The following is a 72,089-nucleotide window of genomic DNA, read 5'->3' as shown; positions in this document are numbered from 1 at the left end:
CCTTGACCTTTTCAAATTTTGTTTGTTTACTTTTAGCCCAGAGGTCGACGGATAAATCGTTCTGATTTTTTATATATTTTTTTTGTGTCGCTCTCACTCTTTCTAAGAAACCTATCTCGTTCCAAGTCTTCTCGAAGTGCTATTGGTTCGTTTCGAGACGAGGTCATTTCACACACACCCCCCTCCTCAAAAAGTATATGTATATAAATTAAAGGAAGTGATTTTCTATACACACACTTCATCTTTTTGAGTGGTGTCACGATGAGCCTATCCAGTAGAGAACGTCTTAGGAAAAGAATGCGTGAACAGAAACGACGCTGGCGAAGCAATTCAGCTAATCGAGAGCGAGAACGAATACTTCAAAGGGAACGTTATGCTGTTCTTAAAAAAAACTCCCGACCGCGAAAGAAATTTCTTCCTCCCAAGCAGTGGGAAAGCTATACGAATTTGCAGTATAAGGATATGTGGTCCGAAGAAGCCTATCAAAAATGTATTCGACAATGTAATAAAGAGCAATACAATTTCCTGATCTACGTTCTCGTCCGTTTGTACACTTATTACGCGTTACCTGAATCGAAACGTCCCCCTCCTCTGGATATTATTGTGCAAGGATCTGCCGGAACGGGTAAATCTTTCCTGATCCAAGCTTTATACCAAACTCTGATTCGAACGCCTCTTTTTAGCGAAGCGTGCTCGGTTCTCAAACTCGCACTCAGTGCTCAAGGAGCGGTTTACATTACGGGAGATACTTTGCGTCTTCAAATGAACGGGACTTTTGTTCGACCTCTGACCCAAAAGACTTTAGACTATTACAGACCCCTGTATGCTCCTTTACGGATGGTGATTTTGGATGACGTTTCCACGATCGGATCCAATTTATTTTCGCGCCTCGACCAGCAACTTCGGCAATTGTGTCATGTGCCGGATAAGCCGTTTGGGAATGTGCATATGATTAAATTCGGAGATTTGCAGCAGCTCCAACCGATTCGCGACATGCCCATTTTTTATTCTGAAGGGTGGTGGACGCCTCAATCCACGCTCTACTATGAACTAGTCGAATGTATGCGATTCTCTCTGGATTACGAGGAGAGACTCGATCGTTTAACGAGAAATCACTTTTTAGAACCGGACGATGTGGCATTTTTTCAGTCCCGCGTTCGCAGTTTCGACGAAATTCCTCGCGAAGCTATTATTCTCTGTTTTTCGAGCAAGGATGCACAGAAATATAATATGAAACGTCTCCAATCCCGAGGGACGTACTGTTCGTGTCTGGCTCGAGACGTGATTTATTCCGAGAGCGAAAAATTGCGGAAGAGGATGATGAAACGGAGTCAACATTTACATCGATCTCAGATGGCGAATCTCGAATCCGTCCTCCATTTACAAAGAGGAGCGCGATATCAATTGACTAAAACGCTCGACAGATCCAAAGGATGGATGAATGGAGCAATTGGAACACTACACCAAATAGACCAGGATGAAGACGGAGTTGTGACGCGTGTCTGGCTGCAATTTTCGAATAGTCTAGCTCCTATCGATCGCGTCTCCATTCGTATTGACACCTGTTCGACGAAAACACTCGCATTTTATCGCGAACAGTTTCCTTTGATGTTAGCCGAAGCGATTACGGCTCATAAAGCCCAAGGAGCCACCTTTCCGTCGATCGCAATTTACATGCACGGACCTTTTAATCGATTTCAGCAATATGTCGCTTTTTCTCGAGTGACTCAACCCCAGGGATTGTATATTCTGGACCAGTTTCGTCCCCGCATGAAATTGGCGAGCAAGCAAAAATACGAGGAGGAACTGGAGCGATTGCAAAACATGTCCCGGATTCCGTATGATATTTCGGCTCGAGAAGAGAACCGAGATCCGTACGAGTTTCTCATGAACCTTCTTCAATGTGGGAATCGTCTTTCCTTCCATCTTTCCAATAGAAACATCTCCCAAGAAAAAGAAGTCGTCAAACTAGAAGAAAAACCTTCTTTCCATGTAAAACCTGTTATAAAATGTGAATCTTAAATCTTTTTTTTCAAAAAATTCAATAAAAAGAAATATTCTCTATCAAAACCCCTCCATTCTTTCAAAGCTTCACAAAACGCTCAACAATGTCCACACAATGGGAAGAGAAAAATCGATCTCAACGGTCCACACAACATGTTGACTCCTCAAAATATGTCTCTCCCAAGTGACAGGATGCTTCGTCTTCAACGGCTGACACTCATCTAAAGCCAAACTGGGAATGCTTAAATAGATAAGCGAGAGTTTATCTATTTAATCTATTTACACCGGTACCCTATCAGAAAATGACAAGATGGCGTTTTTTTTTCTCTTTCTCTCTGTGTGTCGTGTTATTCCATCCTAGGTTTTCTTCTCCCCCCCCCATCTTGGAAAAAACTGGAAAAAATTGGTTACGATCTCTTTTTGAATGGGGAGATGCCATTTTGAGAAAAAGCTGACGACCCTATCTTGGAGAATGAACATGACCGCTCTACACACCCTTTCACTCTCTCTCTTTGAATTGGGAAGCCATTTTGGGAAAAATGCAGACGACCCTATCTTGGAGAATGGAAATGAACGCCTCTCCCTCTTTCTTTGAAATGGAAAGCCATTTTGGGACCTTCTATTCTTGGGGAGGGAGAAAACTGAAGTCTGCACTTCGCTGTCTCTGAAAAGCGGACCCTCTTCTTCTAATCTTGAAGAACTGAAAATGAACGCTCTACACGATCTCTCTTTGAATTCAGAAGGTATTTTGGGACCTTCTAATGTTGGAAAACTGAAATGAACGCTCTACGCATTTTCTCTCTCTCTGTCTCTCTCTCTCTCTCTCTCTCTTTGAGATGAATAGCCATTTTGGAGGATTCTCCACCACCATCCTAACCTTGGAAAACTGAAGTGAACGCTCTACACCTTCTCTCTCTCTTTCTCTCTTTCTCTGAAATGGGTAGTCATTTGAAAACTCCCTAACTTTGAAAAAAACAGAAATGAACGCTCTACACCATCTCTCTTTGAAAATGGGGGGTGTCATTTTGAGACCTCCCTCCCCTAAACTTGAAAAAAAAACTGAAATGAACGCTCTACACTTTCTCTCTTTGGACATGGGTAGCCCTTTGGGGACCCTCTCCTCTTGGTAGGAAAAAAAAAAGAACTGAAGTGAAGGCTCTACACAATCTCTCTTGGAATGGGATCCATATTTCGGGAAACGTGGATCACCTCATGCTGGAAAACTGAAGTGAACCACCAAGATTGGACTCTATATAATATATATATATATATATATATTTTAATTGACATCATGACCCTCCTCCAATTTGTTATTAAAAAAATTGTTTTTGTTTTGGTTTTTATCCCATTTCCGATGTGATTTCAGAAATGCAATTCCATAACAGTTCAATTTCATTCGAGGTTAAATGATCTAAACAGTCTTTGACCCACCCATCCGTATGATTATTTTCTTCTCCTTACTGTTGCACCAAATTTTGTAAGTCCATATAATCATTCCATACGGGAAGGGCTGGATCCTCACAAGGCTGTCTTGAAACACTTGGAGTCTCTTTGGGATGAGTGGAGGGATCTAGGATGTCTGGACCCGGCTGCGATTCTACCTCCATGATTTCTGGACCCGTTGGAACTTGTTTACCCGGCTGAAATTCTACCTCCATGATTTCTGGACCCGTTGGAACTTGTTTACCCGGCTGTTATTCTGCCTGCATGATTTCTGGACCTGTTGGAACTTGTGGACCCGGCTGAAATTCTACCTCTACGATGTCGGGACTTTTTGAAGCTTGTGGACCCGTCTGACATTCTACCTCTACGATGTCGGGACAGGTTCGAGAAGAAGAAGAAGAAGAGGATACTGGAAGAGGTTCTGTCTGTGAGGAGTCCGAAAGAGGTTGCCTGTTTGAACAAGTCGGGGAAGAAGAAGAAGAAGAAGCTTCTGGATTCTGAAGCGGATCTTGCACGCCAGGTAGGTTCCGGTAAGTCGACCGTTTTTTAAGAGGAAATTTTTTTTCTTCCTCCTCATCTTGAATTGTGATGACTTCAATTTCATTCCGTTGCCGTGTCGATTTTGTTTCGGGAAATAACGGTTTGGTCCAGCTCCTCTTATCATCTAAGGAAGGGATGGGTAAAGGTGGCGGAGGGTTTTCTTCTTCTTTTTCTTGAAACATCATCGGCGATTGGAAAGAAATCTCCTCTTTCAATTGTTTCCAAAGCGAGTACGAGCACCGATCGACGAGAAAGAGACTCTTCTGGGTTGTGACGATGAGATATTGCGTTTTCGGGGGAACGACATAGTTTTGAAAAGGTCTTAGAATATATTTCTTATATTTCATCCTGTCGCTGACTTTAAAACTTCTTTCCTTCAGATTGGGGGACGATGATTCGTAATAGGCGAGAGGAGCGGCTGTGGTTTGAACAATATGAACTTCGTCCTCAGCCGTCGTTCTCACTCCAAACGTAAAATATCGTTTCGTGAGAAAAATATTCTTCCACCGAAAACTCGTGCGCGGATCTGTATATCGCCGGTCTGTTTGAATGGGCCGTCTCAAAGCTCGATCCATCCGATTCAAAGAGAAGGGAGATTCCTCTTTCGTTTGTTGCGATTCGAATAAATTTCTGTATATATTCTGAACGAGCAGGTTGGAGGATTCGACATCTTGGTTGAAAGAAACGATCGCTTGATGAGCTGGTAAATGCGGAATAAATGTCGCACAATGACACGCCAAAAAAATTTTCAAGTTGGAGATTTGCTTTAGCGTCTTCAAATCCTCCCCGTTCGAAATCCGTTGAGTTGGAAAAACGTCTAATAGCGACATGGCTCCCAATGGAAAAGAAATGATCTCGCCCAGTACTCTCGTCTTTTTATATATCTATATAGACACACACAGACACACATAGAGTCTCTATGACGTCCGTTTTATTTGTTTTTTTTTTTGTTTCTCTCTCTCTTCTTTCCAAGAAATCTTATCTCCATGACCTCTTTTTCTTTTCTTAAAAAGATGAATGTGTGTGGAAATGAGGAAGTGAAAGTAATAATTTAATAAACAAAAAATTATCCAACCATGACCTTCTTTTTTGTTTCAAAGTCACCCTTTCCAATCCAAGGACGTCCAGAGATAGAGGAAGCAGGGAGAGAGGAGGAGGAGGGAAGGGAAGGTCACACTCTCTTTCTCTCTATAAATAAAAGGGGAGAGCCCCAAAGTCGTATTTTTGTCCAAGTGGATCATGAGGAGGCATCCCCAGCTCACTACGTGTATTCCTTTCAAATATAAAAATGTTGATCTTTCCTTTTATATCATCGAAGGAGTCGTTTACCTGAAAGCCTCCGATTTTTCAAAATGTGCGGGTTATTATACCGTGGGGAGTTATCAAAAGATGCGAGACGAATTTTTGTCCGACGAAAACGTGTTGATGGCTCGTGACGGTCCACCTTTGGATGTACAAATTTTGTTAATGAAACGAGCCAAATATTTTTACACGTCCCACTTTCTAACCGTTTCGCAAATGAATAGGATTATGGATCGTCTTGAGAAGACAAAAGGGATTCTCGTTCATTTTAGTGAATGGTTGCATAAATGTTTACACGAACCTCTCTCGATCGAGAAGACTGGGAAGAATACCTATTATATTCTTCTCGAGGACTCTCCTCGTTCGTCTCATCTTAGAGAAGCTACGACTTTTGAAAAAATCCTCGAGCAAGAAAAAATAGAATGGTGGAACAACTACCCCATCCCTCTCCCCGAGCATCAAGAGGAGCCTGTTCAGAAGAAAAAGAAAAAACCTTTCCAAAAGCCTATCCTCATCCTCCTCGATAATGATGGGGATGAGGAGAAGCCTGTTCAGATTCCTCTCCGTTTGTCAAAACCCGTGGAGGATGAAAAACCTCTCCCTTCCTCAAAACCCCTTGAGGAAGAGAGACCCCTCGAGAAGGAGAAATCTCTCCCATTGTCAGACCTCCTCGACGATGAAAAACCTCTCCATTTATCAAGACCCCTCGAAAATGAGGGACCTCTCGATTTGTCAAAACCCCTCGAGGATAAGGGAACCAAAACTTCTCTCTCTTTCGAAAATGAGGGACCTCTCGATTTGTCAAAACCCCTCGAGAATAAGGGAACCAAAACTTCTCTCTCTTTCGAAGAGGAGGGACCTCTCAATTTGTCAAGACCCCTCAAGAATAAGGGAACCGAAAATCCTCTCCCTTTCTCAAGACTTCTCGAGGAGGAGGAGGAGGAGGAGGAGAGACCGCTCCATGTCTCAAGACAGGACCCCCTCTATCTCTTGAGGATCCGAGGGAAACGATTCCTATTGAAAAACCATCTATCGACGATCCCCAGAAAAGGTCTTCGGAGGAGATTAGACTTCCATGTAGAAAACGAATCTGCCACAATCATAATAATAATAATAATAATAAAAATAATAATAATAAAAATAATAATAATAATAATATACCCCCTTCTCAACAACAGAATCCTACAACATTTGCAGATAAATGCATTCAAACCAATCCCTTTATAGTAACCCTTTTGATTGGAGAACCCGTGCATTAGCCTCGAAAAATAAAATGAGATTCTAGACTGTTTCTATGACCAGAATGTTAAGCCAATAGATAGGTCTAGCTCAGAATTTTTCTTTTTAAAAGAAAATAAATAAATAATCCAAAGACTATTCGTAAATATAAATGGTAAAGTCTCGAGTCGGCTGGAAAAAAATTTTCAGAGCTGAGAAAAATTTTCCAACTCAAAAAAAAAAAAAAAAAAAACTTTTTGTTAATTTTTATCATGTTTTAGACATGATAAAAATTAACGACCCCCCTTTCCTTTTCTTCTGGGAATGTTGTCTCACTCTTTTGAAAAACAAATCGTGATTCATTCATGGAATGATTGCCATTAGCGAAAGGATGAGTCATGGTCTATTTTTAGAAAGGGTGAGACATCCTTCCCAGACAAAAAGGGAGGGTCATTAATTTTTTATCATGTCTAAGACATGATAAAAATTAACCAAAAGTTTTTTCTTTTTTTCATTAGAGAATTTTTATCTCAGCTCTGAGAAATTTTTTTTTCTCCCAGCCGATTCGATACTTTACCATTTTATTAAGAATGATTTCTCCCTGATCTATTATTTCAAAATTACAAGTTTCGCTTCAGAACCATCTGTGCTGTTGGAGAAGTAACATGATATATGTATTTTTTTAATGAGTTCTGTCAAGATTGAATTGTGCAGGATCGACCTTGCGAATTTTTTCTCTGTGTCTTTAAATAATAATGATACCGAACCGCTTTTTGTAGAGCGCAATGGAAAAAACCTTTTGTATGGTTAGGACAATTCATGTGTTCGATCCCATTGTATTTGAGAATCTCTTGCGTCGATCCCGAAATGCAATAAATGGATCTTTGCAACCATTTCTCTAAAAACTGCCGTTTCATTTCTCCTCGCACCCAAATCATGGAAAAAGGTTCCGTCAACATCGTTAACACCCATGGAAAATAACTGTACGGAATTTCTCCTTCGTACCACGACAAGCCGTGATAATAATCACTCGCCCACACAGCGGTTCGTTTTTCTTTCTCGGTGAGCATTTGCCATGGAAACGGGGGTTTAAAAACAAATACCCCTCGAGAAGTACCGTCCAATGTGACGTAAGCCAATTCTTTCACAATAAAGGCTCCTTGAGAATCGTAGAAACCTTCAAAGTCGAGCACGAGTTCCATGTTTTTTATTTTTTTTTCTTTCCAAGGTGACCTTTATTATTATGATGATGGATGTGTATTGAGATACGCACGATATTATTCAAAAAACAAATATATATATACGAATGTGACCTTTCCCAGAATTCATACGACCTGTCACGTGCAACCTTCTCTCTCTATATATATAAAAGAGGAGACGGCGAGAGAACGCTATCCATTTTTTCCTTCAGGACACACAGCGAGAGAGAGAGAGAATTTTGTTTTCTTTTTTTCCTCAATTGAAGAAGATGGACATTTTGAGTACCAAACCTCTCAAAGATTCCTACATTGTTCTGGACATGGAATACTTTCACTGTTATGATCCAAAGACGGGAGATATATGTTTCATCTTGAAAGAACTGGGCTACATCACTTGCGATTTAACCTTATGCGGATCCATGATTTTTCTCCCTCCTGTCCATTACGATGACTTATCGTCCCGCAATCAAGCTGTGGTCAACCAGACTACAAATAACCGACACGGCCTGCAATGGACCGAGGGTCGTCTTTCCTACGAGCATCTTCCTACGATCCTGAAAATACTGACCGAAAATGTGGAGGTGATCTACGTCAATGGATACGATAAAGCCGAATTTTTCAGCAAGCTCTGCCAGCGATCCGTTTACGAGTTTTACATCCCAGGGAAAACCGAGTGGCGGAACAAGTCGAAATGCACGCGACACCAATATTTCCAAAAGATGATTCATTGTGCCGAGAACAAGGTGAGAAATTTTCGATACCATTTGATGGAGGGTAGTTACGTTTTCCGGAAATTACATTGTTACCCCTCCGAGAGCAAAGCTGTCGAAGACGAAGAGGAGGCGGAAGAATCTCCCCAGGAGAACTCGTGCGACGATGAGGAGGAGGAGGAGGATGAACTTTCTAATAATAATAATAAATGTCTAAGTTGGGATGCTTTAGAGACCTAAGAATATTGGTCTCAACCCTTATCTCACCTAGACCTGAAAGAGGATCCTCAAGTGTACTCTTTGTGGTCCTCTTCTAAAATTTGGTCTTGGAGAGAACCCTTGAATGTTCATGAATGAAATGGTATGTAAATCCCTAGAGAAAAAAAATAGAAAAAAAAGTTCCTTTTTTTGTAATATGTTTATTTCTTTCCAATCCCATTTCTTTTCCATAACTCCACCCCAATCGACGAGAAGAAGACGAATCTTCCAAGTTACACAAGACAAATCTTCCAAGTTACACAAGACGTAGAAAGATTTCACAAGGATTTATAAATCACACGCTCCCACATGATATATGTATAGAGAGAAAAAGACCCTCTGTTCTCTAGCCAATACGTCAAGACTTCCCTAAACTAAGAGAGATCATGAGTACCGAGGAAACCTTAGCAGAGCAAGTGGAAAGACTTTCAAAGAGATTAGAAGAGTTAAGACGGGATAGATTTACAGTTCCGCCGACTAAAGAGGAAATTATCATCGATTTCAACAAACCGCTGTACTTTCATCCCCTACCCCAAAGAATGAGACGAATGGACTCGCCGTTGAACAGTTCCAATGAGAAACAAAATGTCACTTATTTGAATAGCCAATTTCAACACATGAATATTTCATAAGTATTTTTTTCCCTAAAGCGTAGGGAGATCGGATCAGTAGTTTTTCCCTTTTCATCGTCGAAAAAGATTGGGAGGAAAAACCTTTCTCAGCTCTCTCAGAAAAATTTCTCAGCCTCAAAAAAAAAAAAAAAAAAAAAAACTTTTTGTTAATTTTTATCATGTCTTAGACATGATAAAAATTAACTCTACCCCCCCTTTTGTCTGGGAATGTTGTCTCACACTTTCTAAAAATAGACCATCACTCCTCCTTTCCTAAAGAATAGAATTCCAAGAATGGGATCTGGTCTATTTTTAGAAACGGTGAGACCCTATTCCCAGACAAAAGGCGGGTAGAGTTAATTTTTAATCATGTCTAAAGTTCAGGGTCCATCCATCTTCATATGTGAAACGGTGACCCTGACAAGATCGAGATAAACAAGTCCTGTGAGTTGTTTTGTAATCTTGACGCGATCCAAGAAAGACTTTTTATTATTTTTTTTGAAATAGGCGGGGGGTGGGGAGAGAAAATGTTCTCACGACCCTCAGATATCTTTTCATAAATATATTTTTTTATCAAAGTGTTTCTTTCATTCCGATCCTTTTAAGAGGTTAGAATGACCCTGACATTTAGATGGGGTCGCGATCCCGACAGATGTCGCGCGACTATAAAAGTGTGTGTCCTCCGCGAGATTTCTTCAGAGAACAAAAGAAGACGTGAACTGAGCTGGTAAGTCCCTTTGGTCCTATGAATATGGTTATCTATAAAATCGATTTGATTCTTAGTTTTTTTAATAATCATAATAATCATAACTTTATTTGAAAAGACCTTTGAAACTTCTTAACCCTTTGAAAAGAAAAATGTCTCTTTCAAGACGACGACTCTAAAACGTTTTATTGTTTTCCCCCCCCTTTCTAGATCTTCCCTGTTATACATATATACCTTTTCGATTCTCCTTTTTGCTCCTGTTTGTGGAAGACATCACCGTATTCATCGCCATGGCGTGTTCAGAAAACTTTATCGTGCTCGATCTAGAGGGTTTCCAGTCCTACAACCACAAGAAGGGTGAATTTACCTACGTTTTAAAAGAATTGGGCTATGCGACAAAAGATTTTTTGACCGTGGGATCGTTGACGTTTACTCCTCCTCACCCCTTCCACCAACTGAGTGAAAAAAACCAAAAGACAAATGCCTGGCTGACAAGAAACCGGCACGGACTTCGTTGGAAGGAGGGTCATATTCCCTACAACCATTTAGGACGCATTCTCCAATCGCTCACTCACAGCTTCTCCACGATTTATGTGGTGGGATGCCAGAAAGCTAAATTCTTTGCTAAAGCCTTGGATTATCAAAAACCCGTGACGGAAATTTATGTGCCAGATGGAATCATTTGGAAGTATCGGGAAAAATGTGCCCGACATCATCAAAGGATGAAATATTTCCATTGTGCCGAAAACAAAGTGCGCAACTATCGATGGCATATTATGGAAGGAGATTTTCATATCAATCACGTCTATCCAGACGGAACGGAGAAAGAGGAGAGGATTCAGGAGGACGCAGACAATCCTCTGCAAGCTTTTGATAAGGCCTACGATCAGTTAGAGAAGGATCCGTCCCCAAAAGCTTACGATAACCTCATCCAGAAATGGGATAATCTGTCCTGTTTCCAAGTGATGGAACATCCGGATGAGCATACGCCTTTAAACTTGATGGGCTCTTCTACTTCTTCTTCTTTGTCGTCAACTTCCTCCAATAACTCGAGGAAGACGGAGGGTTGGGGAGACATACCTGAAAATATTCCCCATTACGATCCAGCAGCCTGTTGGGACGAACCTTCCAAAGAATCTCATGAGACCCCCAAAATATCTTCAGAGGATCCAAAGACAAAATCCGCTGAGTGTTGGGACGATGAACGGACGACTCATGCTCCAAAATCCACTAAGACTATGTCCACTGAATGTTGGGACAATGAACGGACGACCCATGCTCCAAAATCGACTGAGACTATGTCCACTGAGTGTTGGGACGATGAAACCGAAAAGGCGACAGAGAATTGGGATGACCGTTCTCAAAAGTATTTGAATTGATATATACATAAACTCAGGAGAAAAAAAATAAAGAAAAGATTTTTAGAAATAAGTAGGGAAAGGTTCTCTGCTTTCCCTATATTTATGGAAATGGACTGAGAAGAGAGAGAGAGAGACGAATCAGGAGACCAAAAAAAAATGGGTCTTGGAAGGAATGAGTGCAAATGCATTCGATTCCTTCCAAGACCCATTTTTTTGGGTCCCTCTCTCATCCAATCTTGGAAAAGAACTTTGTCCTATTTTTCTAGGTCCATTCAAAAAGAAATGAATCTATCCATAAATTTTCTTAAAAGAAAAAAAAACAAAATGATCCTTTACCTCATGACGGTCCAAAGTCGAGAATCTTGGAAAAAGTTATCCACTCTCCCCATCCAGTCAAGCTTCTCTGTAGAAAATCTAGTAGGTGCATCTGCATTCTTGAACACCCGGCAGTTATTATTGGACGCGAAACGTCGAATTCTGAAATAGTTAACAGTGAGCCCATTCTTAAAGAAACGGGGATGTTTTATTCATCCAGTCGAGTGCGGAAAAATTTCTGAGAGCCGGAGAAAAATTTCTCTGACTGAAAAAAAAAAAAAAAAAAAAAAAAAAAAAAACCCTTTTAGTCTGAAAATTGATGTCTTCAATTTTTCGAAAATTGAAGACATCAATTTTCAAATTTTCAGACTAAAAAGGGGGGTAATTTATTTTTCAGAAACTTTTCCCAGCCGACTCGATGTCAATAAAACTTTACTGTTTGTTAAGAATGTTATTTAATGGATCGATTTCAACCTATCGAGTTTCGCTTGAGTTCCGGCCGTGCTGTGGGCCCACCTGGATACAAGTTTTCTCCTTTTGGAATAGAATAAAACTTTACTGTTTTTTAAGAATGTTATTTAATGGATCGATTTCAACCTATCGAGTTTCGCTTGAGTTCCGGCCGTGCTGTGGGCAAACCTGGATACAAGTTTTCCCCTTTTGGAATAGAATTTCAGTCAAGGTAGGCTACTTTTCCTCTTTTTGCATTTTTCATATCATTTCATTTGTATTACAATATACTGAAAACGGGTGTTCGAACTGATTTCTAGGCTATTTCTATACAAATGGAGCTCGATCCAAGAAAGAAATGATGTCTTTTTTTTTATTTTGTGGACTGCCAATTTGTATTGGAATATACTGAAAACGGGTGTTTGAGTCGATTTTCAGTATATTTCAATACAAATAGAGCTCGGTCCAAGAAAGAAATGATGTCTTTTTTTTTATTTTGTGAACTGCCAATTTGTATTGGAATATACTGAAAACGGGCGTTTCAGTCGGTTTTCAGTATATTTCAATACAAATAGAGCTCGATCCAAGAAAAAAATGATGTCTTTTTTTTTATTTTGTGGACTGCCAATTTTGAAATGGAATATACTGAAAACGGGCGTTCACGTCGGTTTTCAGTATATTTCAATACAAATGGAGCTGGATCCAAGAAAAAAATGATGTCTTTTTTTATGTTGTGCACAGCCAATTTTGTATTGGAATATACTGAAAACGGGCATTCACGTCGGTTTTCAGTATATTTCAATACAAATGGAGCTGGATCCAAGAAAAAAATGATGTCTTTTTTTTATGTTGTGGACAGCCAATTTTGTATTGGAATATACTGAAAACGGGCATTCACGTCGGTTTTCAGTATATTTCAATACAAATGGAGCTGGATCCAAGAAAAAAATGATGTCTTTTTTTTATGTTATGGACAGCCAATTTTGTATTGGAATATACTGAAAACGGGCGTTCACGTTGGTTTTCAGTATATTACAATACAAGTGGAGCTGGATCCAAGAAAAAAATGATGTCTTTTTTTTATGTTGTGGACAGCCAATTTTGTATTGGAATATATTGAAAACGGGCGTTCACGTTGGTTTTCAGTATATTACAATACAAGTGGAGCTGGATCCAAGAAAAAAATGATGTCTTTTTTTTATTTTGTGGGCAGCCAATTTTGTATTGGAATATACTGAAAACGGGCGTTCACGTTGGTTTTCAGAATATTCCAATACAAATGGAGCTGGATCCAAGAAAAAAATGATCTCTTTTTTTTTATTTTTTGTGGACAGCCAATTTTGTATTGGAATATACTGAAAACGGGCATTCACGTTGTTTTCTGTATATTTCAATACAAGTGGAGCTCGATCCAAGAAAAAAATGATGTCTTTTTTTTTATTTTGTGGACAGCCAATTTTGTATTGGAATATACTGAAAACGGGCGTTCACGTTGGTTTTCAGTTTATTTCAATACAAATGGAGCTCCATCCAAGAAAAAAATGATGTCTTTTTTTTTATTTTGTGGACAGCCTATTTTGTATTGGAATATACTGAAAACGGGCGTTCACGTTGGTTTTCAGTATATTCCAATACAAATGGAGCTCCATCCAAGAAAAAAATGATGTCTTTTTTTTATGTTGTGGACAGCCAATTTTGTATTGGAATATACTGAAAACGGGCGTTCGAGTCCTTTTTCCGACTATTTCTATACACATACCACTATATTAAAATGACGTCATGGTTGAGTCCAAACAGAGTCGTCGCCGGATAGAGTCGTCTCCGGACAAAGTCGTCCCCGGACAATTTTATACCGAATTTGTATAGAAATATACTTAAAATGCGCTTGGAGGGGGGGGGGCGGAGTCCAAACAAAGTCGTCCCCGGACCATCTTGATGACCAGACATATTGCCTTTTCAACAGCCCGTATTATTCTGAACAAAAACGTGGAATACTTTTATAGAAAAGAGAAGAATTGAAAGTGAAAGTCAAAAAGCAAAATGGGATCGGCTGGGAAAAATTTCTGAGAGCCGAGAAAAAATTCTGACTCAGAAAAAAAAAGAAAAAATATATAATATATATATTATATAATATATATTATAAATACTTTTTGTTAATTTTTATCATGTCTTCTAGACATGATAAAAATTAACTCATCCCCCTTTTGTCTGGGTATGTTTTCTCACCGTTTCTAAAAATAGACCAGAACCCAGTCTTTTCTTGGAATTTAAAAGGATGAGTCATGGTCTATTTTTAGAAAGTGGGAGACAACATTCCCAGACAAAAGGGGGGTGAGTTAATTTTTATCATGTCTAGAAGACATGATAAAAATTAACAAAAAGTTTTTTTTTGTTTATTTTTTTATTTTTTTTTTTTTTTTACATCTCAGAATTTTTTTCTGAGCTCTGAGAAATTTTTCCTAGCCGATCCCATTTCGTTTTTCAACTTTCACTTTCAACTCTTCACTTTTCCTATCCACTATCGTTGGAATTGTGTTCACTGGAGGCTATTTCTTTTTTTGCAATCTCGCTTTTAGTTTTCTCTGAGATTCTTTAGAAATGGCTATACAAATTTCACCATCTATATAGAAATGATGTCCAAACAAAGTCGTCCCCGGACCATCTTGATGACCGAATATGTATAGAAATAGTCTGAAAATGGGCTTGAGGGCCGGTTTCTGGACGATTCCTCTACAAATTCGGCCGCATCCAGAAAAACAAAAATACATAATTTCTTTTTGGGTGGACAGGAGATGATAAATTTCTTTTCTCTCTCTCTCTCCCAATATTGGAGGAGAGAGTGGCCCAAAAAAATGTGGCTCGGAAGGAATCGAATGCATTTTGAAATGCACTCATTCCTTCCAAGACCCATTTTTTTTTGGTCTCCTGATTCAACTCTCCAGTCTATGGAATAGGGAAAGCGGAGAACGTTTCCCCTTCCTTAAGCGACTGGAGACCATATCGCATCATCATCATCATCATCACCACCATCGTCCTCTTTCTGATACTTTTCAACGAAGGCTTGATGTCTCTGGATGATTTTGGGGAGATGATGGATCCCGAATTGAGTGATGAAAAAGAGAGGACTCTTTTTCCTTTCTTGTTCGTCTTGCACAGTCTCTCGGAGGGTGATATACGTTTCCCCGTCCTCCTCAATTTTCGTCAGAAGTCTCATGAATATTTTACACATCCAAGGGAAGAGCGACTTGTTATGCAGGGATTTCGAAGCGACGAAAGCCGCTTCATTCAAAGTGAGGACAATCTGGTTCGGTTGACCCCATTCTTTGGAGTAGTTGTCCAAATCGCCTAGTCGAAGAAAATGGTGTCGATTAGGAAAAAAGACTTGGAGAACACTCGTCGTATGCGAGACGTTCGTAGGCAAGAGAGTCAAGATATCTTTGGCATTCCAGTACAGGAATCCTAGATCCACATACGCGTGCACGTAATAGTCATCGTTATATTCCAGTTTGAGCAGCATGGCTTTTGTATTTTTTTTTTCCGTTCTCAAGGGGAAACACTCGTCTGATATGAACAAGAGCTCGCTGGCGATCCGTTTATATAGACTCCTCAGAGAGAGAGAGAGAGAGGAGGAGGAGGAACAAGGTTGATGAATTCTAAAATAAAAAAAATGATAACGAAATGAGATCGGCTGGCAAAATATTTTCAGAGCTCAGAAAAAAATTCTGAGATGTAAAAAAAAAAAAAAAAAAAAAAAAAAAAAAACTTTTTGTTAATTTTTATCATGTCTTCTAGACATGATAAAAATTAACTCATCCCCCTTTTGTCTGGGTATGTTTTCTCACCGTTTCTAAAAATAGACCAGAACCCAGTCTTTTCTTGGAATTTAAAAGGATGAGTCATGGTCTATTTTTAGAAAGTGGGAGACAACATTCCCAGACAAAAGGGGGGTGAGTTAATTTTTATCATGTCTAGAAGACATGATAAAAATTAACAAAAAGTTTTTTTTTGTTTATTTTTTTATTTTTTTTTTTTTTTTACATCTCAGAATTTTTTTCTGAGCTCTGAGAAATTTTTCCTAGCCGATCCCATTTCGTTTTTCAACTTTCACTTTCAACTCTTCACTTTTCCTATCCACTATCGTTGGAATTGTGTTCACTGGAGGCTATTTCTTTTTTTGCAATCTCGCTTTTAGTTTTCTCTGAGATTCTTTAGAAATGGCTATACAAATTTCACCATCTATATAGAAATGATGTCCAAACAAAGTCGTCCCCGGACCATCTTGATGACCGAATATGTATAGAAATAGTCTGAAAATGGGCTTGAGGGCCGGTTTCTGGACGATTCCTCTACAAATTCGGCCGCATCCAGAAAAACAAAAATACATAATTTCTTTTTGGGTGGACAGGAGATGATAAATTTCTTTTCTCTCTCTCTCTCCCAATATTGGAGGAGAGAGTGGCCCAAAAAAATGTGGCTCGGAAGGAATCGAATGCATTTTGAAATGCACTCATTCCTTCCAAGACCCATTTTTTTTTGGTCTCCTGATTCAACTCTCCAGTCTATGGAATAGGGAAAGCGGAGAACGTTTCCCCTTCCTTAAGCGACTGGAGACCATATCGCATCATCATCATCATCATCACCACCATCGTCCTCTTTCTGATACTTTTCAACGAAGGCTTGATGTCTCTGGATGATTTTGGGGAGATGATGGATCCCGAATTGAGTGATGAAAAAGAGAGGACTCTTTTTCCTTTCTTGTTCGTCTTGCACAGTCTCTCGGAGGGTGATATACGTTTCCCCGTCCTCCTCAATTTTCGTCAGAAGTCTCATGAATATTTTACACATCCAAGGGAAGAGCGACTTGTTATGCAGGGATTTCGAAGCGACGAAAGCCGCTTCATTCAAAGTGAGGACAATCTGGTTCGGTTGACCCCATTCTTTGGAGTAGTTGTCCAAATCGCCTAGTCGAAGAAAATGGTGTCGATTAGGAAAAAAGACTTGGAGAACACTCGTCGTATGCGAGACGTTCGTAGGCAAGAGAGTCAAGATATCTTTGGCATTCCAGTACAGGAATCCTAGATCCACATACGCGTGCACGTAATAGTCATCGTTATATTCCAGTTTGAGCAGCATGGCTTTTGTATTTTTTTTTTCCGTTCTCAAGGGGAAACACTCGTCTGATATGAACAAGAGCTCGCTGGCGATCCGTTTATATAGACTCCTCAGAGAGAGAGAGAGAGAGGAGGAGGAGGAACAAGGTTGATGAATTCTAAAATAAAAAAAATGATAACGAAATGAGATCGGCTGGCAAAATATTTTCAGAGCTCAGAAAAAAATTCTGAGATGTAAAAAAAAAAAAAAAAAAAAAAAAAAAAAAACTTTTTGTTAATTTTTATCATGTCTTCTAGACATGATAAAAATTAACTCATCCCCCTTTTGTCTGGGTATGTTTTCTCACCGTTTCTAAAAATAGACCAGAACCCAGTCTTTTCTTGGAATTTAAAAGGATGAGTCATGGTCTATTTTTAGAAAGTGGGAGACAACATTCCCAGACAAAAGGGGGGTGAGTTAATTTTTATCATGTCTAGAAGACATGATAAAAATTAACAAAAAGTTTTTTTTTGTTTATTTTTTTATTTTTTTTTTTTTTACATCTCAGAATTTTTTTCTGAGCTCTGAGAAATTTTTCCTAGCCGATCCCATTTCGTTTTTCAACTTTCACTTTCAACTCTTCACTTTTCCTATCCACTATCGTTGGAATTGTGTTCACTGGAGGCTATTTCTTTTTTTGCAATCTCGCTTTTAGTTTTCTCTGAGATTCTTTAGAAATGGCTATACAAATTTCACCATCTATATAGAAATGATGTCCAAACAAAGTCGTCCCCGGACCATCTTGATGACCGAATATGTATAGAAATAGTCTGAAAATGGGCTTGAGGGCCGGTTTCTGGACGATTCCTCTACAAATTCGGCCGCATCCAGAAAAACAAAAATACATAATTTCTTTTTGGGTGGACAGGAGATGATAAATTTCTTTTCTCTCTCTCTCTCCCAATATTGGAGGAGAGAGTGGCCCAAAAAAATGTGGCTCGGAAGGAATCGAATGCATTTTGAAATGCACTCATTCCTTCCAAGACCCATTTTTTTTGGTCTCCTGATTCAACTCTCCAGTCTATGGAATAGGGAAAGCGGAGAACGTTTCCCCTTCCTTAAGCGACTGGAGACCATATCGCATCATCATCATCATCATCACCACCATCGTCCTCTTTCTGATACTTTTCAACGAAGGCTTGATGTCTCTGGATGATTTTGGGGAGATGATGGATCCCGAATTGAGTGATGAAAAAGAGAGGACTCTTTTTCCTTTCTTGTTCGTCTTGCACAGTCTCTCGGAGGGTGATATACGTTTCCCCGTCCTCCTCAATTTTCGTCAGAAGTCTCATGAATATTTTACACATCCAAGGGAAGAGCGACTTGTTATGCAGGGATTTCGAAGCGACGAAAGCCGCTTCATTCAAAGTGAGGACAATCTGGTTCGGTTGACCCCATTCTTTGGAGTAGTTGTCCAAATCGCCTAGTCGAAGAAAATGGTGTCGATTAGGAAAAAAGACTTGGAGAACACTCGTCGTATGCGAGACGTTCGTAGGCAAGAGAGTCAAGATATCTTTGGCATTCCAGTACAGGAATCCTAGATCCACATACGCGTGCACGTAATAGTCATCGTTATATTCCAGTTTGAGCAGCATGGCTTTTGTATTTTTTTTTTCCGTTCTCAAGGGGAAACACTCGTCTGATATGAACAAGAGCTCGCTGGCGATCCGTTTATATAGACTCCTCAGAGAGAGAGAGAGAGAGGAGGAGGAGGAACAAGGTTGATGAATTCTAAAATAAAAAAAATGATAACGAAATGAGATCGGCTGGCAAAATATTTTCAGAGCTCAGAAAAAAATTCTGAGATGTAAAAAAAAAAAAAAAAAAAAAAAAAAAAAAAAAAAAAAACTTTTTGTTAATTTTTATCATGTCTTCTAGACATGATAAAAATTAACTCATCCCCCTTTTGTCTGGGTATGTTTTCTCACCGTTTCTAAAAATAGACCAGAACCCAGTCTTTTCTTGGAATTTAAAAGGATGAGTCATGGTCTATTTTTAGAAAGTGGGAGACAACATTCCCAGACAAAAGGGGGGTGAGTTAATTTTTATCATGTCTAGAAGACATGATAAAAATTAACAAAAAGTTTTTTTTTGTTTATTTTTTTATTTTTTTTTTTTTTTACATCTCAGAATTTTTTTCTGAGCTCTGAGAAATTTTTCCTAGCCGATCCCATTTCGTTTTTCAACTTTCACTTTCAACTCTTCACTTTTCCTATCCACTATCGTTGGAATTGTGTTCACTGGAGGCTATTTCTTTTTTTGCAATCTCGCTTTTAGTTTTCTCTGAGATTCTTTAGAAATGGCTATACAAATTTCACCATCTATATAGAAATGATGTCCAAACAAAGTCGTCCCCGGACCATCTTGATGACCGAATATGTATAGAAATAGTCTGAAAATGGGCTTGAGGGCCGGTTTCTGGACGATTCCTCTACAAATTCGGCCGCATCCAGAAAAACAAAAATACATAATTTCTTTTTGGGTGGACAGGAGATGATAAATTTCTTTTCTCTCTCTCTCTCCCAATATTGGAGGAGAGAGTGGCCCAAAAAAATGTGGCTCGGAAGGAATCGAATGCATTTTGAAATGCACTCATTCCTTCCAAGACCCATTTTTTTTGGTCTCCTGATTCAACTCTCCAGTCTATGGAATAGGGAAAGCGGAGAACGTTTCCCCTTCCTTAAGCGACTGGAGACCATATCGCATCATCATCATCATCATCACCACCATCGTCCTCTTTCTGATACTTTTCAACGAAGGCTTGATGTCTCTGGATGATTTTGGGGAGATGATGGATCCCGAATTGAGTGATGAAAAAGAGAGGACTCTTTTTCCTTTCTTGTTCGTCTTGCACAGTCTCTCGGAGGGTGATATACGTTTCCCCGTCCTCCTCAATTTTCGTCAGAGGTCTCATGAATATTTTACACATCCAAGGGAAGAGCGACTTGTTATGCAGGGATTTCGAAGCGACGAAAGCCGCTTCATTCAAAGTGAGGACAATCTGGTTCGGTTGACCCCATTCTTTGGAGTAGTTGTCCAAATCGCCTAGTCGAAGAAAATGGTGTCGATTAGGAAAAAAGACTTGGAGAACACTCGTCGTATGCGAGACGTTCGTAGGCAAGAGAGTCAAGATATCTTTGGCATTCCAGTACAGGAATCCTAGATCCACATACGCGTGCACGTAATAGTCATCGTTATATTCCAGTTTGAGCAGCATGGCTTTTGTATTTTTTTTTCCGTTCTCAAGGGGAAACACTCGTCTGATATGAACAAGAGCTCGCTGGCGATCCGTTTATATAGACTCCTCAGAGAGAGAGAGAGAGAGGAGGAGGAGGAACAAGGTTGATGAATTCTAAAATAAAAAAAATGATAACGAAATGAGATCGGCTGGCAAAATATTTTCAGAGCTCAGAAAAAAATTCTGAGATGTAAAAAAAAAAAAAAAAAAAAAAACTTTTTGTTAATTTTTATCATGTCTTCTAGACATGATAAAAATTAACTCATCCCCCTTTTGTCTGGGTATGTTGTCTCACCTTTTCTAAAAATAGATCAGAACCCAGGCTTTTCTTGGAATTCTATTCTTTAAAAGGATGAGTCATGGTCTATTTTTAGAAAGTGGGAGACAACATTCCCAGACAAAAAGGGGGTGAGTTAATTTTTATCATGTCTAGAAGACATGATAAAAATTAACAAAAAGTTTTTTTTTTTTTTTTTTTTTTTTTTTTTTTTTTTTTTTTTTACATCTCAGAATTTTTTCCTGAGCTCTGAAAATATTTTGACAGCCGATCTCATTTCGTTTTTCGACTTTCACTTTCAACTCTTCACTTTTCTATAAAAGCATTCCACGTTTCTGTTCAGAACAGTGTCTCTCTCTACCCAAATCTGAAACCCTAGTCACGAGAGAATATGAGACTAGAAAAATAGTTTAGCTTATTGATCTAAAAAATGTCCCATGCTAGAACTCAGAATTATAATCAGAGCGGGGCTTTCCAGTATCCACTTCCAAGATTTTAGATTTGTCATGGGTGACATGTTCCCAAATTCATAAATTCTTCAATTATAGTCCCCTTCTTTGACAAATGGCTAAGAAATTCTTAAAGAATATCATGATAAAGATTTAGCTATCTATATATAACATTATGTTTTCTTTTCAAAAAAAAATCCAGTCTTGATCGAAATGGACTTTACGCACAATTTATTGTATCCCCACCTTTCCAAGATTGGTTTGAAGAAGTGATCAAAAAAAATGGGTCTGGAAGGAAAAGGGTGCATTTCGAGAAAAGAAAAGAGAACCCTCTTTTTCTCGCAATGCACCCGTTTCCTTCCAGACCCATTTCTTTTGCCTCCTCAGAACTCTCTTTCTTTTCTCCTCCCTCTCTCTCTTAAGAGGGATTGAAAGAAAGAGGCTAGATGGAAAAGTTTCTTTTTTTTTTCTTTCGAGAAGATAAAAAAAAATTTGGAGGAGGAGCAAATTTTTTTTTGGGTGATGGTGGTTGTTTTTTTTAGAAGGTGATAACTTTAGTGACATTTAAAGAGACCACCAGAGGATCCGTTTGAGTCTCGACGACCTTTTCTTGACGGGGGTCTGTCTGGCAATAAGCGCTGGCATATTGTTTAGGGTAAGTAGAAGAATCCGTCATGCCTGGATGAGGCGGTATGTAGCGCACTCCCAGATTAAAGAGGGTGATGAAGGGAAATTTCTCCCCCGGATAGAGCAGTCGGTAAACGGGTTGATTGGGTACAACTCGAACCAGCGGCTGAGTTAAAATGCTATACACTCAGGCCAGAAGCTGATTATTTTTCGGATTATTTTCGGCCAGATATAACATTTCTTCGCTGGAGAGGACATATCCCTCTTGAGAACTGCCGAGACTCTCAAGATCTTTTATTTTCCTGAAGACGTGGTGTTCGTCGAAAAACACGGAGAGAATGTCCCAGGTTCTTTTACTGGAAGTATGAATCAGAGACAAAATGTCCGTAGCGTTCCAAAACAATCTTCCGTCATCCACATAACAACGAATGCTCACAAACTCATTATATAAGACGCGGATCATCATCTTGAGTAGAAATATGGATACGCACAGCAGTCTCTCTCTTTGGGAAATAGAGTCTGTCTTCCACTCGCCTCTCTATATATACGAGAAGACCACGTGATGGGCGACGTGACGGTTGACTTCTAGAAAAAAAAATCAACTTTGTCTATCTCTCTCTCTATGACATTCTATTTTTTTCCTAAAGAACACCCCGTCACCTTTTCAAAGGTCATGGGATTGAGAGGAACGAAAGAAAAAAAAAACAACCATCCTTTGTATACTACCTATGACCTTCTCCTAGAGACCCCTGTCATTTTCTTCTCGAGAGCTACGTGATGAAAGCTTTTTTTTATTCTAAAGTTTATCAACTTTGTAGACACATGACCCCGTCACCTTCTCAAAGGCCATGTCGTATGGAATGGGACCCTTTTGGTTTTTTCTTTTGAGAAAATAAAAAATAAAACAACTCTATAATCATCTCTCTATGACCTTCACAAACACTCATTTCGTTATCATTTTTTTTATTTTAGAATTCATCAACCTTGTTCCTCCTCCTCCTCTCTCTCTCTCTCTCTCTCTGAGGAGTCTATATAAACGGATCGCCAGCGAGCTCTTGTTCATATCAGACGAGTGTTTCGCCTTGAGAACGGAAAAAAAATACAAAAGCCATGCTGCTCAAACTGGAATATAACGATGACTATTACGTGCACGCGTATGTGGATCTAGGATTCCTGTACTGGAATGCCAAAGATATCTTGACTCTCTTGCCTACGAACGTCTCGCATACGACGAGTGTTCTCCAAGTCTTTTTTCCTAATCGACACCATTTTCTTCGACTAGGCGATTTGGACAACTACTCCAAAGAATGGGGTCAACCAAACCAGATTGTCCTCACTTCGAATGAAGCGGCTTTCGTCGCTTCGAAATCCCTGCATAACAAGTCGCTCTTCCCTTGGATGTGTAAAATATTCATGAGACCTCTGACGAAAATTGAGGAGGACGGGGAAACGTATATCACCCTCCGAGAGACTGTGCAAGACGAACAAGAAAGGAAAAAGAGTCCTCTCTTTTTCATCACTCAATTCGGGATCCATCATCTCCCCAAAATCATCCAGAGACATCAAGCCTTCGTTGAAAAGTATCAGAAAGAGGACGATGGTGGTGATGATGATGATGATGATGCGATATGGTCTCCAGTCGCTTAAGGAAGGGGAAACGTTCTCCGCTTTCCCTATTCCATAGACTGGAGAGTTGAATCAGGAGACCAAAAAAAATGGGTCTTGGAAGGAATGAGTGCATTTCAAAATGCATTCGATTCCTTCCGAGCCACATTTTTTTGGGCCACTCTCTCCTCCAATATTGGGAGAGAGAGAGAGAAAAGAAATTTATCATCTCCTGTCCACCCAAAAAGAAATTATGTATTTTTGTTTTTCTGGATGCGGCCGAATTTGTAGAGGAATCGTCCAGAAACCGGCCCTCAAGCCCATTTTCAGACTATTTCTATACATATTCGGTCATCAAGATGGTCCGGGGACGACTTTGTTTGGACATCATTTCTATATAGATGGTGAAATTTGTATAGCCATTTCTAAAGAATCTCAGAGAAAACTAAAAGCGAGATTGCAAAAAAAGAAATAGCCTCCAGTGAACACAATTCCAACGATAGTGGATAGGAAAAGTGAAGAGTTGAAAGTGAAAGTTGAAAAACGAAATGGGATCGGCTAGGAAAAATTTCTCAGAGCTCAGAAAAAAATTCTGAGATGTAAAAAAAAAAATAAATAAATAAATAAATAAACAAAAAAAAAAAACTTTTTGTTAATTTTTATCATGTCTTCTAGACATGATAAAAATTAACTCACCCCCCTTTTGTCTGGGAATGTTGTCTCCCACTTTCTAAAAATAGACCATGACTCATCCTTTTAAATTCCAAGAAAAGACTGGGTTCTGGTCTATTTTTAGAAACGGTGAGAAAACATACCCAGACAAAAGGGGGATGAGTTAATTTTTATCATGTCTAGAAGACATGATAAAAATTAACAAAAAGTATTTATAATATATATTATATAATATATATTATATAATATATATATATTATATAATATATATATTATATATTTTTTCTTTTTTTTTTCTGAGTCAGAATTTTTTCTCGGCTCTCAGAAATTTTTCCCAGCCGATCCCATTTTGCTTTTTGACTTTCACTTTCAATTCTTCTCTTTTCTATAAAAGTATTCCACGTTTTTGTTCAGAATAATACGGGCTGTTGAAAAGGCAATATGTCTGGTCATCAAGATGGTCCGGGGACGACTTTGTTTGGACTCCGCCCCCCCCTCCAAGCCCATTTTAAGTATATTTCTATACAAATTCGGTATAAAATTGTCCGGGGACGACTTTGTCCGGAGACGACTCTATCCGGGGACGACTCTGTTTGGACTCAACCATGACGTCATTTTAATATAGTGGAATGTGTATAGAAATAGTCGGAAAATGGACTCGAACGCCCGTTTTCAGTATATTCCAATACAAAATTGGCTGTCCACAACACAAAAAAAGACATCATTTTTTTTCTTGGATGGAGCTCCATTTGTATTAGAATATACTGAAAACCGACTCGAACGCCCGTTTCCAGTATATTCCAATACAAAATTGGCTGTCCACAACATAAAAAAAGACATCATTTTTTTTCTTGGATGGAGCTCCATTTGTATTGGAATATACTGAAAACCAACGTGAACGCCCGTTTTCAGTATATTCCAATACAAAATTGGCTGTCCACAAAATTAAAAAAAAGGCATCATTTTTTTCTTGGATGGAGCTCCATTTGTATTGAAATATACTGAAAACCAACGTGAACGCCCGTTTTCAGTATATTCCAATACAAAATTGGCTGTCCACAAAATAAAAAAAAAGACATAATTTTTTTCTTGGATCTAGCTCCACTTGTATTGAAATATACTGAAAACAACGTGAATGCCCGTTTTCAGTATATTCCAATACAAAATTGGCTGTCCACAAAAAAAAAAAAAAAGACATCATTTTTTTCTTGGATCCAGCTCCATTTGTATTGGAATATACTGAAAACCAACGTGAACGCCCGTTTTCAGTATATTCCAATACAAAATTGGCTGTCCACAAAATAAAAAAAAGACATCATTTTTTTCTTGGATCCAGCTCCACTTGTATTGTAATATACTGAAAACCAACGTGAACGCCCGTTTTCAGTATATTCCAATACAAAATTGGCTGTCCACAACATAAAAAAAAGACATCATTTTTTTCTTGGATCCAGCTCCATTTGTATTGAAATATACTGAAAACCGACGTGAATGTCCGTTTTCAGTATATTCCAATACAAAATTGGCTGTCCACAACATAAAAAAAAGACATCATTTTTTTCTTGGATCCAGCTCCATTTGTATTGAAATATACTCAAAACCGACGTGAATGCCCGTTTTCAGTATATTCCAATACAAAATTGGCTGTCCACAACATAAAAAAAAGACATCATTTTTTTCTTGGATCCAGCTCCATTTGTATTGAAATATACTGAAAACCGACGTGAACGCCCGTTTTCAGTATATTCCAATACAAAATTGGCAGTCCACAAAATAAAAAAAAAGACATCATTTTTTTCTTGGATCGAGCTCTATTTGTATTGAAATATACTGAAAACCGACTCAAACACCCGTTTTCAGTATATTCCAATACAAATTGGCAGTCCACAAAATAAAAAAAAGACATCATTTCTTTGTTGGATCGAGCTCTATTTGTATTGAAATATACTGAAAACCGACTCAAATACCCGTTTTCAGTATATTCCAATACAAATTGGCAGTCCACAAAATAAAAAAAAAGACATCATTTCTTTCTTGGATCGAGCTCCATTTGTATAGAAATAGCCTAGAAATCCGTTCGAACGCCCGTTTTCAGTATATTGTAATACAAATGAAATGACATGAAAAATGCAAAAAGAGGAAAAGTAGCCTACCTTGACGGAAATTCTATTCCAAAAGGGGAAAACTTGTATCCAGGTTTGCCCACAGCACGGCCGGAACTCAAGCGAAACTCGATAGGTTGAAATCGATCCATTAAATAGCATTCTTAAAAAACAGTAAAGTTTTATTCTATTCCAAAAGGGGAAAACTTGTATCCAGGTGGGCCCACAGCACGGCCGGAACTCAAGCGAACCTCGATAGGTTGAAATCGATCCATTAAATAACATTCTTAACAAACAGTAAAGTTTTATTCACATCGAGTCGGCTGGGAAAAGTTTCTGAAAAACAAATTACTCCCCTTTTTAGTCTGAAAATTTGAAAATTGATGTCTTCAATTTTCGAAAAATTGAAGACATCAATTTTCAGACTAAAAGGGGTTTTTTTTTTTTTTTTTTTTTTTTTTTTTTTTCAGTCAGAGAAATTTTTCTCCGGCTCTCAGAAATTTTTCCGCATTCGACTGGATGAATAAAACATCCCCGTTTCTTTAAGAATGGGCTCACTGTTAACTATTTCAGCATTCGACGTTTCGCGTCCAATAATAACTGCCGGGTGTTCAAGAATGCAGATGCACCTACTAGATTTTCTACAGAGAAACTTGACTGGATGGGGAGAGTGGATAACTTTTTCCAAGATTCTCGACTTTGGACCGTCATGAGGTAAAGGATCTTTTTGTTTTTTTTTCTTTTAAGAAAATTTATGGATAGATTCATTTCTTTTTGAATGGACCTAGAAAAATAGGACAAAGTTCTTTTCCAAGATTGGATGAGAGAGGGACCCAAAAAAAGATGGGTCTTGGAGGGAATCGAATGCATTTGCACTCATTCCTTCCAAGACCCATTTTTTTTGGTCTCCTGATTCGTCTCTCTCCCTCTCTTCTCAGTCCATTTCCATAAATATAGGGAAAGCAGAGAACCTTTCCCTACTTATTTCTAAAAATCTTTTCTTTATTTTTTTTCTCCTGAGTTTATGTATATATCAATTCAAATACTTTTGAGAACGGTCATCCCAATTCTCTGTCGTCTTTTCGGTTTCATCGTCCCAACACTCAGTGGACATAGTCTCAGTCGATTTTGGAGCATGGGTCGTCCGTTCATTGTCCCAACATTCAGTGGACATAGTCTTAGTGGATTTTGGAGCATGAGTCGTCCGTTCATCGTCCCAACACTCAGCGGATTTTGTCTTTGGATCCTCTGAAGATATTTTGGGGGTCTCATGAGATTCTTTGGAAGGTTCGTCCCAACAGGCTGCTGGATCGTAATGGGGAATATTTTCAGGTACGTCTCCCCAACCCTCCGTCTTCCTCGAGTTATTGGAGGAAGTTGACGACAAAGAAGAAGAAGTAGAAGAGCCCATCAAGTTTAAAGGCGTATGCTCATCCGGATGTTCCATCACTTGGAAACAGGACAGATTATCCCATTTCTGGATGAGGTTATCGTACGCTTTTGGGGACGGATCCTTCTCTAACTGATCGTAGGCCTTATCAAAAGCTTGCAGAGGATTGTCTGCGTCCTCCTGAATCCTCTCCTCTTTCTCCGTTCCGTCTGGATAGACGTGATTGATATGAAAATCTCCTTCCATAATATGCCATCGATAGTTGCGCACTTTGTTTTCGGCACAATGGAAATATTTCATCCTTTGATGATGTCGGGCACATTTTTCCCGATACTTCCAAATGATTCCATCTGGCACATAAATTTCCGTCACGGGTTTTTGATAATCCAAGGCTTTAGCAAAGAATTTAGCTTTCTGGCATCCCACCACATAAATCGTGGAGAAGCTGTGAGTGAGCGATTGGAGAATGCGTCCTAAATGGTTGTAGGGAATATGACCCTCGTTCCAACGAAGTCCGTGCCGGTTTCTTGTCAGCCAGGCATTTGTCTTTTGGTTTTTTTCACTCAGTTGGTGGAAGGGGTGAGGAGGAGTAAACGTCAACGATCCCACGGTCAAAAAATCTTTTGTCGCATAGCCCAATTTTTTTAAAACGTAGGTAAATTCACCCTTCTTGTGGTTGTAGGACTGGAAACCCTCTAGATCGAGCACGATAAAGTTTTCTGAACACGCCATGGCGATGAATACGGTGATGTCTTCCACAAACAGGAGCAAAAAGGAGAATCGATAAGGTATATATGTATAACAGGGAAGATCTAGAAAGGGGGGGAACAATAAAACGTTTTAGAGTCGTCGTCTTGAAAGAGACATTTTTCTTTTCAAAGGGTTAAGAAGTTTCAAAGGTCTTTTTAAATGAAGTTATGATTATTATGATTATTAAAAAAAACTAAGAATCAAATCGATTTTATAGATAACCATATTCATAGGACCAAAGGGACTTACCAGCTCAGTTCACGTCTTCTTCTGTTGTCTGAAGAAATCTCGCGGAGGACACACACTTTTATACTCGCGCGACATCTGTCGGGATCGCGACCCCATCTAAATGTCAGGGTCATTCCAACATCTTAAAAGAATCGGAATGAAAGAAACACTTTGATAAAAAAAATATATTTATGAAAAGATATCTGAGGGTCGTGAGAACATTTTCTCTCCCCACACCCGCCTATTTCAAAAAAAATAATAAAAAGTCTTTCTTGGATCGCGTCAAGATTACAAAACAACTCACAGGACTTGTTTATCTCGATCTTGTCAGGGTCACCGTTTCACATAAGAAGATGGATGGACCCTGAACTTTAGACATGATAAAAATTAACTCTACCCGCCTTTTGTCTGGGAATAGGGTCTCACCGTTTCTAAAAATAGACCAGATCCCATTCTTGGAATTCTATTCTTTAGGAAAGGAGGAGTGATGGTCTATTTTTAGAAAGTGTGAGACAACATTCCCAGACAAAAGGGGGGTAGAGTTAATTTTTATCATGTCTAAGACATGATAAAAATTAACAAAAAGTTTTTTTTTTTTTTTTTGAGGCTGAAAAATTTTTCTGAGAGAGCTGAGAAAGATTTTTCCTCCCAATCTTTTTCTACGATGAAAAGGGAAAAACTACTGATCCGATCTCCCTACGCTTTAGGGAAAAAAATACTTATGAAATATTCATGTGTTGAAATTGGCTATTCAAATAAGTGACATTTTGTTTCTCATTGGAACTGTTCAACGGCGAGTCCATTCGTCTCATTCTTTGGGGTAGGGGATGAAAGTACAGCGGTTTGTTGAAATCGATGATAATTTCCTCTTTAGTCGGCGGAACTGTAAATCTATCCCGTCTTAACTCTTCTAATCTCTCTGAAAGTCTTTCCACTTGCTCTGCTAAGGTTTCCTCGGTACTCATGATCTCTCTTAGTTTAGGGAAGTCTTGACGTATTGGCTAGAGAACAGAGGGTCTTTTTCTCTCTATACATATATCATGTGGGAGCGTGTGATTTATAAATCCTTGTGAAATCTTTCTACGTCTTGTGTAACTTGGAAGATTCGTCTTGTGTAACTTGGAAGATTCGTCTTCTTCTCGTCGATTGGGGTGGAGTTATGGAAACGAAATGGGATTGGAAAGAAATCAACATATTACAAAAAAAGGAACTTTTTTTTTCTATTTTTTTTTCTCTAGGTATTTACATACCATTTCATTCATGAACATTCAAGGGTTCTCTCCAAGACCAAATTTTAGAAGAGGACCACAAAGAGTACACTTGAGGATCCTCTTTCAGGTCTAGGTGAGATAAGGGTTGAGACCAATATTCTTGGGTCTCTAAAGCATCCCAACTTAGACATTTATTATTATTATTAGAAAGTTCATCCTCCTCCTCCTCCTCATCGTCGCACGAGTTCTCCTGGGGAGATTCTTCCGCCTCCTCTTCGTCTTCGACAGCTTTGCTCTCGGAGGGGTAACAATGTAATTTCCGGAAAACGTAACTACCCTCCATCAAATGGTATCGAAAATTTCTCACCTTGTTCTCGGCACAATGAATCATCTTTTGGAAATATTGGTGTCGCGTGCATTTCGACTTGTTCCGCCACTCGGTTTTCCCTGGGATGTAAAACTCGTAAACGGATCGCTGGCAGAGCTTGCTGAAAAATTCGGCTTTATCGTATCCATTGACGTAGATCACCTCCACATTTTCGGTCAGTATTTTCAGGATCGTAGGAAGATGCTCGTAGGAAAGACGACCCTCGGTCCATTGCAGGCCGTGTCGGTTATTTGTAGTCTGGTTGACCACAGCTTGATTGCGGGACGATAAGTCATCGTAATGGACAGGAGGGAGAAAAATCATGGATCCGCATAAGGTTAAATCGCAAGTGATGTAGCCCAGTTCTTTCAAGATGAAACATATATCTCCCGTCTTTGGATCATAACAGTGAAAGTATTCCATGTCCAGAACAATGTAGGAATCTTTGAGAGGTTTGGTACTCAAAATGTCCATCTTCTTCAATTGAGGAAAAAAAGAAAACAAAATTCTCTCTCTCTCTCTCTCTCTCTCTCGCTGTGTGTCCTGAAAGAAAAAATGGATAGCGTTCTCTCGCCGTCTCCTCTTTTATATATATAGAGAGAGAAGGTTGCACGTGACAGGTCGTATGGATTCTGGGAAAGGTCACATTCGTATATATATATTTGTTTTTTGAATAATATCGTGCGTATCTCAATACACATCCATCATCATAATAATAAAGGTCACCTTGGAAAGAAAAAGAAATAAAAAACATGGAACTCGTGCTCGACTTTGAAGGTTTCTACGATTCTCAAGGAGCCTTTATTGTGAAAGAATTGGCTTACGAAACATTGGACGGTACTTCTCGAGGGGTATTTGTTTTTAAACCCCCGTTTCCATGGCAAATGCTCACCGAGAAAGAAAAACGAACCGCTGTGTGGGCGAGTGATTATTATCACGGCTTGTCGTGGTACGAAGGAGAAATTCCGTACAGTTATTTTCCATGGGTGTTAACGATGTTGACGGAACCTTTTTCCATGATTTGGGTGCGAGGAGAAATGAAACGGCAGTTTTTAGAGAAATGGTTGCAAAGATCCATTTATTGCATTTCGGGATCGACGCAAGAGATTCTCAAATACAATGGGATCGAACACATGAATTGTCCTAACCATACAAAAGGTTTTTTCCATTGCGCTCTACAAAAAGCGGTTCGGTATCATTATTATTTAAAGACACAGAGAAAAAATTCGCAAGGTCGATCCTGCACAATTCAATCTTGACAGAACTCATTAAAAAAATACATATATCATGTTACTTCTTCAACAGCACAGATGGTTCTGAAGCGAAACTTGGAATTTTGAAATAATAGATCAGGGAGAAATCATTCTTAATAAAATGGTAAAGTATCGAATCGGCTGGGAGAAAAAAAAATTTCTCCGAGCTGAGATAAAAATTCTCTAATGAAAAAAAAAAAAAAACTTTTGGTTAATTTTTATCATGTCTTAGACATGATAAAAAATTAATGACCCTCCCTTTTTGTCTGGGAAGGATGTCTCACCCTTTCTAAAAATAGACCATGACTCATCCTTTCGCTAATGGCAATCATTCCATGAATGAATCACGATTTGTTTTTCAAAAGAGTGAGACAACATTCCCAGAAGAAAAGGAAAGGGGGGTCGTTAATTTTTATCATGTCTAAAACATGATAAAAATTAACAAAAAGTTTTTTTTTTTTTTGAGTTGGAAAATTTTTCTCAGCTCTGAAAATTTTTTTCCAGCCGACTCGAGACTTTACCATTTATATTTACGAATAGTCTTTGGATTATTTATTTATTTTCTTTTAAAAAGAAAAATTCTGAGCTAGACCTATCTATTGGCTTAACATTCTGGTCATAGAAACAGTCTAGAATCTCATTTTATTTTTCGAGGCTAATGCACGGGTTCTCCAATCAAAAGGGTTACTATAAAAGGATTGGTTTGAATGCATTTATCTGCAAATGTTGTAGGATTCTGTTGTTGATTCTGTTGTAATAATAATAATAATATATTATTATTATTATTATTATTATTATTATTATTATTATGATTGTGGCAGATTCGTTTTCTACATGGAAGTCTAATCTCCTCCGAAGACCTTTTCTGGGGATCGTCGATAGATGGTTTTTCAATAGGAATCGTTTCCCTCGGATTCTCAAGAGATAGAGGGGGGTCCTGTCTTGAGACATGGGGCGGTCTCTCCTCCTCCTCCTCCTCCTCCTCCTCGAGAAGTCTTGAGAAAGGGAGAGGATTTTCGGTTCCCTTATTCTTGAGGGGTCTTGACAAATTGAGAGGTCCCTCCTCTTCGAAAGAGAGAGAAGTTTTGGTTCCCTTATTCTCGAGGGGTTTTGACAAATCGAGAGGTCCCTCATTTTCGAAAGAGAGAGAAGTTTTGGTTCCCTTATCCTCGAGGGGTTTTGACAAATCGAGAGGTCCCTCATTTTCGAGGGGTCTTGATAAATGGAGAGGTTTTTCATCTTCGAGGGGGTTTGATAAAGGAAGAGGTCCCTCCTTCTCGAGGGGTCTTGATAAATGGAGAGGTTTTTCATCTTCGAGGAGGTCTGACAATGGGAGAGATTTCTCCTTCTCGAGGGGTCTCTCTTCCTCAAGGGGTTTTGAGGAAGGGAGAGGTTTTTCATCCTCCACGGGTTTTAACAAACGGAGAGGAATCTGAACAGGCTTCTCCTCATCCCCATCATTATCGAGGAGGATGAGGATAGGCTTTTGGAAAGGTTTTTTCTTTTTCTTCTGAACAGGCTCCTCTTGATGCTCGGGGAGAGGGATGGGGTAGTTGTTCCACCATTCTATTTTTTCTTGCTCGAGGATTTTTTCAAAAGTCGTAGCTTCTCTAAGATGAGACGAACGAGGAGAGTCCTCGAGAAGAATATAATAGGTATTCTTCCCAGTCTTCTCGATCGAGAGAGGTTCGTGCAAACATTTATGCAACCATTCACTAAAATGAACGAGAATCCCTTTTGTCTTCTCAAGACGATCCATAATCCTATTCATTTGCGAGACGGTTAGAAAGTGGGACGTGTAAAAATATTTGGCTCGTTTCATTAACAAAATTTGTGCATCCAAAGGTGGAATGTCCCGAGCCATCAACACGTTTTCGTCGGACAAAAATTCCTCCCGCATCTTTTGATAACTCCCCACGGTATAATAACCCGCACATTTTGAAAAATCGGAGGCTTTCAGGTAAACGACTCCTTGGATGATATAAAAGGAAAGATCAACATATTTATATTTGAAAGGAATACACGTAGTGAGCTGGGAATGCCTCCTCAGGATCCACTTGGACAAAAATACGACTTTGGGGCTCTCCCCTTTTATTTATAGAGAGAAAGAGAGTGTGACCTTCCCTTCCCTCCTCCTCCTCTATCCCTGCTTCCTCTATCTCTGGACGTCCTTGGATTGGAAAGGTTGACTTTGAAAAAAAAAAGAAGGTCATGGTTGGATAATTTTTTGTTTATTAAATTATTACTTTCACTTCCTCATTCCCACACACATTCATCTTTTTAAGAAAAGAAAAAGAGGTCATGGAGATAAGATTTCTTGGAAAGAAGAGAGAGAGAAACAAAAAAAAACAAATAAAACGGACGTCATAGAGCCTCTATGTGTGTCTGTGTGTGTCTATATAGATATATAAAAAGACGAGAGTACTGGGCGAGATCATTTATTTTCCATTGGGAGCCATGTCGCTATTAGACGTTTTTCCAACTCAACGGATTTCGAACGGGGAGGATTTGAAGACGCTAAAGCAAATCTCCAACTTGAAAATTTTTTTGGCGTGTCATTGTGCGACATTTATTCCGCATTTACCACCTCATCAAGCGATCGGTTCTTTCAACCAAGATGTCGAATCCTCCAACCTGCTCGTTCAGAATATATACAGAAATTTATTCGAATCGCAACAAACGAAAGAGGAATCTCCCTTCTCTTGGAATCGGATGGATCGAGCTTTGAGACGGCCCATTCAAACAGACCGGCGATATACAGATCCGCGCACGAGTTTTCGGTGGAAGAATATTTTTCTCACGAAACGATATTTTATGTTTGGAGTGAGAACGACGGCTGAGGACGAAGTTCATATTGTTCAAACCACAGCCGCTCCTCTCGCCTATTACGAATCATCGTCCCCCAATCTGAAGGAAAGAAGTTTTAAAGTCAGCGACAGGATGAAATATAAGAAATATATTCTAAGACCTTTTCAAAACTATGTCGTTCCCCCGAAAACGCAATATCTCATCGTCACAACCCAGAAGAGTCTCTTTCTCGTCGATCGGTGCTCGTACTCGCTTTGGAAACAATTGAAAGAGGAGATTTCTTTCCAATCGCCGATGATGTTTCAAGAAAAAGAAGAAGAAAACCCTCCGCCACCTTTACCCATCCCTTCCTTAGATGATAAGAGGAGCTGGACCAAACCGTTATTTCCCGAAACAAAATCGACCCGGCAACGGAATGAAATTGAAGTCATCACAATTCAAGATGAGGAGGAAGAAAAAAAATTACCTCTTAAAAAACGGTCGACTTACCGGAACCTACCTGGCGTGCAAGATCCGCTTCAGAATCCAGAAGCTTCTTTTTCTTCTTCTTCTTCTTCTTCCCCGACTTGTTCAAACAGGCAACCTCTTTCGGACTCCTCACAGACAGAACCTCTTCTAGTATCCTCTTCTTCTTCTTCTTCTCCTCCAACCTGTCCCGACATCGTAGAGGTAGAATGTCAGACGGGTCCACAAGCTTCAAAAAGTCCCGACATCGTAGAGGTAGAATGTCAGCCGGGTCCACAAGTTCCAACAGGTCCAGAAATCATGGAGGCAGAATCACAGCCGGGTTCACAAGTTCCAACGGGTCCAGAAATCATGGAGGTAGAATTTCAGCCGGGTAAACAAGTTCCAACGGGTCCAGAAATCATGGAGGTAGAATCGCAGCCGGGTTCAGACATCCTAGATCCCTCCACTCATCCCAAAGAGACTCCTAGTGTTTCAAGACAGCCTTGTGAGGATCCAGCCCTTCCCGTATGGAATGATTATATGGACTTACAAAATTTGGTGCAACAGGAAGGAGAAGAAAATAATCATACGGATGGGTGGGTCAAAAACTGTTTAGATCATTTAACCTCGAATGAAATTGAACTGTTATGGAATTGCATTTCTGAAATCACATCGGAAATGGGATAAAAACCAAAAAAAAAAACAATTTTTTTTAATAACAAATGGGAGGAGGGTCATGATGTCAATTAAAAAAAAATATTATATAGAGTCCAATCTTGGTGGTTCACTTCAGTTTTCCAGCATGAGGTGATCCACGTTTCCCGAAATATGGATCCCATTCCAAGAGAGATTGTGTAGAGCCTTCACTTCAGTTCTTTTTTTTATATACCAAGAGGAGAGGGTCCCCAAAGGGCTACCCATGTCCAAAGAGAGAAAGTGTAGAGCGTTCATTTCAGTTTTTTTTCCAAGTTTAGGGGAGGGAGGTCTCAAAATGACACCCCCCCCCATTTTCAAAGAGAGATGGTGTAGAGCGTTCATTTCTGTTTTTTTCCAAAGTTAGGGAGTTTTCAAATGGCTACCCATTTCAGAGAAAGAGAGAGAGAGAGAGAAGGTGTAGAGCGTTCATTTCAGTTTTCCAACATTAGAAGGTCCCAAAATACCTTCTGAATTCAAAGAGAGATCGTGTAGAGCGTTCATTTTCAGTTCTCCAAGATCAGAAGAAGAGGGTCCGCTTTTCCCAAAAGGGCTTTCCGCATTCAGAGACAGCGAAATGCAGACTTCAGTTTTCTCCCTCCCCAAGAATAGAGGGTCCCAAAATGGCTTCCCATTTCAAAGAGAGAGGGAGAGGCGTTCATTTCCATTCTCCAAGATAGGGTCGTCTGCTTTTTCCCAAAATGGCTTCCCAATTCAAAAAGAGAGAGAGAGAGAGAGAGTAAAAGGGTGTGTAGAGCGGTCATGTTCATTCTCCAAGATAGAGTCGTCAGCTTTTGCTCAAAATGGCATCTCCCCATTCAAAAAGAGATCGTAACCAATTTTTTCCAGTTTTTTCCAAGATGGGGGGGAGAAGAAAACCTAGGATGGAATAACACGACACACAGAGAGAAAGAGAAAAAAAACGCCATCTTGTCATTTTCTGATAGGGTACCGGTGTTCGAATACTTTTGTGACCGACTGTACACCTAACACCTCGTCCACAATTTTCTATACAATTCATTAAAGATAGTTCCTGAAACATAACTGACTTAAGAGAAACATATATACTTCTAGTTTATGCACAATAATTTTTCAAACATTGATTTCAGGTAAAGAGCTACATGTATTATATCAAAGAAAGAATGAATAAGTGTAATTTGCCTTTATCCTACAAATACTTAAAAACATTTACATTAAAAAAAATGAATTATACATAATGGTAGCAAATTTTTAATGAAAAACAAAACAAGAGTTGAAAACTTAATGCAGTTTTTGTCAATATTTTACTCTCTTAAAATTTATATAAATGTATAGAAACTTGAAATATATACTGCATTTGGCTGGAAAACTTGTGGTATTGTGCTGCACTCTAGGAAAAGGGGAAAAGTATACAATGAAGCAATCATAAGAATAAAAGATATTTGCATATTATTGAAACCACCTTAATAAAAGTTACCAAATTTGCCTGCATGGAAGACTAAGGAAAACTTAGTATTCATGTTATACATTAAAAAAAATGAAGAAAACACTCATGCAGCTAGCTTTTCACCTGGATTTAAAGAGAGACTGGGATACCGGTGTTCAGCAGGCTTATCTGCTTGTACATAGATGGGCTTATTAATTACTATATAATTCAAGAACTAGTAATTTTCACATGGTAAACATGCCTACTGTCACTGAAGAATCATGCATCTGCATTGAACAATAAAAATATAACACAAATTTGAATTTTAAATTAAACTTACTATTAGAAGAATTAAAATCAAATGTAATTTGAAAATGGGAAAAAATGTGGTTTATATTTGAAAAAGCAAGGATTTTTGTCTGAAAAGTAAAATATATTTTAAACACACCTGTTGCTCTAGATTACTTTGGAGGGAATTTTCGATAGGAAAATAAAACTCGAAAATTGTTGTTTCGAAAGTAAATAAAGTTGTACACATTAAAAGAAATATACATGTCTGCATATTTCTTTCGTTTTCAGGGCTGGAACACGTCGTTACACCATACTACAACGCAGTAAACACTTGACTCAATAAGCTCAGAGAAATCATGGGAACTGATGTTTTTTGTTTACATCGACACGCAGTCTCATTGGATATTGATGTAGTTTATCGGACAAGCTCTCCTGGCAAGAGAGCAAACCAGTTCCCTATTGCAATTTTGACGTCTTCAGTTACCAGAGCGGTAAAGCGTTGCAGTTGAATTCGACTTTAGCAGACGATAGCAGGAACGCCTCTTGCGACTAACATTTGCAATTTATCAGAGCATTGCACTTGAATTCGCCCCTAAGTTGGTTTATTACGGTACTAGAAGGCTTGGTCTCGGAGGTATCCTAAACAGGAATTCTGCAGAGAAATTTATCATTGTATTTTATGATGAAAATTTATGACATATTTCATAAACAAAAATAGAAGTAAGAAATAAAATATAATGAACAGCAAAATATTCTTATGACGGAATAACAGAGTATTGGTTAAAAGCTGTTAAGAAGTCTGGCAACACAGCCTTTGGATTTTGCTAACTTTTAAATGTTTATTATTAGAGTTCACGTTTTTTAAGTTAACATGTATAGTCTAAAATTATTAAAGAATTTTTTGCATTTAAATATTGTAAGACAAAGAGATATATCTAGTACGAAAATATTATGTGGAGTCTCTCCTATAAAAAGTGTTTTAAGTGTTCCTCAAAAGCATAATCAATTTCTGTGGATTGTTAATCGGAAATTAAGTAACAATTCCGATGTTGCTCGAGCATTCACTTGTTTTAAATACTTGAGGCTTATCAAAGCGAGAGTAAGAGGTGATCTTTCTCATATTATATAATGAAAATATTCATTTATGTTCTTTTTTTTTCATATCTTGTATTTGTGTTTATAATTTATGAAAAATGTATGTGAAGTTTGCCCATAATTATTATCTTTCCTCTCTTCCCGCATGTAGTCTTAGGTAAAATCCTAGTATGCCTTGGCGCGACTTTGAAAATTATCGCCAACACCAAAAATGATCCAAAGAACGTCTATATATAAATATACTATACACACATAGTACATGTATATACACACGTAGTATATATACTATATACATAGTATATACTATGTTTAACTGTATATTTTCTTTGAATGACCCGTTAACTACTCATCGTATATGTCCTGTTTTTACTGCTCATCATAAAGTCGCCAAAAGTAACCAAATCCCGTGTGCACCGGATAATATAATCCTATTCTAGTCCTAACCTAGTCTTGTATATTTTGTAATGTCTGAAGCTACACAAGAAAAAAAACTTGCGGAGTTCCTTCCTGTTTGAGAATCGCTAAATTAGAGAATTATCCTTTTCTCATTGTTCTTTAAAAATATTATTTGTCTATTTTCATTTTATTGTAATGTGCGATTTTTAATTGTCAGCCTTCTACTCTCTACAAAATTATGTTAGTGAGCCATGATATTAATCTTTGACAGACTTGCATGTGCCCTTGACAACTTTCATTATCATTTAGTTAAAAGCATGAAAGCATTTTCAAACCAGTTTGTAGTAATATACTATTCGGTTTCAACGGCCGTAAAAAATCACCAAACTATTGTTGATGCCAATGCTGAAAAAATAATTGCGGCAAGAAAGGAAGTATAATAGTAAATAAAAATTTAAGATTGATGTTTTAATTTAGATGAAAGGTTAATTTCATATAATACTTTTTTATTATTATAATTTATATGAAACAGGCTAAACATGACTGAATGGAAGCATAAGAGTAAATAAATATTTCAGATCATTATTATAATTTATATAAAAATTGCTAAACATAAATGAATGGATGCCTGCATCGCTATTTCGCTAACGACTTATTGCTAAAGCATAATTTCATCTCGTTGATTGTTCAAATGTAATTTTCTATAATGAATGATGCCTTTTCTTTGAAAATATTCTCGGTAAAGTGCAGAATAGCTCACTTATTTTTTGCCGCTTTTTACATCGGTAAAAACAATTGGATTTTTGTCAATTTTCTTTTACTTTTTAAGTGAAAATTGGTCGATGTGCACATAGCTAAAGTCAAGGGTGTGCGCAGTGCAATTTTTTTGCAATTCTAGGATTTGTTTTAAGTGAAAATAGGTCGATGTGCACATGGATACCAAGTAGTTGCAATGCTTAAAAATGCGTCAAGCAGTTTTTGATTCTGCCACTTTACCCAAAATTCTATTGCCAACTTTTCGACATGGGCAATTCCCAAATTGTTAAATCCATAGGATATCAAAAAAGGATTTAAAAATTAAACTAGTATTTCAATGGCGTCTTAACAACCCCTTCATGCCGACTGTCACGTCTACGTGTCAGCAACGAACACACTCACTTCCCGGCCAACACACAGGCGTGTTGGCGTGTTTTGATTATATAAACAAAAGGGGAAATAAATCTTTCCGAATGACGTGCTTTATGACGTCTCTTTAAATTCGCACCTGGTAGTTGTTTATTGTAAGTAGAGAAGTTTTATTTTTGCTAAAGCGTTGGGTATTTCGGTTTGCAGTTCAGTATTTAGAAAATAATTAAATCTTGTTAGACGTGAATTCTTTCTTTTTTTACCGTTGCAATGTTGAAGCGTCAAAAATGTTTAACAGAGCATGAAATAGCAGAAATGATGCAAAATATTTCAGATATTGATTCTGAAACAGATTCTGATAGTAGTGATAGTCATACTATGTAACGTAGTATCACTATCACATTTTCCAAAACTTTGTTTAGAAGAGACTGATAAGAAAATGAGACGACGATGCTTCGTTTGTTCACATTCCTGGAAAAATCCTCCAAAATGGCAAATGAGTTATTACGAGTGCAAGGAATGTAATGTGTAGATCCCTGTTTTCAAATTTTTCATACGAAAAGAGAATTTTAAGTAATATATTTAGTTTTCAGATGTATAATGTTAAAAGTCATAAAATGGTTAGTAATGAAAATAAAATGTGTAAAATATGCATTTAAACAAGAAATAAGGTAATTAAAGTATATATATAAAAATATCTATAAAGCATAAGCTGATTAAATACTCTATAGAGCATTATTAAACAATGCGTTGATATTTCGGAAATTTCATGGATTTAGGCTTAATAGCAGAAAAGCCCCCGGCCCTGGACAGACGCTCGCGTAAGACACTGCCGGCCTCCGCGATAAGCGCGCGTTTGCTTTACCCGGCGCGAAGGGGTTAAGAAATATAGAACTATATAAACTTACGCAATCTGAAATCAGCATGCTATTAGATTTGGCCCGCTGTTGAATGGGCGCGTTTGCTAGATTTGGCGCTTTTGCGCATACATTTTTGCTGCAATTTTTTTATGGCCCTCGAAATCGAATAGTACCTATTTTATATTATCATTTTCAGATTTAAACTGAAAGAATGAGTGAATACTAAGTAATTTTGGCTAAAGTGCAGAATCGCCCACTGTGCCAAGTTGACGATTTTGAAAAACACGCCAAGCATGGGCGATTCAGCACTTTCCCGGAGATTATACAGTCAAAAGTCGTTAATTCAGACGCCCATAATCCGGAATGATCTATAATCCGGACCTCAAAGCTACAAACTTTCTGTGCATGCGTCGCATTGACGCATTTGCGTAAGACCTTTACGGCTGCAAATATGCGTGTGCGCATGCGCAAAATCCGTTTACGAATGCGCGTTTAATGTATAACGGACGGTATAAGCTAAAATTATATTATTATCTATTTCAGTTAATGTTGCAGATTGCGTTGTTCCTTAATCTTCGAATTGGATCTAGCTTATTATTTTCTGCAGACTGTTAGAGCAATTTTATAAAAGTAAGCTTGAACTTTCGATTATGTCAAATAGAATTTCTGATATATATTTACTGATATGTAAAGGATCTACAAAGCGGAAGTATGTTTCGAAGTCCATTAAAAAAAAGTGGAATTGCTCCAAAAAATGGATAAAGGCATATCCTTTGTTTATCTAACCATTCCGAAATCTGTTTATCAATTTCACGTTGCTATGCGACAGGGGGTGGACGCCGTGGGGCGCAATGGATTGGAAGTTGATCTGTCAACACTATCCTTATCTTCAGGGCAGATGTTTTTATTTTATTTGGCTTATAATTCCTTACTAAATGTAGTATTTCATCTCGGTGTACTCCATCTTTGATATGATTTAAATCAAATTCCTCGTCATTATAATTTGCTTCCGATAGCAAAGAAAGTGACATAGAGGTTGTTGAAAACGAAAAAATTTCGATTAACAAATTAGTCGGTATTCTTGACACAGCAATTATAGGACTTGAACAGCGGAACTTTGTAACTGAACAAGAAATTATGTCTGTTTATAGAAGTAAAGAGAAAGTATTACAGTCAAAAGTCGTTAATTCGGACACCCATAATTCGGAATGATCTATAATCCGGACATCAAAATTAAAACTTTCTGCGCATGCGCCACGTTGACACATGCGCAGAGGCGTTCACGCGTGCGCGTAAGACCTTTTACGACTGCGCATGTGCAGAATACGTTTTCGCGTGCGCATTTTATGTATAATAGACGTATAAGCTAAAATTATCTATTTCAGTTAATGTTGATGATTGCGTTGTTCCTTAATTTTCGAATTGCATCCGGCTTATTATTTTTTGCAGACTGTAAGAGCAATTTTATAAAAGTAAGCTTAAACTTTCGATTATATCAAATAGAATTTCCGATATATATTTGTTAATATGTAAAGGATCTAAAGCGAAAGTATGTTTTGAAATCCGAAATCTGTTTATCAATTTCATGCTGCTCGGCGGCGGGCGCCTAATGAATTGGAAGTTGATTTGTCAGCACTATCCTTATCTTCAGCGCAGATGTTTTTATTTTATTTGGCTTATAATTCCTTACCAAATGTAGTATTTCATCTCGATATGCTCCATCTTTGATATGATTTAAAACAAGTTCCTCGTCATTATAATTCGCTTCCGATAGCGAAGAAAAGTGACAGAGGTTATTGAAAACAAAAAAAATTTCGATTGACAAATTAGTCGGTGTTCTTGACACAGCAATTATAGGACTTGAACGGCGGAACTTTGTAACTGAACAAGAAATTATGTCTGTTTAATAGAATTAAAGAGAAAGTATTATCACATGAAACGAAGCAAAACTTAAACAACTTACATTGAAAGAAATTTTTAATAAAGTAAACAAATAAATATTAAGCTTTTTCTTTTTGCAAATTTTGATACCCTTTAGATCATAATTGTTCTTTATTTCATAAATTACGGTTTCATATTTTTTATTTTAGAATTTCTGCATGCCATCTTACGAGATTTAAACTGATGATCTATAATCCGGAATCGCCGAAGTCCCGACGAGTCCGGATTAACGACTTTTGACTGTATCACATAAAAAACGAAGCAACTTAAACAACTTACATTGAAAGTAATAAAGTAAACAAATAAATATTAAGCTTTTTTTTTTTTTTTTTTTTTTTTTTTTTTGTAAATTTTGATACCCTTTAGATCATAATTGTTCTTTATTTCATAAATTACAGTTTCATATTTTTAATTTTATAATTTCTGCATGTCATCTTACCAGATTTAAACTGATGATCTATAATCCGGAAAAATCGATAATCGCTGAAGTCCCGACGAGTCCAGATTAACGACTTTTGACTGTATCTGCTTTTGTATGTCCACTTGTTGTTTCTCTAGTAATCTGTACATAATGAAGATTGTTTCTGTTTTAAAATCAATGGACCCACAATCGATTAGCTACAGAATTTTCATTTGTGTTGCCTTTTTCATTCTGAATATGATTAAAAAATGTTCTTGCTTTTTTCATTATTTCATTATAATTGTGTGACTTAATAGCATACTGCATTCAGCTTCATCATCAATCCAGACAGTTGCAGTCGTTTTTCCATTTCCTCAGTTCCAGTGCTTTTAGAATAGGAAATTTTTGTTCCAGAAATCATTGTAGTTGTAGCTGCTGATGATAGGATTTTTCCTTTAATTTTTAGAATTATGCACATTGTTGAAGTAGACAAACTTAATGCAGTTCTAATATCAGATCATTATTGTTTTTGCTTCTATTTTGCTTCTAATCATCTGAATATCTGTATTTTATTAGGAGTACAAATAAGTCTCCTCCATATGAAAAAAAAAAAAAAAAGAGACTAAATATTTTTTTTTTTTTTTTTTTTTAATTTTAAATCCTTGTATTACAGAAGGTATTACTAGTAAGTTATGGTTAAAATTATCTGATGTAAAATGTCGTATTGTAAGGTTGGACATCTGCTAACAACATAACCTTGAAATATTAGCAATTTTGTATAGGCATCATATACGAGGGTTGGAACTTTAATAGTGGCAACACAGCTGAAAAAACGCTACGCAACAAAACCAAAGAATATCGCGTATACCACACGTGAACTACATACCTACCTTACCTCTTAGCAAAAAGACTCGTCCTGCCTACGTCACGCGCATGCGGAATGACGCGAAGAACGGATCCTTGTATTAGCTCGCGGTCTAAAGTAAGTGTTGTTAGGATATTTTCAAAACAAGAACAACGATGTTGGATTAAAATTGAATGTGCCAGAAGTCGTACAGCACAATAGTGTCATCAAGGGCTTCAAGAGGCTTGCGGGGAATCTGCATTGCCTTACAGAACCGTAGCAAGATGGGTGAAAGCATTCAATGAAGGACACCAAAACATGGCCGACATGCTGCGGCCAGGTCGTCCGAGTGTCAGCGACGCAGACCTGCAAGCTGTTGCCGCACTAATGGACTGTGATCGCCACCAAACGATTCGTCACCTGGCTGGACAAACAGGATTAGTGCATACGACTGTGCTGCACATTCTGAAGGAATGCCTGTCCATGAGAAAAATTGCTTCACGATGGGTTCTACATCAATTGACGGAAATGCAGAAATGGCTACGATATGATGCTGCCCAAACCCACCTGGCGCGCTATGAGCGCGAAGGAGATGCTTTTTTATGCCGTATCATTACGTTGGATGAGACTTGGGCTCGATCATACCAGCCAGAACTGAAACGCCAATCAAACGAATGGCGTCATCACGGGTCACCACGTCGTTCGAAATTTCATCAGAACACCAGCAATGTGAAAGTTATGGTGATTCTCGTGTACGACTGTGATGGTGTCATCCTAACGCATACCGTTTTCCCACAGCAGACCATCACTGCGTAGTATTACTGCTAATTTTTGGAGCACAATCTCTGACCAGCTTTGAGAAAATAACGGCGACGCTTTCTGGAGAATGCTCCTCTCATTTTGCATGACAATGCAGCACAAGCTGTGACTGATTTGTTCTAGCGATGGGGCTGGGAAGTGCTTTACCATCCACCATACTCCACAGATTTAAGCCCTTGTGACTATGACTTAATTCCTAAGATGAAGGAACCACTTCGTGGCACTCGCTTCCAAACTGTTCCTGAGAATCTTACGGCAGTAGACCGGTCCATTCAAACTATCAACAAAACAGGCGCTGCTACAGGTATTCTGCAACTTCCACATTGTTGGAAACGGGTTGTACACAATGCTGGCGACTATATTGAAGGACTGTAAAACATGGTGACATGAATCACTTTTGTATTCCTTGTAAATAAATAGTTGCCACTATTAAAGTTGCAACCCTCGTATATATATATATTGGTACACGAAAATGTTGTTTGGAGTCGAATGAGCATCATTCGCAGAAACATTTGATTTACTTCTTTAATTTAAATAAATCTGCAGCTGAGGCACATCGACTGATAGTAAAAGCATTGGTGAGGCTGTCTTAAGTGAGAGAAGCTGTCGTGAGTGGTTTCAAAAGTTTAAGAATGGTGACTTTGGCATCAGAGACAAAGAACAAAATGGAAGTATGAAAGTCTACTAAAACGTGGAATTGAAAGCATTATTGGATGAAGATTTGTGCCAAATGGAAGTAGAATATTAGTAGTGACTCAACAAGTAATTTCACATTGTTTAATATCATTCGGAATGATTCTAAAGCAAAGAAATTGGGTTCTGTATGAACTGAAGCTGAGAAACATTGAATGCCAATTTTTTTTTTTTTTTTGCACATGAAATGCTGTTTGCCAGGCAAAAACGGAAAGGTTTCTTGCTTTATATAGTCATTGGTGATGAACAATGGATCCAGTATGATACCTTACAGAAGAAATCATGGGAACCACCTCACCGTGCTTCAACATCGATAGCCAAGCCCAGCATTCATGGGGAAAAAATCATGTTGCGTATGTGGTAGAATCAGGACTAATCTTTGGAATATGGTAACAGGTAGTTTGGCGACATTTTGGTAAGGCAATAAAGGTTACTAGCTAGGACCTTAGCAGTGTACATGGATAAAGTCAAGAGTGTATGCAATGCCATTTTTGTGCAATTCTGGGATTTTTTTTAAGTGAAAATAGGTCAACGTGTACATGGATGATACCATGTATGTGCAATTCTTAAAAACGTGGCAAGCAGTTTGCAATTCTGCACTTTCTCTCAATTCCGCACCTAAAGTCATGATTAAGTACTTTTGTTGAGTAAAAAAAGAAAAGTTTTAAAAAAAAAAAGCCTTTACTTTGTGAAAACAAAATGGTGTCCAAACATAAACTAGCAGGTTGCTGTAGCAGGGTTGGTCGCCAAAAAATCGCCATGTTACCATAATCCAAAGATTAACCGGAATCAGCTTGGTGTCATGTACTATGAGTTCCTCAAACCAAATGAAACCATAACTCGGCTCTCTATCGAACACAATTGATGAGATTGAGCTCAGCACTCGAAGAAAAATGTGCCCACTACAACTCCAGGCATGACAAAACTATTCTGTATGATAACACTCATCCACATGTTGCGGCACTGGTCAACACCTACTTGGAAACACTCAAATGAGAAGTTTTCCTCCTCCTCCTACTGTACTCACCAGGCATTAGTCATTTTGATTATTACTTGTTTCGTGTGCTGCCAGAAAGATGGGAAAAAATCATTCTTAGCAATGGACAATACATTGAATAAAACATAATATACCATTCTATCTCAATAAATGCCTTATTTTTGATTTTAAAAAAAGGCAGAGACTTTTTGTACTTCCGATAGTTTCCAGTGAAATGCTTTTTCTTGTCACTTTTCTTTCTTTTATATTGCAATCACCCATTGTAAAAATTGCTACATTTATGACAATAAAATAAAATATTTATGTCTATACAGACAGTAATGTTGGTAACTGATCATAAATCAACTGTGACACAGCAAATATTCATTTATTCATACTGTAATAATATGGTGGTTACCATCTTGCTGTGCTCGCCTCGAGACCAACAGCAAGATTGATTGTCATATGCAGTACAAAAAGAAGGCTTGCACTGGTTAGGCAAAAAGTGCCACACTGTAACAAGCTAACATGACAATACTGATAATGAGGGGTATTTTAGGAAATCCCAATGCTACTGCATAATAATGAAACAGCATTCAGCAGGGTCTTATTGTATTTACATATTAACATAGCTCTCTTAGTAGAAGTTGCCAAATTTTTAGGATGTGCCAACTCTTGGAAGCATCATATAGCAATTCTTTTGCCTTTAACAAGAGCATTGTCATTTTTGTAGTATTCCAAATTTCAATGTTTTTTTTTAGACAATTATGAAAATTTTTGTTTTTAACATAGTTTTAAAATATGAGTGTATGGATTTTGCCTGTAGTGGCAAAATTTCTGTAAAAGTCCAGTATTTTGCCTTATACAGTCAAAAGTCGTTAATTCGGAATGATCTATAATCCGGACATCAAAACTAAAAACTTTCTGCGCATGCACCACGTTGACACATGCGCAGAGGCGTTCACGTGTGTGCGTAAGACCTTTTACGACTGCGCATATGAGTGTGCGCATGTGCAGAATACGTTTTCGCGTGCGCATTTTATCTATAATGGACGTATAAGCTAAAATTATCTAATTATCTATTTCAGTTAATGTTGATGATTGCGTTGTTCCTTAATTTTCGAATTGCATCCGGCTTATTATTTTTTGCAGACTGTAAGAGCAATTTTATAAAAGTAAGCTTAAACTTTCGATTATATCAAATAGAATTTCCGATATATATTTGTTAATATGTAAAGGATCTAAAGCGAAAGTATGTTTTGAAATCCAAAATCTGTTTATCAATTTCACGCTGCTCGGCGGCGGGCGCCTAATGAATTGGAAGTTCATTTGTCAGCACTATCCTTATCTTCAGCGCAGATGTTTTTATTTTATTTGGCTTATAATTCCTTACCAAATGTAGTATTTCATCTCGATATGCTCCGTCTTTGATATGATTTAAATCAAGTTCCTCGTCAGTATAATTCGCTTCCGATAGCGAAGAAAAGTGACAGAGGTTATTGAAAACAAAAAAAATTTCGATTGACAAATTAGTCGGTGTTCTTGACACAGCAATTATAGGACTTGAACGGCGGAACTTTGTAACTGAACAAGAAATTATGTCTGTTTAATAGAATTAAAGAGAAAGTATTATCACATGAAACGAAGCAAAACTTAAACAACTTACATTGAAAGAAATTTTTAATAAAGTAAACAAATAAATATTAAGCTTTTTCTTTTTGCAAATTTTGATACCCTTTAGATCATAATTGTTCTTTATTTCATAAATTACGGTTTCATATTTTTTATTTTAGAATTTCTGCATGCCATCTTACGAGATTTAAACTGATGATCTATAATCCGGAATCGCCGAAGTCCCGACGAGTCCGGATTAACGACTTTTGACTGTATCACATAAAAAACGAAGCAACTTAAACAACTTACATTGAAAGTAATAAAGTAAACAAATAAATATTAAGCTTTTTCTTTTTGCAAATTTTGATACCCTTTAGATCATAATTGTTCTTTATTTCATAAATTACGGTTTCATATTTTTTATTTTAGAATTTCTGCATGCCATCTTACGAGATTTAAACTGATGATCTATAATCCGGAATCGCCGAAGTCCCGACGAGTCCGGATTAACGACTTTTGACTGTAATTTCTAAAGGGAAAGATTGCTTTGAAACCTTTCTTAAAGAGATAATCACAAAATTTGCACCAGATGAGCAGAAACAAAATCCTTTTGCAGATAGTTTGAGTGATTGATTTTTAGGATAAATCCATAATTAAACATAAAATGTGTTTGTAGATAATAAATAATCTGTAATACTTTTTGATTATTTACTCTACCGCTGAAAAGTCACAAAGTCATTGGTGATTTCAGAGAGCATTTGTGAACCAAGCTACTAATGTTTAACTAAGCTACTAATTTGGCTACTAATGTTTAACCAAGATTATGCGCAAAAGGCAGCAACCATTTTCAAAATCCCAGCACACTAAAAATTTCCTTAAAAGAGCAATTAATTACTAAAATTTAAAAAGCAAAAATATTGGTAATAAAAGAGCTTTTTCAAAAAATCTTTTTTTACTCTGTTGTTTTCCATTTGTATGCAGCAATCCATTTTCACTTAGAGGGAAAACGTGGGGAAAACCATCTGTAACTTCAACACTGTGCACTATCTAAAACAAACATGCTCTGTGCATGCCTGGATTGCCATATAAATACCTTTTGCTGACATTGTTGTTTGTCATGAGTGTTCTGGCAGCATACTGCTTTGCCTGGTCAATACTTTTTGCAGCTTTTTCGTGGGGGTATGGATAATCAGAAAATATCTAGTGTTTTACAAATATGAATTATGTCTTTACTTTTGTAAAACATTACCAGACTGCCCCAAGATTACTGCAGTAATTTATAATTACCACTTATACTCCTCAGTATGAAGTGAAAAATTAATATTAAGCAGGATTTAGGATTTTTGAATTGAAGAGCAAGCATTTTTTTCCATTTATTTTCTTAGTATATTTCCTAAAATATAAGATAAATTTGAGTGACAGGTATTTATATGGCACTTGTTTGAAAATTACAGAAAGAGAAAGCTTCCATATGAGTTGGCCTGATATGTAGGAATTTTGTATTTTGAAGGCATTCTTCCAGATAATTAAGTGAACTTTACCATTACATAAACCTCCCTTAAGGCAGATAGCCCTCGAGTGCTTTGCCGTAAATCTAATAAACCAAACCAACCATTACATAAACACCAGTGTGTTTGTCACACACAGGCTTTTTCTAGGCAGGTGTCTCGGGGAAAATACATAGTTAAGTAGTCTAATTACCATTCCTTCAAATAAAACTAAGTAAGCATGTATTTTTTTAAATTAAGAGATAAATATGGGAACAGCGTCAGTATAGCCCACCTTCAAATTCTGGCAAATGTTTTTGGCGCCAAAGTGCATCAAATACCGTTTTTTGAAAAATATTTACCATCAAGATTTCCGAAGAAACTGTGTGTTTCAAAAATGGCAACTATCTTGTTTAACCAGAAATCATGGATAATAGAAATAAATTTACGAGTATTATATATAATTTAAAAAAAAAAATTTAAGGAATGATTAATGAAAATGATTAATGTTAAAAAGGATTTAATTCTTAAAAACCTTTAGATATTTCGCCCTTGACAAATAATTATGTAATTAAGAATTAATTAACTGTAAATTAATCTTACTACAGGCAAACCAAGATCTTAGCCTAATTGATTTCTCATCTCCACACTTTTTGCATCTCCAAATACTACCATTGGATGACTTTTTCTGACTAACTAACCCATATGATATCTTACATTTTTCACAACAAACTCTATCCTTCAATAATCCACATTCCATCAAAAACCCTCTAAAATGTTCATACCCTGTTGTTAAGTAATACATAAAATACTGGGAATACCCAGTTTTCCCAAACTTTTACACTTGTTTGAAAATTCCCACCTTAAATTTTCCTTTAAGATCTCCTGATACTTAATTATGACATCACTAACAGCAGGTTTACAGGAAGTTGTAACTAAATGCAAAAATCTCACCTCAAAAGTAGCCAAAAATTTTATCTCCCTAACAATATTCTCCACGATGTCTGAGTGTTAAATAATCGCCTATAACAGTACTACAAATTTTATATTTAGATTCTTAATTTTAGTAGAATTATAATTAAAATTGTTGTATATCCTCGTGCAATGCAAAGCAAGACAAATATTAAGAGAAAGCTTTGCCGGAAAAATAAGAATATTTAACTTTAAGTAAATGAATATCTTGATAATTTGTATTGGTATTGAAAAATGTTATTGACCACTATTAGATGTAACTGTAAATCGAGAAATTTACATTTGTTTACATTACTTTTGTGGAATTGTATGGATTACCACATCCTGTCATTTAACACTATGCTTGGCGATATTTTTTGGTGAAAAATCTGGGTGGGCTATACTAAAGGATAGCCTAAATATGATTGATTTTTATGCATATTTTAAATATTAGTAATGCATGTAAGAAGAAGGTTGTTTTCAGAAAGTCATTTTTTAAGGCAAACAGTATAGTCATATATTTGGGCTAGTGCAGTAATTAATTTATGATGACCATTTAAGTATATCTGTTTCGGCCAATAAATTTAAAAATATGTAATTTGCAATATATGCTGTAAAATTGAATAATATTCTCAGTTGAATTTAGATTTGTTAAATTCTGTATCCTTCTTTATCTGCTACTTAGTAAGAGGTACACTTTCAAATAATATATAAGCGCATTTAATGTCAAAATTTCCTATAATGAATGTACTGTGAATTTTGCTCTGTTTAAAGTGCATCATTTGGCTGTTGGATACTTCATGATGATGCTGGTGATTTTTTTCTCTACTTTCATTTAATGTTAATGACTGTATCATAGATTTAAAATTAATACTTTGTTTATATATTGTTCTCACATATTGTTATCCATCATTATAAAGAGAAATCAGAATTTATTATAATTTTTTCAGTTTCAGGAGTGCAACTGATGCAGCAGCAAAATTATGTGCATGTTAGAGACTGTTGATAAATTTTCGAATTAAAAGTTTAAAGGCTTTTATTTCAGTTAAATAATACCATGAAATAAATAGGTATTCTGTAATTTGTATAGTTAATGTGTTATTTTAGTATGTCGTGAATTCTAAAAGTCAAATTCTAAAAGTCATTTCTTTTTTACTTGTTTGATATAGAATCTATAGTGTTTTACCTTTTTATTATTTGAAAATTCCTTTTTGATTAGGCCAGAAGGTGCAAAATCATTTGCAACTCTTATTCTTCAAAAATCACATTTTATTTTTTCTATATTTTAGAAGGTGGGCCTATCCTTGAAGAAAATGAAAAACTAGTGTCTGTAATAGAAAGAGCAAAGAAGTTGAATGTGTCATCTGGTTTCATAGAATTCGCCATGAAGATTAGCATTGTAAGTTTGTATTTTTAATTGTAAATCATGATGGAGAAGTATGTTGAAACTCCTTCCTCCCACTCTCAAAATATTTTGGAATACTCAAAATATTTATGTTAAGGCAATTAATTCGCTTTCTTATTTTTTAAGTAATTAAAACACTTGGCTCTTTTGCAACATGCAGGAACTAGATTTCAACAAGGTAGTTCTTTACTGTTGGATAATAATCCTGGTGTTAATAATAAGCACATATACTACTAAAATAGTGTGGCAGAATAATTAAACACATATACTACTAAAATAGGGTGGCAGGTGCATGATAGAAAAGTACTACCAAATTCATTTATGAATTTGTGTTTCAAGTGTGTAGATCTCCTTCAACTTAACATGGAGGCCATAATAAAAGTTAAGAATAAACAAGCTGTAATTTAATCTAATGTAACTCATATTTTTACAAAAATATATGGTACTTTTCCGTTTTGCCGGCGCAGGCGATAAAGTCACCAATAATGGTATAGCTGACGCCAAACGGAATATCCTCGATCGTAACCTTTTATGCCTCATTTTCAAAACAAGTTGAAGCCATTTCTTATCAGATTGATTGTCTCTTTCAATACTGGCATACAATTACATAAAATTTTTACCAGATAGTTCAATTTTGTGCCCTAAGGCCATTCGTGGTAATTAAGTCAATTAGGATGCAATCATACCGCTTACCCAAAGCTGAAATTATAGAAAAAGCAAAGTCAAAGGTTAAATTCATCAATTCTAATGAGAATGCATTAGCGAAATAAAGAACTGCAGTTTTACATAATTTCTGAGTAAGCTATTTGTATGAATTAAAATAATTCTTGCATTTAAACTTGTATTCCAAATTAAGATTTAACTTGAAATTAATGATAAATAATTACTCGGAGAATTAGATTTTTATAGCGTTGTTTACGCGAGATGAGATCACTTGGGCTCCTGTGATATGAATCGGCGAATCAGGATGTTGAACCATGAAAGCATAGTAAATTCTTAAATTAATGTCTTTTTACAAATTTATCTTCTTTATTTATTGGCTTTTTACAAAATTTTAAATGATATGAAAATGTTTATGCGTTCAAAGTAAAAAATTCTTAGAACTAACATTTTTTAATATTTTTTATTTGTATCCTGTATGTTGTCGCCAATAAAGTCTGCTTGGCGAGATTTACGCCGGCGAAACGGAAAAGTACCCAATATATAAGTTTCTGGAATCAGAGATAATTGAAAATGAAGTTCTTTTAAGGATCTGTGAGCAATTATTTGAAAAAGAAAATTCTTGAGGTGCTCCAATTAGTGGTGAAAAACGGCATAAGGATGAATTACATTTTTATAAAAAAATAGAATGAAAAATTGCTTTATTATAAACTAAAAATAATAAGTTATTTAAAGTCATTTGAAGATAAATAAAAACATATAGCTACTAGTGTAAATAGCTTAGTTTCAAGTAATGTTATTTCAGGTTATGTTCCTGCAGCTGCTGCAACAAAGCTGCCAAAACTGACAATTGAAAAATTTTCATGTTATGTCAGTTTATGGTTGGAGTTTTATAATTCATTCAAAAATGCAGTGAATTGTGTTAGTGTTACCCTAGTGTTATTGAATATAAGGAAGTTCATTTATTTTAAGTCCATATCGACTGGCCCAGCATTTAATTTTGTCAACATAATGAAATTAAATTACAATATTTGCCATTAGTTGTGAAAAGGAAGATATGAACATAAGTATTTATTAATCAGTAATCATATGAATAAACTGTTAAACTTAGAAGCCATTAAGCATGTTTCAAATGTGAAAGCCTTTCAAAAATTATATGATGATTTAGAAGGAAGCAATTAAATTCATCTGAAGTTACAAGTGGTAACAATGGACACTTATTGATTTTTATAATTTTACCTGGGGCATTAATATTAAATATTTACATGTAAAGAATTAATTTAAAAAAATATTTTAGTGACAAAATATTACTTATCTATATTTTTCTTTATCATGAGCACTATAAAATATAAAAACAGTTAATGAGCAAAATATGTGATATAAAAATTATTTATGATATTGGTGCATATCTTTATATTTGATATATTCTCCTCTCTCTCCCTTTTTAGTGTAGAATTGTGATTTTTTAAAGAATCACATAAATATATATTGATATCTTATTGTTTGTAGAATGCTCGAGCTACAACTGGTGTGTTTGAAATGCAGTTGCCAGGTAGTTGTCATTTTATAATTCAATATGAAGACATAGATCAAACTACAACAAAACATCATTTACTAGAAATGTGTGAAAGAAGCGAGTAAGTAAATGTTGCATTAATTTTTTACAGTTATTACCTCGCATTTATATTAATCATCAAAAACCAGGTTTTTATTGCTAAATCATAATTAAATTTTTAAACCCAGTATTTTTGTATATTCTTTGTGTTCCTTAAAAATTTGATTCAAATAAAAATATTTCTTTCATTGTATTTTATTTGACTTAGAATGAATAAGGGCAATATTTATTGACAAGCAAAATCTTAAGCATTTCTGACAGAAAACAAAAATTTGTAAATGATTGTTTGTTCTTAATACATAAATTTTAGTTATAAAGTAGGATTAGTTATTAAAAAGTAGGATTAATTAATACTGTTGCATTTTAAATATAAGTGTATAAATGAAAGAAAAGTTTATTTCAGTTTTTAGTATACAAAATACAGTTCATCTGTATTCATTTTAATAATAAAGGCACTGTCTACTCTGTGAAATATTGCTTCATGAAAGATCTAAATTAGTTTTCTTGGTTGTTGTTGTTGTTAGGGGAAAATTCTGGGATTTTCACTTTTGCAACACTGCCACTTCTTTCGGTTTTTCATCACATCTTCTGTTAGATCACTGAATCTCCCGGATTTTATTTTAGTAGTTATGTTTTATCACAATAACCTTAGAAGAAATGGCCAAAGTTTTGCACAGAACCATTTTTCAGACAACCATGCACATGATAGATCTTAATTTTTAGCAACAAACATATTACCGTTTTTATACATTCCTTTTTTTTTTTTCATTCCTTTTCTCTCTCTCTCTCTCTCTCTTTCTTTTTTATTTTAATTCCAATGGTTTAATGGCCAAGTCATATATGGTCATGAATCATGATATAGTCATAGGAGTATAGCATTTTCTCATAAAATCTAAAGGGAATTGCTTGAAATCTCTTAAAAGTGATCACCTCAAAATTAGAGCAAAGAAACAAATAGTAAGTAAATTTAATGATTGCTTTTTGTTATAAATACTTGTTTAAAATGAATTTGTAGTAATATTTTTGTATATAAAAAATAAATTTTTGCAATTAAAAATCACCAATTTCTTTCTTCTGTAAAATTCACCTAACTACATTAAAATGATTGCATTAATACAAGGAGTACCTACATTTTTAGTCTGTAATTTTGCTACTACTAATGTAGCTTCATCTTTTCATTCACCAAACTACAGAACGAACCTGAATGACTAAAAAAAGCATTAGAGGAAGAAGAAAGCAAAACATATATGTGCTCAAAATGAAGTGAAATAAAAGATTGTAAATTAACCAATACAATGTGGAATTTTTTTTTGGGGGGGGGGACTGCATTCATCTGTGTAGCATTTTAAATTTGGAGTTAATTGTTAAATAATTCATTTTATTGTTTAGCATTAGGATTTTATTTTCATCATATATAAAAGTACTTTGATAAATGAAAGATTTTTTCCCTGCATGGGATTTTGTGAGTAGGAAAGTTTAAGATAAGTATAAAATGAAGTAAGATTAATCAGAAAACATAAAATTTAGACTATCTAATAAAATATTAAAATATTTTATATTAGAATCACATTATAAATTATTGGATAACTTGAATCATGCGTTATAAAGTTAATTTAAATAAGATTGATGTTCTCTTGAAATCACGTTACCACACAACTTGAGCACCTCCCAGTTGTTCAGATTTCAAGGTTGATAGTGATGTATTTATAAAGAAAAGTAAAAAGTGAAAGTATGGTTTCTGTACAATGATTACTGAAAGATATGACTATTATATAACATATGAGTTTAAGGCACTTTATGCTAGACATTTCGATTGCTGTGGAGTAGGAAAAAAGAAATACCAATCTCAGCAGCTGAATTAATCATCTCATTTCAAGCCTTTTGCTACAGAAAGAGCATCATAAGCTTTAGCTATGGATATTTGATCAGGCTGACATCAAAACTATAAATGCAATCTTATGACTGCAAATGATAAGATATTAATAACTGCAGATATTGTATCTCTTGTACAGCTCAAAATTCCGTTGGCATCGCCATCACCTCAAGTTTTATAGTGTCCTTGTTCTGTTTTCCATTTTGGAGGTAGAAACTACACTGTACCAGTGCTATTTTATTATGTAGATTTTATACTTATTATATCATTATTTGTTTTTATGTTATTTTAGATTTTAAGAACAGTTTGGAATGATTTCATGAGTGTCTTTGAGGGTTTAGGAATGTTCAAAGATATACAGTGGCTCCCAAAAATGTCTGTACACTTATAAATTTCATTGAAATAGGGCTCTATCCATTGATTAAAAGTAAACTTTCTGAATGAGATTTTAATAATAAGATCTATAATCTATTCGTAATAAAATTACATGAAATATTTTTTAAATATAGTGAAACTTTATTTATAAGAAATTAATAATAAAAAAATGACAAACATTTTATCTCGCAAAAGTCTTCGTACACTGAAATATTTTTGGATAAAATCAAAATTAGAATTATTGTTTGCCGCTTTTTTTAATTTTTGCATTGTGGTGGCATTTAAAAAATCGTTTGCTTTAATTTTTGATTGTTTACTTCATAATATTGTATTTATTATTGAAAAATAGGTCGCAGTCGTAAAGAAATTTTAAACAGCATTCGAAAATTGATAATTTTTCACCATAGTAGTGCTAAATCAATTCGAAATATTGCCAAATTAGTTAATTTATCCCATTCTACAGTGCAGTATGTGATAAAACGCTTTAAAGAAGAAAATCGAATTGAAAACAAGGTAAGAAAGGGTCGACTGAGAAAGTTAACTAAACGTGATGAGCGATTTATTATTAGAAAATCTGTGAAAAACCCATGTTTGAGTGCTGTAAAAGTTTCTGCAGAATTTAATGCAAAGTTTTCTGTTTCAATTTCACCTGAAACTGTTCAACGAGTTCTCAGAGAAGCTGGATTACATGGGCGTTCTGTCCGTAAAAAAAATTTTGTTCGTGAGAAAAACAGAAGGCTTAGACTTTCATTCGCAAAATCAATGATAAATACCTCCAAAACGTACTGGAATAATGTCCTACTTGCTGACAAAAGCAAATTTAATATTTTAAAATTATCCGATGGTCGAATAACTGTATGGAGAAGAAAAAATGAAGAACTTCATTCTAAGAACATAGTTGGAACAGTTAAGCATGGCGGTGGAGGTGTTCTTGTGTGGGTGTGCATGGCAGCATCAGGACTAGGTAATTTGATATTTATTGATGGCATAATGAATCATTATCTTTATTTAAATATTTTAAGAGGCAATTTAAAATTATCAGCCCAAAATTTGGATATTGGAAACAACTTTTTTTTAAATTATTATAATGATTCGAAGTATATGGCTTTAAACGTTCGCATGTAGTGTCTCTATAATTGTCCACAGGTTTTGAAAACACCACCTCTGTCGACAGATTTAAACCCCATAGAACACATTTGGAAAGAGCTGGAGGTTAAATTACGAAAACATGACATCAAAACAAAAGCGAACTTAGAACAGCCATGATGGAAGAATAGATGAACATTGATACAGAAATTTAAAAAAAAAAAAAATAGTAAAATCTATTCCCAGACATTTAAAAGCTGTTGTGGATGCTAAAGGATATCCTACTAATATTAATTTAATGAGAAATGAAAATATTTATTAATATGCCAAGATTTTTTTGAAGTGTACGAAGACTTTTGTGAGATAAAATGTTTGTCATTTTTTTATTATTAATTTCTTAAAAAAAAGTTTTGCTATATTTAAGAAATATTTCATGTAATTTTGTTACAAATAGATTATTGATCTTATTTAAAATCTTATTCAGAAAGTTTACTTTTAATTAATGGATAGAGCCCTATTTCACTGAAAATTATAAGTGTACGGACACTTTTGGGAGCCACTGTATGCTATTAAAATTGATAGTAACTGCTTCTTTTCTTTCCCTTATATTATACTGAATTACGAGAGGTTTCTCCAGAAAACTTTCTTTTGCAAAATGGGGAAAATTTATATCTTTTTAAAATATTATTCCCAATGGATCATATTATTTTCTTGGTGTTACTGACATTTAATTAATTTAATTTCACATTCATGCAGTAACAAATCATTTTTTATATTTATGCTAGGAGCAGTTTTATTTTGTTCTTGTTAATGATAATACTCAATTTTACCTTTTGTAGTGGTACTCTGATTCAGTGGGAAGTGAAATGGCCTCTCTTTTTTGATCATAAAGGAATATTATCTGTTAAGGTTGGTTCTGGATCACCGTTTTCTAACATAGAGGAGGCAAACGCATTTGCATTGAAAAATCATGCTGAAACTGTAAAAGAAATAGATGAAGAAGGATTTGAATGTTGGAAGGTAATTTTAATCAGACCGCACTTTTTAATGCAATTATTTGAATTTATTTATTTATTTTTAATTTTGCTTCAAAGGTATTTTATTTTACCAGTTGTTGCATTGTTTATTTTTCATTTGTAAATGTATAATAGGCAACCAAAAATAAAATAAGGTACTTAGTGACAATTTGATACCATTTTGAACTCTGGAACAAAATTGCATCCAGAATTTTTATCAGAAGGTTAATACTGCATGGTGTTGCCTTGTACTGTTTAAGCTAAGATTAATATGTATTATAAAGCAGATAAAAGAATTGGTAACTTATCTTGTATTTGCTTTTTTATGTTATTAAATAAATACAATACAAATAAAATTATTAACTTTATTTCGGTGGAAAAAAATATTATTAATGTATTTTAACTTATTAGGTGGGATTGCATATTTTGTTTATTTATTTATTTATTACAGTTTTTATCCTTTTTTTGACTTAAATGTGTTATAACAAATCTTTGATTCTTAAGAAGAACTCTATTAACTGAAATTAGATATCTAATTAATTGTGGCTTTTCTGAAGGTCATGAATGGTTTCTCAAAATCAGGATTAGTAAATAGCTTTCTTATTCTTACTCTATATAATGTTTAATATTGTTACGAAATGTCCAGGCGTGGTGAGATAGCTCCCCCGCAAAGCAGGTTTAGGGTTGCCATAAAATGTCAAAGGAAGGCAAAGTTGCCATATTTGGCGAGAAATCTCCTATTTGGCGACAAAATTGGCGATATGCCCTGGACGGATGGAGAACCTTTTGGAACGAATTCTTACCGGTTTAGCCCAGAATGTTCTCGAACATAAGCCAAAAGCTATATAAACCCTGCTGGTCCGCAGTCAGTGTGTGTGCCTCGTCGAGTGCAAGGTAGTGTGTCTCATCTAATTAGTCCGTGCAGAGACGATCAAGTTGACAGCCGGCCAGCGAGTGCCGAGTGGGTCGGAAAGTCTCTTAGTGTATTGCAGTTAGTGCATCGTCGAGAGAGTGTGTTGAGCTCCAGGAACAACTGAACCGAAGAGTCGGGAGCTGTGCTCTGTGTGTCGTCGAGTGCATCGCGAGTTGTAGCGTGTAAAGTCTCGAGAGTACGTGTAGTTCCGAGAACGACCCAGCAGAGTCGGGAGTTGTACTCTGGTGCTCTGCGGTGAAGCTATCTCCACCGTTATTGCCTGACAGTGTGAAGGCTGTGTCGCTGATTGTTCCAGTGTGTTTATAGTAGATCTTTGACGACTGTAAAAAGTGACTTTGGAGCTATCCTGATTAATATTGGCTAAATAAAGTGTGTTTCGATACTTCATCATCAAGTGTCATCATTATTCACTCCAGATCCATACGAATCCCATACGAACGTGAAGGAAGAAAATAACGTGACAACTGGTGTCGGAAGATAACGTAACAACTGGTGTCAGAAGTGAGATTTGCAAGTGAATGCCAGTGAACCGCCTGCAGAGGAAAGCCATGGCGGAGGGAAAAAAGACTTTGATGGACTTCTTAGCCGAGATCAGAGCTGGACAGAAGGAGTTGAAAGCCAGATGTGCTGAGATAAAAGCCGGATATGTTGAGATAAAAGCCGGATGTGCTGAGATAAATGCCGGATGTGCTGAGATAAAAGCCGGATATGATGTTATAAAAGCTGGATATGACGAGATGAAAGCTGGACTATAAGAGAAAGCCGGCCGAGAACAGATGCTAGAGCAACTCCAACAGCTGAAAGTGGAGCTTCCGGAAGAAAGTAGAGCCATAAAAGAAGATGCGAAAATAACAGTAGTGGCATATGGAGAATCCAAGGGTGGAGAAATGAAGGAAGTAGCTAACGAACTGCCTGAGAAAGATCCAGAAATGATTCATGAAATATCTAATGGGATTAAAGAAAAAGAATGAAAACATGAAGAAATAAAAGACGGGAAGGAAGATTTTGATTCTCACGTGCCTGAAGTAGAGATACAAGAAAGAGAAAATGCGACTGTCAGGTTCATAGAAACTGGTAGTGAAGTTATGAAAACACAGTCAGGTGTTGGACCATCTGAAAGTTCATGTGAGGCTGAGGTGGAAAAAGCTGATGTACAGCTTATGCAGAGTGCTCAAGTATTACAAGAAAATCCACCCACTTCGCAAACTATATGTGTGTCTCATAGTGCAGATTGGGCAGACAAGGACTTGATTCTAAACCTGAATACTTCTGCTAGTAAAGCATCGGATTCTTTTTGCGATTCTGGTGCAAACAATAGAACTGGCTTTCAGAAGATAGAGGTAATAAGTATGTACCATCTGCTAAAAATACCGAAGTGAACTATACGCATGCTGCGAATGATCTACAGAGTGATGAAAAGCCTGAAAGAACTGAATCTCCAGACTGTGATATGCAAAACAGGAATACATCTGAGAATTACAGCGGAAAAGTTTTTGACCCGGGTATAACTTGATGAATAGACAGAGACTGCAATTCATTCTGAACTTTAATGTATATAATTTAAAATTGTTATGTGTCTAATTTGTGTATATAACTTGTTTATAGTGTAAATATTTGCTTCTTTAGTTATTTGTTTGTTTTATTATGTTTTGTGTGTATCGAATTTGGCTTTTGACCAAGGGATGTACTGCCCGGGATGTGCAGTCCTTAGGAGGAGGCAGTTTAGCGAAATGTTCAGGTGGGGTGATATAGCTTCCCCCACAAAAAGGTTTAGGGTTGCCATAAAATGACAAGGGAAGGCAGGGTTGCCACATTTGGCGACAAAATTGGCGATATGCCATGGACGGATGGAGAACCTTCTGGAACGAATTCTTACCGGTTTAGCCCAGAATGTTCTCGAACATAAGCCGAAAGCTATGTAAACCCTGCTGGTCCGCAGTCAGTGTGTGTGCCTCGTCGAGTGCAAGGTAGTGTGTCTCATCTAATTAGTCCGTGCGGAGATGATCGAGTTGACAGCCGGCCAGCGAGTGCCGAATGCATCGAAGAGTCTCTTTGTGTATTGCGGTTAGTGCATTGTCGAGAGGGTGTGTTAAGCTCCGGGGACGACTGAACCGAAGAGTCGCGAGCTGTGCTGTGTGTGTCGTCAAGTGCATCGCAAGTTGTAGCGTGGAGAATCTCAAGAGTCCGAGAACGACCGAGCAGAGTCGGGAGCTGTACTCTGGTGCTTTGCAGTGAAGCTGTGTCCACCATTATTGCCTGACAGTGTGAAAGCTGTGCCGCTAATTTATTCAGCGTGTTTATAATAGATCTTCGACGACTGTGAAAAGTGACTTTGGAGCTGTAAAAGAACTGCAATTACATCAGTGATTTTTCTTAAAAAAATCTTCCATCGAAGCATCCCTCAGAAGTTTTCTCTTAATAAACTAATCTAATCCATTTTTATAGAGATGAGAACACAATCTATATATACAATAAAAGCCTGAATATTCAGGATTCCATTGATCAGAAAGAATTGGAATGTTTTTCTTAATTTTAGGAAGGGGGGAAATATTTTTAGATGAAAAATTAAGTAAATAATGACTTCTAAAGCCATCAAAAAGTAGATTGTGGGAACTAGTTGGAACGCCATTTTTGACATCTAAAATATGAATCAATTACATGACTGTGTCAGAAGAAGTTTACTACCTCCTCCACCATTGTATCCATCATATTGTTATAAGAATTCATCCTTCAAGCTGGATGCTTCTCACAGAAGAAAAGTTTTTTAAACTTTGTGACAGGCTTCTGAATCCCTCTTTTGTGAGATCTGCTGTCACCAGTATTATTGCATCAGCTAGTTTCGACTTTCCTATTGGTAATTTTTGTCATATCAGAATTATCGCTAAATAATGTTATTTAACATCAGATATTTTTATCTTGCATAATTTAAAAGTAAGCTTTTAATATTCAAGTTGATAGCAAATATGATAACTATTTTTGTAATTTTAGACCAAAATTTATTTGGCTTTCTGCTATGAATTGCACTTTTTTATATACTCAACTATGTAGAATTTTCATATATCTGGCAATTTCTGAGTGGTCTGGATAGTACAGCTTTTACTGTTTATAAATTTTTCAAATCTATATGCGAAAACAGAATTCTGCCTGTTTTTAATTTTTAGCCTCTCATATCTCTGACATGTTTAATTATCTCTCATATCTCTGACATGTTTAATTATCTCCCATATCTCTGACACGTCTATATATCCTGCTGTTTTCATGCTGCTATGCATGATCTTAATAGTATTGGGGATTTTACTTTGAAAAATGTATTTCTTAAAGTTCTTGACAGTGTGTGTGTGTGTAATTATGGCAAAGCCTCAAGGGCTGTCTGCCTAAGGAGAGGGATGCCTTCGTGGAGGACTTCATAAGGGAAACTGGCTCGTATACACGTTACACATGGGGAAAACCATGAAAACGCCCATGCAGCCAGCCCGTTCGCGGGATTCGAACCTCGAACCGAACTACCAGTGTTCAGCGACTTTAACGCTCGGCCACTGTTGGGCCTCTTGACAATGTGAAAGCTGTGCCGCTGATTTATTCAGCATGTTTATAATAGATCTTTGACGACTGTGAAAAGTGACTTTGGAGCTGTAAAAGAACTGCAATTACATCAGTGATTTTTCTTAAAAAAATCTTCCATCGAAGCATCCCTCAGAAGTTTTCTCTTAATAAACTAATCTAATCCATTTTTATAGAGATGAGAACACAATCTATATATACAATAAAAGCCTGAATATTCAGGATTCCATTGATCAGAAAGAATTGGAATGTTTTTCTTAATTTTAGGAAGGGGGGAAATATTTTTAGATGAAAAATTAAATAAATAATGACTTCTAAAGCCATCAAAAAGTAGATTGTGGGAACTAGTTGGAACGCCATTTTTGACATCTAAAATATGAATCAATTACATGGCTGTGTCAGAAGAAGTTTACTACCTCCTCCACCATTGTATCCATCATATTGTTATAAGAATTCATCCTTCAAGCTGGATGCTTCTCACAGAAGAAAAGTTTTTTAAACTTTGTGACAGGCCTCTGAATCCCTCTTTTGTGAGATCTGCTGTCACCAGTATTATTGCATCAGCTAGTTTCGACTTTCCTATTGGTAATTTTTGTCATATCAGAATTATCGCTAAATAATGTTATTTAACATCGGATATTTTTATCTTGCATAATTTAAAAGTAAGCTTTTAATATTCAAGTTGATACCAAAGATGATAACTATTTTTGTAATTTTAGACCAAAATTTATTTGGCTTTCTGCTATGAATTGCACTTTTTTATATACTCAACTATGTAAATTTTCATATATCTGGCAATTTCTGAGTTGTCTGGATAGTGCAGCTTTTACTGTTTATAAATTTTTCAAATCTATATGCGAAAACAGAGAATTCTGCCTGTTTTTAATTTTTAGCCTCTCATATCTCTGACATGTTTAATTATCTCTCATATCTCTGACATGTTTAATTATCTCCCATATCTCTGACACGTCTATATATCCTGCTGTTTTCATGCTGTTATGCATGATCTTAATAGTATTTGGGATTTTACTTTGAAAAATGTATTTCTTAAAAATTGGATAACAAGAAATAATTTCATTTTGCAGCTATTTTTACTTCCTTGTATGAAGTAAAAAAGAAGTATTGTAATCGCGAAAAGTTTCAGGTAGCATATTTCAACGAAAATATCCATTTTGACTGCTATCGAATGCAATTTAACAATTTTTTTGCGTGATATCTGTACGTAAGGACAGAATAAAAGACTCATTTCCTCAAAAAAAATTATAAAACTGCTTTAAAATGAATTCTGAAGAGAATTTTCCGTGGCGTCTGTACGAACGTACGCACATATCTCGCATAACTCAAAAACGAATAGCCTCAGAACGTTGAAATTTTGTATATAGGACTGCTATAACATGCAGATGTTCACCTCGTATTTTGGTTGCAATCGGCCGCACCAAACGTATAAAAATATATTTATATATATATATCCACTCTGTTAACCGGCTCTGTGATCTCAGTTTCTTTACTCTTATATGTTTGTAAATTGTACACTTTTCGCTTTATAAATGATTGAATTATGTTGTTTTTATCTTCCGGTTAAGGTTTTTATGCCTTTAATAAATCTGTATGCAATATTTTTAGAATTATCAACAATTTTAAAGTTGTTTAAGTGCCGCTAAGCCTAATCCTTTTCTTGATGGCGGTCATTGTTTGGTTTACATTTGAAACAGCAGACTAGTGGATTTGTTGCCAATCTAGAAAAATGTAGCTTCGCAACAACAAAGATAACGCCTTCATATATTATTGTCAATTAAATCATGCTTAATCCTTTCTGGAATTTTTTCGAGGAAATAAGTGTTTAAGATTTACTTCATAATTTTTAATATAGATATTTTTGAGTTTTTATGTATTTTTGCCTTCTCGCGAAGGGAGAACTGAATTAGTTGAATGAGAAATACTCAATCGTCTGTGAAAAACTGTTTCTTTTTTGTTTTATTCGCTTAATTTCTTTTATACATCATTCTAGCTTTATTATAGTATTTGAATAGAACATGTGGCTACGAGTAGACAATTCTATTCTTTAAATGATATAAATTTTGTGCATTATGAGTTATAATATGAACAAAATATAATACTGTTAAGTGAATCTAGCGCCAGAGTGTCGCTATGGTAAACAAATACTAGAGTGAATTTTAAAGGATGCATTTATTCTATTGTGGTTTATGCGCTGTCGGCGAAGTAGATTTAATTCAATCCAATAAATTTAAATGAAATGCAAGAAAAAATGCGTGTAATTAATATTCCGTACAAGGAAGTCATGTGGTGTACACATCAGATTTTTTTAATTTGTCTTACATAATTTTGTATTGAACATCTGCAACTGCAGTAGAAGACAAAAAATTCATATAGCTTGGGACTTGAGAATGTATAATAGATTTTGCATTTTTGTGGATTTCAAACCATAAATGAATAATCTGTGCATGAAGTCCTAATTCCTACTTTTCATCATTATATTTAGAGTAAGTAATAATAAATTTGTTAAAAGCATATAAAAACAATTAATTTCCTTTTTACTTTATTTTAGAGGAGAATATATTAAATATTTATATAAAAAGGGATATAAAGCTAAACAGCATATAAGAATTCTTTTTACATCTTTCAAATATCTGTTTACAGCAGTTTGCCTTAAACTTTAGGGTTGTTCTTGTTTGAGACTTCCTACTGCAAATGATACAGAGTTAATGTTAGCACAAAATGTAACTTGAAATAGTAATGGGAACAGTAATGGTAAATTCAAGATGAATGGCTGCTTAAAATATAGTTGTAAATGAATACATGAAAAAATATTACGGGATTTAGAGAACTAAATAATTTTAATAAATAGTTTTGCAATCTTTTCTTGCCATGTTATCATCTTACTAGTTACAGTTTATTGTTCTAAATTCGTTTTTTGACTATTACTTACAGGGAAATGATGAGTTTAGAATTTTATGAAATGAACAGCTCTACAAGCCAATTTTAGATATGCTGTCCCTTCTTATCGGCAAGATCTCATTGGTTACAATACAGTTTCAGAACTGCATTAGCACTAGAACATAACTTCATCTTCTGGTTATTTGAAAATATCTTTCAATATCTATAATTTCTTTTTCCTGAAAGAATTTAATGGCAGGCATTTCATCATTTGGCAATTACCAAATCATAGTTTATCTTCGTTCCTCTATCAAAATTTTTCATGAAAAACCTGCTTCTTTATTAATTGAACAGAACCAAACTTCCAGCCAGTACCATCTTGCTTTTAACTAAAATAATGTTTAGTCATGGGTACCAATTTAGTGATTTTTGGCAAAATGTTTATTTGTTTAAGAGCCATAATTAGTAAAGTATTATAATTTGTATGAATACTGAATGAGGAAACCTGTCATCAGTAATGTCTAAAAGTCATCAGAGCCATCTGCATTCTTTTGTTGATGGCTGTGCTATCTGAAAGGCTGCTAAAATATTAGATCAGTGGATTTTTTTGTCTTCTACTGTGATGTAAATTCTTTTGGAAGAATTGTATAGTTAATATACTCTTTTTCATTTCAGTTTTACTGTAGTCCATCTGCTTTACATGAAGTAAAAAAATGCCTTATCAAAGAAGGTTGTGATATAGAAGAAGCATGTGTGGGTTACATACCTAAGGTTAAAGTTACTCCGAGTAATCATCAAAAAACTGTCATTAATAATATTATAGTTGATTTGAATAAAATACCAACAGTTGATAATGTGTATAATAATGTAATGGATATTTATTAGAAAAAAAAATAAAAACTTGGCTAAACTATGTTTGTGGCTATATTTTTATATATGTATATGGATTACTTGTATATCAGTTTTACTACTTTTCATAATTTACAATTATAATTAATCATTTGCAGATAATGCTGAATCATAACAAACGAGTTAATAATGCATACTTTGAAAATTTAAAATAAATTACATGTTATTAATTGTTGATCTTTACAATATTTAATTTTATCATAATATATAGTTTTTCAGATTGTGATCTGTGCTGTAATGATCTGTAGTGTCCTGTGTTGAGAAGTGATGGTTACAATAGAATTTGTGCACAATGGAGAGCAGTGGTTGTAAGTGAATAACATAACATTGAATGGGTCTTTTCATTGACTTTATATAATAACAATGTATATCAATCAGTAACATGGGGAAAAAAAGCAAGATGAGATAGACAGATGATGACTTGATCGTGATAATACTGCTATGTCGTGTGTATTGAGTCCACTTAACATTATATTTGTTGGTGGGCACTTGATTGTGTCTTGATGAATTGCTACATAGTAGATACTGGCCAGGACTTGAATCTCACACTCTAATGCATTCCTGCTGCCATTTTTGTCTTTTACAGCATCTGTGCCTTAGAATATGACTCCACAGTTGCAAGAGCCACAGTTACAACCACAGCCAGGGTAATAATAGCTATACCAGTCTGACTTCTACATGAGATTAACTATAGACATGCCACTATTAGAAATAACATTAATAATCTTTTTATGGTTCCATTTTATCCTTCTGTCAGTTATAAAATTGGAAGTTTAATTTTCATGTCATTTTCGTGCGTATCAATAAAATCCATTCGCTCAAAGATTTCATTTCTAACTTTAATTCTTGGGGGATTTAGAGCATATCACGACGATGTGGTTTGAGACACATTGGCGAGACTAAAAGAGTGTTGAAGTTTCATATCGAGGAACATGGATCTTATGTCCAAAAAGTAATGTGTGTAATCTTAGGTATCTTATGTAACAAATCTTCGATAGCTAATCATAGTATTCCAATCCTTCCTAACGCTTTTAAATTCCTATTAGCTTAATTTTTGAATTTCGTTAATACTATTTTAGCTGATAGATGGTGCTACTTTCTCATTTGGCTTTACTGTGGAGTATGAATTAGACCATTACATCCCTGCTTTCCAGTCTTGCAGATTTCTTTGCTCCTGATGGAGAGGAACCTCTATTTGTTTCCCCTCAAAATTGATTGAGATCTTGACTTAAATCTATGTCAAACTCAAAGTTGTTGTGTTAATAATTTTATGTTTCACTAGGCATGTTTCTCTTCTGCTTTCAGATAAAATTAATTTTTATAATTAATATATATACATACATAAACATAACTTGCAACCAATATATATGGAGAAAAATTGGCTTGCAAGATACCTAATTTAAAAGTACTGTTGCAGTTAGAGTAAAAATTAGAATTGTTTCAAGCTACTGTAATTATATAATAAATGCTTACTTATTTATAGGAAACATATATTTTTTAAGTAGCAAATTCTTTTATGTTTTCCTGTATACCATGCAAGTTAGGATGTATGACACAAAAGTATTTAAATCTTTTAAAACTAAAGTCCTTTCTGAATATAAACATTCAATATAAAAATCCTTGAAATATTTGTATAAAAATATCTAACTGAAAATCAAGCACAAAACATTTTATTTAAGAAAGTCAATAAACTGAATGTAGAATCATACAGTTTGAGAACAGTTACTGAAAATACATTCATTACAATTAATAAAGTATTCAACAGTCGTGTAGAATCATAAAATGTAATAAACATACATTAGCAATTTTATTTGTATTTTTAGCAAATTTCAGATGAGACTTTCATTTTTTATTTCATTTAATAATTAAAAACTTTTATTTTGATTATAATGGCAAATGATGAAGTCTTGTTTTGAAAACCATAAAAGTTTAACCCTTTCAGGACGAAAGGTAGACGTACCGATGAGACTGTTTCTTTCATGAGCTTCTCTCAAGGGCTAGAAGGTTTTTCATCAGTAGTAAGCCTAAGGGCACAAAATTGCGGAAAGATGAGCATGCTGTTTAATAATGTTCTGTAAAGCATATATGCAATATATGTTTTATATATTTTTAGTTACATACTTTTTTGGTTTGTTTCAATATTTTTACTTTGCAGATTTATTTATTTATTTATTTATTTATTTTTCAATATTTACTTCTCTGTTAATGACTTCTGACATTATACAATTAGCAGCAAACATTTTACTTAAAATTCACTGCTTCAAGTTTCAAAGCAGGAATCTACAAACAGTCCTATGTTACAATCCTTGCATTCATAGTAGCTGATTTGTCTTTTTGGAGGATTTGTGCAGGAATGTAAACAAACAGAGCATCATGATCGCACTTTTGTGGAACTTTTATTTGAACAAAGTACTTTCTGTCTGTTAAATTTAGGTTCTTCCCCCTTGCAAAATCAACATCTCACAAATTTTCATTTTCAGTAGCCGAAAATTTTTGCAATTGTACTTTCTTTTTTTTTTTTTTTTTTTTTTTTTTTGTTGGTAAGAAATTTCTGGAAATTGTATAGAATATTTTTTCTTCTTGCCAAATTGAACAGAATTGGGTAGAATTATGCTGTAACCTATAAGGTGCCTAAAGTCCATGCCATGGTAGAATTGTGGACTTGCTCTGATGTTACTATCAGATAAGTGAGATAAGTTGCAAAACAACAATTTTCTTTTTGAAACTCAAAAGAAATCTATGAGATTGTCATGAAATTAACACTGTGTAAAAACCTTATAAAAAAAACAAATATTGTTATGTACATGATGTTTATGATGGATTGAATGCATAGAGAATCTGGAAATCTAATGCTCTATCATTACCTCTGTTACCGTGATAGTGTCTTAACCTTTTGATGGCAGGAGTTTTTATCTCGCAGATGAAAGCCGCAAAATTCCATTTAAAATACATACAATTATGCCTTTTAGTTCTCTAAATGAATAACAGATGGCAGCATTAGTATTCATTCATGAAAATAATGTAAAATAAAAATTCTAAGCAGTTTTTTTATTTATTTCTAATGCAATTTAAATCGTCTGAACAACAACTTTTGGTGTTAGTGAAATGAATATTTTAAAAAATGAATATTTTTATGTGAAAGTTTCCTTTTCTAAAAAAAATCATTATTTGAATTCATATATATTAATTAAGAATGGTTGAAATTAAAAGGTGGGACCAAATACGTCCCACCATGCATGTAGGAATTGCTGCTACTAGATGGCAGCACCGTTCAAATATTTTTAAATTCAAGTATTGTGTTCGTTTTATATGTTGATAATGTAAATTCATATTTTTTAATAAATTGCAATAATGTTAAAAATTGAAAAATATTTAGTATTTTTTCCAAAAGAAATGAAAATATAACTCTGTAACATAAAATGTCATTGAATAATGAATGGATATGTGAGTGTGATTCACCATAGAAAAATATCCTATGCAGAGGAAAGAGAGACAAAATGTAAATAAACATGATGGCCTTCTAAATATTTTCTTTTTCAAACCTGTAGCAAATAAATTACTGGAATGAAAATCTTCTCTGTTTCAAATCTATTATGAAATCATTAAAAAATATCTAAAAAGTTCTACAGAGAGCGACTTTTTTAAATTTATGTAATTCTTTTTTTTGTTTTTTGAAAAAAATATTTTTTATTTTGCGTATATGATCAATATTTTCTAGATAATTATTCAAAAACATTTTTTATATCTTGCATTTTCATTTGGTTGCTAAACTAGCAGTTTAGATAAGCATGTTAGGAGAATTCACGGAGGCAAAGATGCCATTTTACTGCTCTAGATGCACGGTGGGACAAGTGGTATCCCACCATATCATGAATTACCTTAAAGGTTAACCTTTTTTTTTTTTTGCATGAAATAACATTGTATTACGAGCTAATTATCTATGTGAAAAGCTATTTTTTCCAAAAAAAATTTTTTTATGCACCGAACCTCAAAGGTTTAATCAGAATTAAAGTAATCAATGACAATGAGGAAGTATTTGCTGCCATGGCATTCATTATTCATGGCAGAGGTTCCAGGATATTGGAGATAATGCGTTCTCCTATATTGTAACATTACAGCTTTCCTCTGCTGTGTTTCTTCCCTTCCGGCTGTCGCACAATTTTAGATGTCAAACCTTGCTTTACTCCAATTAAGTGCTCTCCAATTCTTTGCAAAGTCTTCATTACTCTGAAATGGCCTCCTGTCAGACTGCTATGTAGTTCTTTAAGGACCTCTGGGATCTTTAAATATCAGGTGCCATTGGAATGCTTTTCCATCATCTGATTCGAACTTCAGGCACATAACGCCATTTTGAACATGGAGTAAGTCCTAGAGAGCACAGCATGTTTTGTCATAGGACTGCAGATCGAAATGCCGTGCCAGGTAGGTTTACTGTTTGAAGACTCTATTGAATCAATTATGGGTTTGATGTCACTGTCTTCCAACTGGTCCTTCTTGATTTCTTTGTCACTCCATGGGTCTGGGTCAGATTATGTTGAAATTGTACCTTGACGTGTGACCGAATCAGCCAGTTCATATTTCACTTCAACCCTAGAACAATATCGGCAGCTTTCTAGGAATATAATCATTTCCGTGTGACAGTCCTTTTGATGACAAATAGTGATGTCATATTCCTGCAATTTCCTGTATCATATCTGTCTGGCTATTTGGCCATTGGGATTCTTGAAATTTAAGAGCCAGATCAACGATATATGACCTACAACTTTAACTATGGTGGGCAACTCTTTTTCTGGTCACATAGTAATTTCTTTGAGGAGCAGCCCAAGGACTTTCTTACATGTCCTTTAGAAGGTTTCCTACCTTTTCCTGTTTAGCAATCAGTACATGTCTTGGATGTTGCTTGATTGATGGATGATCTCCTGTATCAATTCTATGCTGTGTCAAACTGGGTCCACCCCTGTCAGAAGATGAGCGTGAGAAAACTTCTTGAATGACACGTTCTGCAGCATTTCTCCTTTAATGGCTTAGTTGTCAATTCTGCAGTAACTGCAACATTAGGCTGTCCAAAGACACAGAGACGTGTGGACTACTGGTTTGTTTAAGTCATTGAGTATATGTTGCAACCACTTAGCTTTTCCTAATGATTTTTGCCTTATCACTTATGTAGGTAACTCTGCAATTTAAGGAGAATCGGGATGATAGTCCATGATAGGTCGATGAGTGCCAAGTCTACTATAACTCCTTTCGGGCTATTACAGTTATTATGATATTCTATTATACTGTGCCGGAAACTTCTGTTTTCAGCTATGGATTCAAGTTGTTCGTACCATGATATTATCTTGAGCTATTATTTAGTAGACAGATTTAACTCCATTATCTGTGATTCCAAACAAGATTATCGCTTCAGAGACAAAATGCAGTTCATTATTTTTAAAGTTCAAGGAAAAATTATATTTTCTTAGAAAGTTTAATCTGAGT

The 72,089-nt window shown here is 35.9% G+C and overlaps 1 protein-coding gene across 1 annotated transcript; it reads left to right on the top strand.

Moving 5' to 3' along the window:
* The first annotated feature begins 37,881 nt into the window (after nt 1-37,881).
* LOC118204051 (translational activator of cytochrome c oxidase 1-like) lies at nt 37,882-66,617 on the top strand. Its single transcript, XM_035376375.2, has 5 exons — nt 37,882-38,187; nt 51,572-51,681; nt 53,857-53,984; nt 58,136-58,316; nt 66,378-66,617. Exons 1-5 carry the CDS (start codon nt 37,953-37,955, stop codon nt 66,585-66,587), a joined length of 864 nt encoding a protein of 287 aa, XP_035232266.1. The 5' UTR covers nt 37,882-37,952; the 3' UTR covers nt 66,588-66,617.
* The last annotated feature ends 5,472 nt before the right edge of the window (nt 66,618-72,089 follow it).

Source organism: Stegodyphus dumicola, chromosome 2, assembly GCF_044657685.1.
Source record: "Stegodyphus dumicola isolate Sdum_Otavi_A_Nest chromosome 2, ASM4465768v1".
Lineage (NCBI taxonomy): Eukaryota > Metazoa > Arthropoda > Arachnida > Araneae > Eresidae > Stegodyphus > Stegodyphus dumicola.
This window is presented reverse-complemented; position numbering and strand designations above follow the sequence as displayed.

What these genes read in the sequence shown, in the direction of transcription:
- LOC118204051 (XM_035376375.2), top strand. Translation starts at nt 37,953, where the DNA reads ATGTATAGTCTAAAATTATTAAAGAATTTTTTGCATTTAAATATTGTA. An exon ending in GAAATGTGTGAAAGAAGCGA is followed by an intron (nt 53,985 to 58,135) that starts GTAAGTAAATGT and finishes TACCTTTTGTAG; the next exon opens with TGGTACTCTGATTCAGTGGG. An exon ending in AAGGATTTGAATGTTGGAAG is followed by an intron (nt 58,317 to 66,377) that starts GTAATTTTAATC and finishes TTTTCATTTCAG; the next exon opens with TTTTACTGTAGTCCATCTGC.